Here is a 72,089-nt window from a genome sequence, read left to right as displayed (position 1 = left end):
TACAGAAATGAGAAAAACATTGAAGTGATTATTGTAATGGTTCAAAATGTACAATAAGTATACCTATGGTACAGTACCTTATTTCATCTCATTTATTACATGTATAAGCATTGTAGATGTCAATCATACTTACATTGTACATCATCAACCAAAACAATCAATTACAAATGACATGTATACCTAATTTCTTGACAGTAGCATGATGTACACTTAAAAGTAATACAATCTGTTATATATGCAACAACAAAAAAATATTGCCAGTACCTTTCAGATGATGTGAACTTCCTTCACTCTGGGCTCATATGGGCATCCTTTACCTTGTCACGTTCTTTTTCTCCCTTGAGTTTCATTTCAGCTAAAATAATGACCAGTTCCCTTTCCTTGAAGGAGGTATGTCTTCATCGGTAGTAGAATTGGCCTATGCATGTCTGTGTGGAAAACCTGTTTATGTGTGTGTGTCAGAGGAGTCTGGTGGGAGGAGCACGGGCTCATTGTAATGCCTGCAATGGAATGAAATGGAACGGTATCAAACACAAACATATGGAAACCACGTTTGACTCGATTCCATGTATTCCATTCCAGCCATTACAATGAGCCCGTCCTCCTATAGCTACTTCCATCAGTTTCCTCTGTTTCTTTTACTTGAGAATTGAAAGTCAAACACCTTTCCATTAGGTTAACGACAGGCTACACTATTTACTTAATCCAATGACAAACTCTGCTAAATGCACAATCACAAATTGGTACAACCCTGCATAATACTTGATTTATACTTTCTCTGGCACAGTACTAAACATTTTGAATAAATTATAAGATAAATGATATATATATATTTTAATAAATCACATTCACTTTTACTCTGGTCAAATTGTAACAAGACATAAATAATCAACCATGACTGTACACTGTGGATAGGATAGGCACAATGATGAACTCGACATAAACATAAACGATACCCATTAAAGTCGCACTTCCTTTGGTAAAATGGTAAGTCAAGGTCACAATAAATAAATAGTTCCCGATATTTCTCATTGTAAAAATCACTTGAGGACAGACAAAAAGGTTGAATCACGTTAAACAATCAAAAATGTTCCTGAGTAAAAAGACATGTCTTATTTTAGAGGAGGCTCAATGTAGTTTTCTACTATCTTTTGAGGATATTTCTAGTTTCTCCTGTAGTTCTTGGATCAGGGACTTGATGATGTGTGACCAGTCCTTGTAGTGTAGAGGAGTGGACAATGATGGAAATCTCTATATGTAGAGGGGGGAAACCCATCAAAAAGAGTAACAACTTGTTGTTTGGGCTTGTTTGTGTTGTGAAATTAAATCTATATATATATATATGTTGGCCAAAAATGTTAACATTTGATTTATAAAGACAGGAAATGGGGACACTGACTTGTAGAAGGGTGAGGTGGTCCTCAGTGTGTGAGAGCTGCTCCAGCTCAGTGCTTCTCCTCTGTAGCTCAGTGATTTCCTGTTCCATCTCTTTGACGAACCCTTCAGCCCGCCTCTCTGCTGCTTTCTGTTTCTCTTCAGTCACTTCAACGAGCTCCACTGACTGTTGGAGGTCCTCCATCTTCTTCAGTCTCTCCTGGATCATCTGCTGAAACTTCATCATGGACTTCTTTAGCTTAACCTGTGGATGAATCAGTGCAATTCAATCAGAAAAACATACAATATCAGTCAACCCTCTAAGTTGGAAAAACATTTAAAATATCTATGGACTCAGTTAAATCAAATCTGCATTTTGGCCTAATGTTTAAAAACCCTGAATCGCTTACAGTACATACTGTATGTACGGATGTATGTACAGATTCTTACAGATACAGTATCTCTGAATGTTAGGTGTATGTTTTGTATGTTTATAAAAAATGATGTAATGACTGTGACGGAGAAGTTCGTCACTGGCAGCGGGCAGGATTTGGTCAACTAACACACCCACACTCATCTCCCCATCCCTGCTACGTTTTCAGCTACGTTAGCAATGTGGGTCGACACAAGTTAAGTTAGCGATCTCAGTTCATTCATTACACACATCATTCTTACCTCCCTTCAGTAACAGTTTGGTATGGTATAAAGAATTCGCAGACAAGCTTTCATGTTTAATTTAAGTTATGTTTTTTTGTACTATTGTACTCAATGTTTTGGATCACCGCTCTACTTGTTTCGGTTTCTGTAGCTTCCGGGTATGCTGGAATAAGGACTACTACAAATGCTGACCCAATGAGTCCTGTCCTTTGATCTTTTGAGCAATCTGTGTAAATGGCCCCAAAATCTTGATACACAGTATCCAGACGTCTCTTATACAAATCAGACAGATCAACACCCTCCTCATCTTCCTATAGTTTCTCCAACACTTCTAGATCAACTACCGGAGGTGGGAGTAGCCATGGCAGATTGATAGGAAAAGCTACCTTTAGACTAAACTCCCTTCCATACAGTCCCATCTCCTTTGCCTGGGTATTACCCATCCACCCAAAGCTTGTGTTCTGTCTTCGCTCATGTTCCCTGCATGCCTGTAAAATCCCTTTCGCAGGATGAGACACCCCTTGTCCCGGTAGGTTGACCCAATAATTAAATTGCCAGCTGCGGTCTCCTAATCTGCAATGGCATATCCCCCCATCTCCACCTGTAGTGCAGCCAATGGGGAGGTCTGAAACGTCCCACCACATACTCTGAGTCCTTGCCCCTGTATGACATCTAGCCTTTCCAATGAGGTGCGGGCTGACGAACCATACGCTATACTGCCATAGGCTATTACAGATCGGATCAATGCAACATACATGGTTCTCGATGAGGAACGCCCAGCCCCCCACTTCTTCCCCATCAAACAGCACCTTCTTACACTTTCCCATCACTCTCTCAATGTGTTCTGCCCAGGTCAGTCTCGTGTCAAATTATACCCCAAAGGAACCTAAAAGAAACCGCCCTCTCCAAGTTTTGCCTCATTTCACCTCAAGCATACCTCATCTCTCACCTTCCTCCTGGTACAGAACATTAATGCCCACCACTCTACCTCATCAATTGCTTCCTGTACCTTCCTGACTATGTATTTGAACATTTTTTTCCTCTCTTCCATAAGGCCCCATCATCTGCAAATAACGACCTCCCAATATCTGGCCGTACCTGAGAGTAAACGTCATTGATCATGATTGAGAACAACAGAGGACTAATCACACTCCCCTGTTGGTGTACCGTTGTCCACCAGGTAGCTGCCCCCAACCCCTCTTTTACGCTGCTGCTACTCTCTGTTTATCATATATGCATAGTCACTTTAACTATACATTCATGTACACATGTACACACTACCTCAATTGGCCCGACCAACCAGTGCTCCCGCACATTGGCTAACCGGGCTATCTGCATTGTGTCCCGCACCCGCCAACTCCTCTTTACGCTACTGCTACTCTCTTTTCATCATATATGCATAGTCACTTTAACCACATCTACATGTACATACTACCTCAATCAGCCTGACTAACCGGTCTGTATGTAGCCTCGCTACTTTTATAGCCTCGCTACTGTATATAGCCTCGCTACTGTTTTTCACTGCCTTTTTACTGTTGTTTTTATTTCTTTACTTACCTATTGTTCACTTAACACTTTTTTTGCACTATTGGTTAGTAAGCATTTCACTGTAAGGTCTACACCTGTTGTATTCGGTGCACGTGACAAATAAACTTTGATTTGATTGAGACTTCCCCAACCTCACCTGGATAGACCTTCCAAACAGGAAATCCTTTATCCAGTTGTATGTTCTTCCTCCTACCCCCATAATATCAAGCTTGATTAACAACCCCTCCTTCCACATCATATCATATGCCTGCTCCACATCAAAAAAGACAGCTACAAAAGTCTCCTTGTTCACCTGAGCCTTCCTGACCTCCGCTTCTAAGCAGAGCACTGGGTCCATAGTTTCCCTACCCTTCCTGAACCCACTCTGATTTGGTAATACTAGCCCCCTGCTCTCCAGGAAGTAAGTTAGGCTCTCCGTAATCAGACGTTCCATAGTCTTACATACATGTGATTTTAAAGCTATTGGCCGATAGGTTGTTGGCCTTGTTGGGTCCTTCCCTGGCTTCCGGATTGGTACCACTACTGCCTCCTTCCAGCTGCCTGGTAGTTTCCCCTCCTCCCACCCTCTGTTGTACAACACCAATACCTTATCCAGTGCCTCATCACTAAGATGGGCCAATATAACATAGCACACCTCATCTTTCCCAGGTGGAGTTAACCCAGCCTTACCCATTGTCCTTTTCATCTCAGCCATGGTAAATGGTGCATTCAACGCATCATTTACATCCTCTCTCCTATCCAGCACTCCAGGATGCTCCTCTCTCGTTCTCTTTCTCCCCCTACCCCTCCTCTGCCAAATGTGCCAAGCTATGCTGTCATCTCTGCCTTCTCCTCGTCTGTTACTGCCACATCCTTCCCTCTCGTCAACACTGGATAATCCTACGCCCTTCTGACCCCACTCATCCTCTTAATCATCCCCCCACAATTTCCCCCCCTCATATCTACCCGTCGCCCTTTCAATGGTGTCACAGAACCAACGTGACCTCTTTGCCTGATGGACAGTTCTCCTCACCGGGGCTGGGGCCTGCTTATACTGAATCAGATGTTGGAAGTTATGTGTCCTTTCCAGTACTCTAAATGCCCTGTTCCTACTCCTCACCAATGCCCCACATTCCTCCATCCACCATGGGACTGCTTTCCTCCTCGTCCTCCCTGAACTCTTAGGTATAGCCTCAGTAGCTGTCCCCACTAAAGCTGTTCTCACCCAATTATTCATACTATCCACATTCCCTCTCACATCCACCCGAGCCATCACCTGCTCACTCAACTCCTGAAACTGATCCCACTTTGTCCTTCCAAACACCCACCTGCCTACTCCATCCACTGACACCACCTGCTCCCTCCAGCCTACTGTGCATACTATGGGGTAATGCTCACTCCCTACTGTCAACTCCTCCCCATACCTCCCACTCACAGATTCCTGCCATGGCACTAGATACCAGAGTGAGGTCCAAGACAGACTTTTTCCCTCTGGCTCCATCCTGGTCCCTCAGCCATCATTCAGGCACACCAGATTCTCCATCACTTGGCCAGCCCCCCCCCCCATTAAAATCTCCACACCACATGACCTTATTTATATCCTGGCCCTCTACCCTCTCCAGCACTTCCAGGTCCAATATCTGACAAAGATTGTAGTAGTTCACTACCACTAGCACCCCTCATCTCAACCACACCTCCACCACCACATATTCCTGTTCAATACCTTTGCCTAGCATCTTGTAAGGAAGTCGTTGCTTTATGAAGGTGCCCCCCCCCCCCCCCCCCCCCCCCCCCCCCCCCCTACATCTCTGTCCCTACGAACCACTACATATCCCTGTATGATAAACTCCACAGTACATTTGAGCCATGTTTCCTGCACACAAATCACATCAGGCATGTCTACAATGAACTGCTTGAACTCCTGCCCATTAGCCAACAGGCTTTGAGCATTCCATTGTAGTACTATCACAATAACTAAGATCCAGTAATACATGACTCCATGACCTGAACTACGGCAATCGGGCTGGCTTTGTAGTGCCAGCCCGATTCATGTGAATGGGTGTTGAAATGTCAGTAGCTATAGGGTTATGTAAATGTATTATATTGTGATATATTGTATTATGATAAACGAATTGTAAAGGTTCAATGAAGATATTTCTTGATATGTTTAGCTGAGTGGAAAATGTAGGCTTAATTAATTAACGAGTTCGGTATGTTCTGATGGGAGGGGCTTCCCCTACAAAATGAGCCTCTCTTTCAGTTCAAGGGGTGGACCTTTTTCATGAAGCTGTTCATTGAGCACTGGTTAGCTGTCCCCATAATGTATACTTTTGTGGCAGTACTGTTTTCTTTCGGAATCACTATGTAAACAAACACCCTTTGCACGGAAGTGCTTTTGCGGCTCCGCCAGCGTTTTATTTGGTAGAGTTTAAGTTAAATATAGGCTTAAGTTTGAGTTAAGGTTTTTCAGTTTAGCCTTCTGGCCTACTCTACGTGACAGACTTGGTACATACAACTGTTGAATAATGCAATGTGAAAACTCAACATGCTAACTATAATTTTCCACAAAAAAACGTATTAATGTATTTGCCTTGCCTTCTTTTTTGTTGCTTCCATGGCGATGGTGACCACCCGATGACCCCTGTGATCAGTCTGGACACACATAGCACAGACGCAGGTCTGATCGCTCCGACAAAACCTGGCCAACCTCCTCCCGTGGAGTCTACAGACAGGCTCATCCAGGTTCTTCCACACAGTGACCAGTGGATGGCGCCCTAGAGCCGAGTCCATGTAGTGAGGCTCCAGGTGCATCTCACAGTACGAGGCCAGGCACACCAGACATGACTTCACTGCTCTACACCGCTTTTCTGGACAGATATCGCAGGGCACCTCACCTGCTCTGAGTGCGGCTTGGTTTTCCTCCCACGGGGCAACATTATGTAGGGTTGGCTTCGTTTTTAGCTGTGGCCTGATAGGGGAAATGGTGTAAAAGTGTGTAAAAGTTGCACACACTTTATAGCTATGTACCCATTTTATACACATTCAACTATTGGGAGTTGAGCATTATATTAACTGTGCAACTTTCTTTTTATTATATACTGTACTATTTCTTCAGTCAGCACCTCTCCTACTGTTGTGTGTGTGTCAATGTGTGCTTTTTACCTTATGGGGAAACATGTCATACAGAGAGGACACTGGCAGGCACCATGGAGTCTCCAGTACTCCCCGATACAGCCCAGGCAGAAGCGATGGCCACAGGGGATAGAGACTGGACTGGTGAAGTCATCTAGACAGATGCAGCATCGAGGCAGTGCAGACATCCCTGAGAATAGAACAGAATAAATGGATTTTTCCCGTGGAGGAACTTGTTTTTTTGGAGTGAAATCAGGAAATGGTATGGTACATGGGTATAGAAAACAATTTCCGGAATAAATTACCGTTGTTTGGAAGCATATCAGTTGGAGGATATTGGCTACATTTTTATAGTTATTGTACAGATAAATAAAGGAAGGCGGCATCTGGGAATTGACACACTCATACGAGTGCAAGATCACAATGTCATCATAGTGATGGTTATAAAACGCCATGGCTGAGTCCCAAATGTCACCCTGTTCCCTATGGGCCCTGTTCAAATGTAGTGCACAATAAAGGGAATAGGGTTCCATTTAGGATGCATGCAGCCCCATATAAAGAAAAAGTGTTCCCGGGAACTGTGCGTTGTGTAACACTTTATAAATCCTCAGTGTAATCTGAACATGAGTGATAATGCTGCTTCCTCTGTGACTTGGAACAGAGATAGTTAACCCATTAGTGACTAGAGGCCATTGTACAGTAAACTGTCCATAGCCATTCATACAAACAAAACATACCACAGAACCGCTGAGACTCTTGAGACTACTTTAATAGTAACACTTTTTGGGCAGGTTTCCCGAACACAGATTAAACCGAGTCCTGGACTAAGTAGCACTTTTAATGGAGAATCTCCACAGAACATTTGTTTAGTTCTGAACTAGGCTTCAAAAAAGGCACAGCATCATCAACCACAACAGAACCAAATGACCACATACACATGTTAGATTGACAGCTTACTTTTATCAACTGTTCCTCCACCTCTGGCTCTAACTCCTTCTACAGGCACACACAGCATGACACCACAGTGTAGAAAAACATAAAATGAAAAGTACTTTCATTTATTAATACTAGTGATATTCATCTAATAATATAAATGATCCAAAACTCATTTTACCTACCAGCTCTGTACCAAGGATGACGAATTGTCAAGTCAGGTCCTAGGCTTACAGTGGCACAAGTGTGTATGTGCTATAAACTAGTGCTCTCACAAGGCGAGGGTACGCCTTGTCACTGCTGGTAAAGGGGAGGTACATTTGGACTCTGAACGAGCAGTATTGCAGAATCCTTATCCCACATTCTTATAAACATGTTCTTGTAAACATTCCCTAAAGTGGAGTTGTTCCTTCCTTGTTCACTCTAATCAGTTGTACTTTACCCTCGCAAATCTTACATATACAATTTTTTTTTTAAAGTAAATAAGGCATAATTTCACACACATGTGATCTCAGCAGTGACAATTTGTAATTCCTTTCTAACCTTTATCATTGCTTGTTATGAGGAAACTAACCTCTGCCGAGTCACCAACAACTGGATTTTCCGGTTTTTGTACAGGATCTAGTTTCATGCGTTTCTTTTACGTCTGCTACGTTAGGTTATGAGGAAACAGATTCGACACCTCCGGATTTCAATATACTGTATAAGAGGAAATTAGTAAAGTGTGCCACGTCCTTTAATTTTGTGTAATATTGAGTTAACACCTTTTATGGTGTCTGTATCTTTACTTCGCAGTACTGGATAGAGCTCTCAACCTGTATTTGTACTTCTTTATCCAATCTATGAAAATGACCAACGTCTCAGACTTCTTTATCATGCTGTAGAGTTAAACACAAGGGTAAAGATTCCCGGCGGAGAACAAGCCAAAGAATAAGTAGATGTGTGACTTTTCCAGCACGTCATAAAAAAGACACATGTCCTTTCTCGTAATCCACACACACACACACACACCGAATCTTCTCGGTTTGGGGTTCAGGTAGGTGGTGGTAAGTCTTTTTGACCGCCTTCTTCCGGTTGACAGTCTTCTTGGAAACCCCAACTCTTCTTGGAAACTCCAACTTCCCGCCTCCCAGCAACGGCGTCTAGAGTTGAAGCCCTTCTCTCCCAAGACCGCTGAGTTGTAGTCAAAACTTTTTGGGTTGTCAGACACAGTCTGGGATATTTTGGTTTACTTTATTCGTGTCTTTCTTGGATAATCTAATGCACCTCTGCCTTCGTGGACCTATGCTCAACCTGTGGGAAATGCATGTAAATTATGCACGAAGACAACTGTTAGAGTAGAGGGTTGAATTTCTTTCTTTATGCTTGGTTTCAATTCTCATTCGGAAATGCGACTGAGAACGAGATTTGGGTTTTGGAGGCATTCTTCGATGTGGGAAGCGCTTGTACTTTCACTCTACCAATACATTACACAGTTACAGTCACTCATCCTTCCAGATAACTTGAACAAGTCTAACCAGGTCTTGTATCTGGAAGGAGTTTAGACTAGCTAGCAAGCTAGCCAACTTTTTTCGCCAGTTTCAGCCGGCCGCTGTGCAACCATGGCAAAGTTGGTTTCACTTTGGATAGCCTGTCTCTGGGGCTAGTTAGATATGGACAATAAATTACACAATGTAAATGGGACAATATTTTCACATATTTTTGTTGTCTCAAATGCTTTCAACATTTGTATATGCATTTCTACAACTTATAGATGGTTTGGGGTTTTTAAGCAATTGACATTTGGAGCTATTGGCATTTATTATTTTTTTAAACCATGGGCATTATGATCAGATGGGGTGCAGCTGTGCCCCCAGCTGTGGGCAGGTTTGAAATAAACCCAACCTAAGGAAAACTGTTATGGTCCCCTTCATTCTGTGACATATAAGTTATTCCTAATCATTTTACAAATCTCCGTTTTGGTTGAGATTGACTTTGTTACCAAAATTATCCTATTTACACTTTGTAGTCAATTTTAATACTAGAATGTTTGACTAACATCGATGCTACATATGCCGTTTTCTACCAGATAACTTGTTTATTGCCTTCAGTTTATCTTTAAGGAGAGATCTAGAAAATAATGATTGAATAAATCTAATACATCTCTTACCTTTTGTTTGACTCCCTTCTCAATGGGCACAGTATTGTGACACTTGTGGTCTGTCTCAGTACACAAAACATACACACAGTTCTGGCCACTCCTACAGAACAGCTCCAGGAGTCTTTCATGCTTCTTACACATCCTGTTATCCACAGGGTCAATCAGCTCATGTCTCTTCAGAGTCACCACTCTCTGATGAGGCTCCAGGTGAATCTCACAGTAAGAGGTCAGACACGCCAGGCAGGACTTAGGGGCCTTGAGCTTCCTTGTAGTACAAACATCACCAGCCATTTAACAGTGTTTGTGGAGACCTCAGGTTTCACATAGAACCGTTTCTTACATTTTGGACATTGGCATATCACACTGTCATCCCAATGTTCACCAATACAGGCTTTGCAGAAGGTGTGGCCTTAAGGACTGTTAACTGGATCAGTGAACACATTCAGGCAGATAGAGCATTGGAACTGCTCTTCTGGCAGAAGGCTTCTGTCAACATTCAATGATGAAATCTCTGGGCGGGAGGGAGTATGTTATTATTACATTATTTTGTATCTTGAATCATCCATATACCTTTATCACAGTATTAATGAGGTTGATAAGAAATTACGACAACCCAAATACTGTAAAATACCCATGTCAAATATGTAAAAACATATGTACAACATTTTAAGCAGATCAAGGTGAACTAGACTGCAAGCAAAGGCTTGTACCTGTATCATCAATAATACGACTGGTCTCCCTCCACCCTTTTGATAATGACTTACTGTGTGATTGTAACCCAACACCTCTAACCAATTAACCGAAACCTCAACATAAAAACATCAGTTTCTTCAACTTTATCAAAGCAAAATACAACAGAAAACAAGTAAAAAGTAAGCTGAAAAATGTAGGCATACCTGTTTTTTATGTTTCCATTAGCAAGATTTGTCTGGGCTCACATTTTATTACATTTTTTTTTTTCAGATGGAAATCATCACCAGAACATACAGTTGAAGTCGGAAGTTTACATACACTTAGGTTGGAGTCATTAAAACTCGTTTTTCAACCACTCTACAAATGTCTGTCAACAAACTATAGTTTTGGCAAGTCGGTTAGGACATCTACTTTGTGCATGTGTAACAGTATAACTTTAGTACGTCCCCTCGCCCCGACCTCGGGCGCGAACCAGGGACCTTCTGCACACATCAACAACAGTCACCCACGAAGCGTCGTTACCCATCGCTCCACAAAAGCCGCGGCCCTTGCAGAGCAAGGGGAAACCCTACTTCAAGTCTCAAAGCAAGTGACGTAACCGATTGAAACGCTATTAGCGCGTACCCGCTAACTAGCTAGCCATTTCACATCCGTTACACTCACCCCCCTTTCGACCTCCTCCTTTTCCGCAGCAACCAGTGATCCGGGTCAACAGCATCAATGCAACAGTATAACTTTAGTACGTCCCCTCGCCCCGACCTCGGGCGCGAACCAGGGACCTTCTGCACACATCAACAACAGTCACCCACGAAGCGTCGTTACCCATCGCTCCACAAAAGCCACGGCCCTTGCAGAGCAAGGGGAAACCCTACTTCAAGTCTCAAAGCAAGTGACGTAACCGATTGAAACGCTATTAGCGCGTACCCGCTAACTAGCTAGCCATTTCACATCCGTTACACATGACACAAGTCATTTTTCCAACAATTGCTTACAGACAGATTATTTCACTTATAATTCACTGTGGGTCAGATGTTTACATACGCTAAATTGACTGTGCCTTTAAACATCTTGGAAAATTCCAGAAAATGATGTCATGGCTTTAGAAGCTTCTGATAGGCTAATTGACATAATTTGAGTCAATTGGAGGTGTACCTGTGGATGTATTTTAAGGCCTACCTTCAAACTCAGTGCCTCTTTGCTTGACATCATGGGAAAATCAAAAGAAATCAGCCAAGACCTCAGAAAACAATTGTAGACTTCCACAAGTCTGGTTCATCCTTGGGAGCAATTTCCAAGCGCCTGAAGGTACCACGTTCATCTGTAAAAACAATAGTATGCAAGTATAAACATCATGGGACCACGCAGCCGTCCTACCGCTCAGGAAGGAGATGTCTCCTAGAGATGAACATACTTTGGTGCAAAAAGTGCAAATCAATCCCAGAACAACAACAAAGGACCTTGTGAAGATGCTGGAGGAAACAGGTACAAAAGTATCCATATCCACAGTAAAACGAGTCCTATATCGACATAGCCTGAAAGGCCGCTCAGCAAGGAAGAAGCCACTGCTCCAAAACCGCCATTAAAAAGCGAGACTACGGTTTGCAACTGCACATGGTGATAAAGATTGTAGTTTTTGGAGAAATGTCCTCTGGTCTGATGAAACAAAAATAGAACTATTCGGCCATAATGATCATCTTTATGTTTGGAGGAAAAAGGGGGAGGCTTGCAAGCCGAAGAACACCATCCCAACCGTGAAGTACGGGGGTGGCATCATCATGTTGTGGGGGTGCTTTGCTGCAGGAGGGGCTGGTGCACTTCACAAAATAGATGGCATGAGGAAGGACAATTATGTGGATATATTGAAGCAACATCTCAAGACATCAGTCAGGAAGTTAAAGCTTGGTCGCAAATGGGTCTTCCAAATGGACAATGACCCCAAGCATACTTCCAAAGTTGTGGTAAAGTGGCTTTAAGGACAACAAAGTCAAGGTATTGGAGTGGCCATCACAAAGCCCTGACCTCAATCCCATAGAACAATTGTGGGCAGAACTGAAAAGGCGTGTGCGAGCAAGGAGGCCTACAAATCTGACTCAGTTACACCAGCTCTGTCAGGAGGAATGGGCCAAAATTCACCCAACTTATTGTGGGAAGGTTGTGGAAGGCTACCCAAAATGTTTGACCCAAGTTAAACAATTTAAAGGCATTGCTACCAAATACTAATTGAGCGTATGTAAACGTCGGACCCACTGGGAATGTGATGAAATAAATAAAAGCTGAAATAAATAATTCTCTCTACTATTATTCTGACATTTCACATTCTTAAAATAAAGTGGTGATCCTAACTGACCTAAGAAAGGGAATTTTTACAAGGTTTAAATGTCAGGAATTGTGAAAAACTGAGTTTAAATGTATTTGGCTAAGGTGTATGTAAACTTCCGACTTCAACTGTATACTGAATAATATTCCCTTTAGAAGGCAGGAGAATGAATGTTTGAGAGTGAGGAGCTAACCCACAGGAAAAAAATCTGTTGCTCACTCGGATATCCTCCAGATCTTTTGAGACTACCTAGAGCTTCTCAATTTTGAATCATTCTGTGACCGTTTGTGTCTGGGTTATTGCTCCTAAAGGCCCCTCAGGAGAAATATTGAGATGAAGTTAGAGACTTCTATGAGACATGTATAGGACACTTGAAGTTGAACCTAGATGATCGTTTTAGCGGTATTCGGGAAGTACGATCAGCAGAGGAGGTCTCGTCATTGTATACCGTTGAGCTCATTCTTGCCTCTGTTATTTTATTGGAGCAATAACGATTCCTGAGTTCCTGAGACAAGTTTGAGACATTTATTAGGCTAATGATCTGTCTGTGGTGATCATTTCAGAAATATCTTAGTATGAGCCATAAAGGAGATCTCTACATTGTCTGTGCAACGTCTCCTCCATGTCTCATCTATTTCTCTTAAAATTACTACAGAAGCTATACATGAGCTTGATTAATGAGACACAATTGAGAATTTAATTTGTTAGCATTAATTTGCAGTATTAATTATGATTAGCTGTTAAAAACAAGAATGAAAACTGATACAGTTCAACAAATGTATTCAACAGTGCTTATTATAGTAACAAAACATCTAACTTTTCATTCCCAGCACAGATTGGGTTCCATTAACTGTAAGAACGTAAATAAAGTGAATATACAGCATATGCTCGTGTACCTGATTTGAAACATTAGGTAAACCCCAAAAGAATATTGTAGAGACGAAAATAGGCATTTGTCACCCACCAGATGTAGTCAACAAAAAGTCTAACCTACATGTGACACCAAGCACATAACAGTAGGTTCTTAAATGAACCGTATTGCAAATTTGAACATTACACATTGTACACAAACAAAAATATTTGAGTCACTACTCTGTCCTGCTCTGGTCCTACATTTGTTCATGAATGCCTTTCATCGATTCCGGTCCAACCATCCAAGGTAGCACATCGCAAGACGTAGGCTGAAATAAAGTATATAAAACATTTAATGAATATTTTGACAAATAACACTTAAATAACACATGACAATTCTACTCAAGGACTCACAGTATGCGAAACACAAACGTCTTAAAAGGACATTGGGGATTTTGGTTTGTTTTAGAGGTATTTAAGAAACAGATTTCAGAAACTTGATTTGACTTGATTGCAGTGATGAATTAGCAAATAACATACGTAAATCCTTTTCATCAAGAATCAATCCTAATTTGCTGTCGGCAGTTTTTAAGTAACCTAACTTTGAGAAAATTATTACTTAGAATTCGGCTGACCTTCCGGTCGAGGACTCGCTTCCCCTCGGGGATGTTGCCATGGCGTCCAAAGGCAACTGAATTGACACATTCTTCCACTGAGAAAGAAATTGTCAAAAAGCAAATGAAACAGATGCAAGCGATCTTGCCTAGATGCCTGATGGATGGCAGCAAGGCGGAACGACGAGAGGAACATGCCACTGTCAGGAAACAACTCTTGCTCGCCGGACGGCACCGATGGCCTTCTCTCCTGTAGCTCACAGTGTTTCTCTCCAACGATGTCAATGAGAGCGTGTATCTCTCGGATCTGGACTGGGTCTGAGAGGAGACAATAGCACATACAGGTCATTCATTATTATGTGTTCAAGGCCCAATCACTGTTCCAAATGTCAACAAAAAAAAACACAACAGAAATGGGGTTGGAGAAGTTTCTCAAAATGAATTACAATTCAACTTCACAAAATAAAGTTTGATAGGTGACATGATATGAATTACTTACCTATTCTCAAAATTACTTCCTCCATCGTTCCCTTGTCACAGAGGATTTTTTCAACCTCGTCTCTGCAACCATCACATGGGAAAATGCTATGGAACTTTTGCTCTCAAATTAGTAATCTCTATGGTGAGCATTACCAAACTGAAAATATTCACCTTCTTGTGCACCTGGCAGACACCGTCAGAGCCCTTGGCCCATTATGGACTCATTCATATTACCATTTTGAAGACAAAAATGACTATTTGTTAAGGCTCATACATGGTACTCAAAATATACCCATGCAAATGGTCCGTGCAGTCTATCCCTGCTATATCGCAAATCATAAAGCCAGCTAATGCCATATCTGACTTTTACGCACGGAGGACCATCGTTTTTGTGACGAAAACAGTGATAAGTCGAGAACAAACATAATTGGAGCATCAAGTGAACTTCAACTGGAGGCAAGCAGCTCTCTACAATAAAAAAAACATGCTGGTCGCCATATTAATTCACTGCATTCAGTGAGAGCATTTCACAGGGCAAAAGTTAAGAGAACTCGCCTCACATCAAGGCATTATGGGAAAGGAAAAAGAAGGAACAATTTGACCGTTTTTTTTTCTAAAGTAGCACAATTAAGGTATGGACAGATTGAATTCTTCTTTATCTCTGAGGAATCAGCTGACAAATGGGCACTTATTAGCGAATTTGGAAGTGCAGGTTTTTCTTTGCCGCAAGATACTGTAACACATGGTACATGCTTCCGTGTTGTGCCGCTATTGGAAACCCCTGTCAACACAGTTGTAATTGCCCTTGAGCATGTTGAGTTGTTCTCCTTGACTTGACATCTATGCCCGGTATTGTGTTTGCAGCTCATTTCCCAAACACACTTGAGAAGGACTTGGTATACTCAACAAATGACTTGTGCTGGAACAGTATAAATATATATTGAATCACGAATTAATGGAAATAAATCATATCTGCTCCACTTTTATGATTATTCAGCACCGCTTTGAGATCATGTAGAGATATGTCTGAGATGACATTTGCATGAATTGATCAGACCTGTAATAATAATTATTCTCATATATAGTTCGTAGTGAGATAGGTCCAAGATTACAATGTATAAATACCACTGAGATCTGTATGGGATAAATGTAAGACATGTTTGAGAAAGAGCATCTGATTGTTCGTATCACATTGAAACTCTTTTAAGGTCTTGTACTACTCTCATTTATCTAGTAGCTGAGACGGAGAGAAGAGACACGTGTGAGAGAGTTCAGAGAACTCAAACAGTGATTACTGTGTGGCAGATCCATGTCTGCTTCTCAGGAGTGACAATTGAGAGGTATGAGAAAACGCACAACATCTCACTTTTGTATTGACCAGTGCTCTTTTTTTGTCCAGGATATTGACATAAGTTCTAAAGGAGATCTCATCTTGGATTGTGCTTTCCTATGGGAAGTGTCATCATTTCGCTGAAGGTGAAACTTAAAACTCTCACACAAAGCATTCACAGGTGAAAGCTACATTTTCAGGTTTAGTGTTTTCAAACCTTTCCAAATCTCACAAAGACATGGACCAAAGACAAAACACATTTATTGTTGAAAATCCTTGTCCTATTTTTACAGTGTACATTGAATATGTAAATAGGCATGCAATGCTAAAGTGCAAGTCAGTGAACAATACTGTCTTCATCATAGATACAATTAAGGCATGTTACATTATAGACCTGGGTTCAAATACTTTGAGCATTTGCTTGAGTCTGCCAGGAGTGTCAGATGGGAAGGATTTGCAGTTTTGAGACTTATCTATTGGTTTATTAAGTCAGGCAAGCTGAAATAGGCACAGATAAAGAATTTGAAATTATTTTCAAGTATTTTAAACCCATGTCTGTTAGATTCATATTCATTTTGATGTTTAATCTAGACTTTAATCAACAGGATATATGCCATAAAAAAACACAAACAAAAAACAACACTATCATCCTACCTACACCTATTAGGATTATATGTTAAAGGTTATATGCTAAAATTCGAATAGTTCACCTAATTTCAGTTTATGTAACAAAACAATCAATGTATGGTGTAGTGAATCATTGTACCATCTAATAACTGAAAATATTGTATTTTCAGCTGTTTGAAGCTGGTCTGCAAAACCGAAAGTAAAAGATGCAAAAACTAAACGTAAGAATGGGAAGCATAGAAAAGGCACACACAGAACAGATCTACTGCTTTTTAGACTTGCTTTCAATGAGTGACAGATCTATAACTCACATTTCTATGTGAATTTGGTCTGGTCACCCACAAAGTTACATATTGGAGCTTTGAGGTAGGGGAGAGTGGGGTAAGTTGAGTAAAAAGGTTTGTTGAGCCACCCCTTGTTTCTAGGAAAGCAAACATCAAATTAATCAAGTGACCAAATATTTAGGAAGAGGTCATCATTTCATGGAGTCTGTGAAGGAAGAACCCACATGGAAAAAGTGGCAAGCAAGTTAGGTCCAAAAAACGGATTTTCACAAAGCAAATGCATTTTTTGTTTATAAGTTTCATGATGCTTGTATCTAAAGCAAAGTAGATCGTTTTATGATTGTTTTATACATCAGTTGGGATCTGATGAATATGAGGTCCTAAACCTTTCACAAATGTGCATTCTTGTTTGCCTTGGGGTTAGTGGAGCCAATGGCCATGGGTTAAGCTGAGCCAATGGCCACCATACCCCATACAAATGATTACATTTTGTCAGTTTTATGCATAACACGCATAGTATTATTGCAATGTGTCTGAACATATGAACTCAAGAGAGTGCACTTCTATTGTTCCAGAGCAGACATCATGTCCCGTGTATACAAACGTAAAACAAGCAGGGTTCTAGCGCCAAAGAGGTTCTTGAGCGAGCAGCCAAGGAAATGAGAGAAGGGAAGAAGTCCATCTCAAGCAGCAGCAAGGGATGAAAAAAATAGACAATGACAGAAAAATACAATGAACATGTAGCTGTGCGAAAGAGAGGCTATGATCGGAGTAGCAGATGCACATACTGTATGGTCTTATCTGATGACATAGAGTTTGAGCTTGCTAAACACATCAATAATCTTTTGGACCAGTTTCATGGGCTTAGTAGCCTCAAATGCAGAGAACTAGCCTACAAATTGGCACATCAAAACAACATCCCTGTCCCAGACAAAGGGTATGGGATATTGAACAGAGAGTTCTATATCTGAATGTACACCTATATTTAAGATATACAGTATACCCATTCCATGAATTAAACTTTGACCTAACAGCACCATCAACCACTGTCACAGGACACCATCACCCACTTACCCCAAGGCGGCTCGACTTACCCTGTCCCTATGCTCAACTTACCCCATACCCAGGGTAAGTTGAGCCAACCACTTTTTATTTTGTGGAAAGGCTATGTTTTCAAAACCGTTATGTTTACATGAATTCTAATCATTTTCAGGGATAAACCACATTGTGAAATATATGTAGATATCTTTGTTAGAAAGAATACTATATTTCCCTTGACGTAGTGATGCTGAATGTAAACAATGGTTAAACATACCCCACTCTCCCCTATTTTCTGCACACAGAATTGTAGTCTTTCAGAGTTGTTGCCAGAGTTGCAATCTTTCTCAACAGGGTTCAACTGACCAGGGGCCTAGGGGTGCTGGACAACAAAATAAATCAGCTTGTTATCACCATAACAAATATCAATAAGGTCAAGGATATTGACGTCGGGCACTCACCCCCAAGGTACTTTAAGCCACCGCTAAGTGTCAATGTATGATTGTTTTACGGTTTCCCTACCAAGATCATGTCACAGTATTTTCTGCAGACAGAATTGTAGTCTTCCAGAGTTGTTGTCAGAATATTTCTCAGCATTGCTTGATCAGACTCTTTTCATTGATCGGACAGATCACCATGGCATCCGACTGTTTATCACAACAGTACAGATAAAAGAACGGAAACAACTTATCCTTAAAGTTGTCCTCCATGAATGTATAGATATGACTCCTCTCCTTCACGTCGTAAAACGAAACCTGGCCCTCTTCGCAATCCACATACACCCCAACCCTCTTCGGCTTGGCGTCAAGGGTTAGAGGTAACGGCGGGGTCGTGGAGGCCCTATATCCCTGGCCTTTCTTCATGGCCAGCGCCCAGTAGCCCTGGGAGGAGCTGACGGCGATACGCCCCTTCCTGTTGACTGATGCCTTGGCCACGCCTAGGTACCAGTCATCCTTGTCCCCCACCTGGACCTAGATAGATAGATGGATGGATGGATGAATGGATGGATGGATAGGTGGATAGATGGACAGACGGAGCGATAGACCTGGCTTTGTATGTTGTTTTGTTTTTGAAATCTAGGCAAAGAAACCACAAAAAAACATAATCATAATCAACAAACCTCCCAGTAGTGGCGTCCCGCGGAGAAGCCCTCGCGACCCAGGACAATGACCACAGTGTCGAACCGCTCTGGGATGTCCGGGAGGTCCTGCCAAGTTCCCAGGTGCCTAACTTGACGGCGGTCTTCCGAGAGCTGGAGCCAAGGGTTGGCTGAGTCTGGGTCGAGGGTCAGGTCCACTGGAAACAGGGAGGGAAGAGAAATGCAATTTTACCAGCTATCTCGAGTGTGAAATTATGGAGGATGTGAACATGTAATATATCTACTGCTGTACATATCATTGTTAGCATATCTTTTTGGTGTAAATAAACATAGATTGATTTTGGATTACTGATATAGTGTTTATTGGGTTGTTAACTGAATTCATCCTGACATTCGGGATTTCTTGTTTCTAGTTTTGATTATTATTTGTGTACTTGTTTGACATTTTTCCTGCACTGTTAGGAGCTAGTAACACAAGCATTTCACTGCACCCGCTATAACATCGGCTAAGCTGTGTACGGGACCAATAAACTGTGATTGGATTTGATTTGATTTGAATGCCGACCTGTGTACTTAAGAATCTTCTTCAGCTCTGTGAAAATGGACAGAAACCACAATTCAATGATTTAAAAACAAAACACATCACTTCTTGCTCAACAATTTGCAGAGAACAAGAGGTTTGGAAATAGGGTAATAGTGAGAGAAATCACACATATCGGTCCTTTATTGAAAAACCTACCAGAGTCCACCAGTTTGTCAATTTCCTCACTCAGCGTCTCTTCCAATTTGGACACAGCTCTCCTGATGATCCCAACACACACTTCAGTATGTACACGGGTCCCAGACCAGTCCTTAGTGGCTGGAGGGGTACACAGGGCTGGGAAACTCTACAGCGGGAGATAGGAAAAACAATCGGTCAATTTAGTCAATCTATACAATGTACACTGAGTGTACAAAACATTAAGAGCACCTTCCTAATATTGAGTTGCACCCCCTTTTACCCTCAAAACAGCCTCAATTCGTCAGGGCATGGACGTCGAAAGCGTTCCATAGGGATTCTGGCCCATGTTGACGCCAATGCTTCCCACAGTTGTGTCAAGTCGGCTGGATGTCCTTTTGGTGGTGGACCATTCTTGATACACACGGAAAACTGTTGAGTGTAAAAAACCCAGCAGCGTTGCAGTTCTTTACAAAAACCGGTGCACCTGGCACCTACTACCATACCCCGTTCAAAGGCACTTAAGTATTTTGTCTTTCCCATTCACCCTCTGAATGGCACACATACACAATTCAGGTCTCAATTTCCTCAAGGCTTAAAAATCCTTCTTTAACCTGTCTTCTACCCTTCATCTACACTGATCGAAGTGGATTTAACAAGTGACATAAATAAGGGATCATAGCTTTCACTTGGATTCACCTGGTCAGTCTATGTCATGGAAAGAGCAGGTGTTCCTAATGTGTTGTACTATCAGCGTATTTGTGTGCTATATTTCTTATTTTGTGATAAAAAATTTGGGACAAAGAAAATAATGACAAGACCGAACCAAATTTGTGAGCTATATTTCTAGACTACAATGTGTGCATATTCTGCTATGTATTATTAATGAAATCGGCAATCCCTCTCACCTGTAGGAAGTGGATGTGGTCCTCTGTGCGTGAGAGGTGCTCCAGGTCTGTATTCCTCCTCTGTAGTTCAGTGATCTCCTGTTCCAGCTCCCCTATCAGGCCCTGGGACCACCTTGTACGAATTAATACGGAGGTCAGACACCATAATGTTAGCTCCAGGAACCTTTTAGTAAGATAAAACCGGATACAAGGCACAGAGCATGATGGGTACTGTAGTACTTCCTCTACACACCTCTCTGTCTCTCTCTGCTTTTCCTCTATAGCCAGCACCAGCTCAGCCTGGGTCCTCTGGATGGACCGAATCAGCTCCTGGAACACCTGCATGCTGTCCTCGATCTCCCTCTGGGCACTGGACTACAGGGGAAAGAGATCGTCATTACTTAAAGCTGGTGTCCTTAATGGTGAAACGGACACGTCCGTTTGCGATATTACAACAACAAAGAAGTCACTGCAAACGACAAACACGTTTTTTCCCTTCTCTCGGACATCGTTGCACGCACGATAGAACAACAGCATAATGCTCCTCCCCTCTGCTTGTCAACAAAACAAAAACAATAGTGTTACCTTTTTGGGTGTCATTTTCCCTGGACATTTTCCAGAATTCATAATACAGGAGATGGTCACATTGAATAATATGGTAATAACCATTTTAGTACAGTGTTATTACACATTTTTGCATATTGCTTACTGATTGGTAACTGGGTATCATCAATGTTATTATTATACTGTATTGGGACACACCCCTAGAGGGCAGAAGATTATATCATTTATTGAGCAGCAGCTGTATACGACAGTATTCTGTCTCATGCACTGTGGTAGACAACATCGGTAACAACACTGCCAAGAGGTCCAATCCGCATCCCAAATGGCACCCTATTCCCTATACAGAGCACTACTTTTGATCAGAGGCCCCAGGGCTGTGGCGGTCATGAAATGTTGTCAGACGGGTTATTGGCACGCAACAAACTGCTGGTCTCACGATAATTGACCGTTAATTAAAGCACGCATCTCCAGGCCTCCACGCATACAGGCCGTCGATGCACGCCGTTTGAATATCTACCGTTAAATATGGCTAATAAATGAATTGAATGCACACCATCACAATAGATACATGATTTCATTTGAACAAACATTATGATATGGAGAAAATGTATTTCAGAAGAGCACAGTGTGAATTGGCCGACGTTATCCGTCTATGCTCCATGCCATAGGCTTGTTTACATTTACATTTGAGTCATTTAGCAGATGCTCTTATCCAGAGCGACTTACAGGTAGTGAGTGAATACATTTGAATACTTTTTTCGTACTGGTCCCTCGTGGGAATCGAACCCAAAACCCTGGCGCTTACATGCTCTGCCAACTGAACTACATTCTTTTATTTTATAGGATTTTATAGTAAGAAGACTATAATTGAATTTAGCTTAATAAAATAGAAAGGATAGTTTTGTTTTAGGTTTTTCTGCCATGTGTAATACGCGATAGGCTATGTATTGTATAAGGGCACAATCATAATTTCAATTCAGGTTTTTTGGGGGGGGTGGAGGGGGCTTGGACTCATAGGCCTATGCCTAGGCGTGTTTTGAATTAATTGTCACCTTAGAAAGCCCTGTCAATTTCGTCTTGTCAGGCTTTGAAACAACAAATCAAATCAAATGTTATTTGTCACATGCGCCGAATACAATCAGGTGTGGACCTTACAGTGAAATGCCTACTTACAAGCCCTTAACCAACTATGCAGTTTTTAGAAAAATAAGTGCTAAGTAAAAAATAGATAAGTAAAAAGTACAAAATTAAAGTAACAAGTAATTAAAGACATTCACGACAAACATGTTTTACACTGTTTCAACCTGCTGTTGAACTTCTTACTTCAAATTGATCATCACAGTAAGGTGAGTTTTAAAAGTAGGATTGACTTACTATTTTGATAATAAGTGTTTGATGTCATTTTCGATCGCATTTGCATTGATATCAGTGGTTAGAGGGACTGTAGAGCCCTGAGTACCAAGCCATTAGCAACCTGATGGTCGTTAACAAGTTGGATACTATCAAAGCATGGCCAGAGTGCATACGAGTAGATTATCATGTGACAACGGTCAAGTGTATATTTACTGAGGTCATGACTCATGACTGCCGGTAATATGGTCACCGCAACAGCCCAAATCAGAGCCCTATGCGACCTGGTCAAAACTAGTGCACTACATCTGCCATTTGGATGCAATCTCTTTGGCCTTTTATGGCTGATAAATTCACTTTGGATGTGACAGGATGTTACGGGAGACCCATAAGCCCTCCCACAAGGCAACCATTAGGTTGCCTGACTAGAAACAATTTAGATTTTGTTTGTCCTACAATATAGTTTGCCAATGCTTCGAAGCAAAGATCAAATATATCCAGCAAAGACCAAATCTATCCAGAAGCCATGTATTCTGGTCCCCACATCGGGCTAATGTTCAAAGCGAAATTATCTTCGAGAATCCAGCAGCTTATTTTGTCAATTACATCAGATGTTGACTATATGATCAAAAATGTTGTGCAGTGTAAATCCCGACTGTCAACATGACAAATTAGCATATATTTTACCACCGGGACAAATAAAGACTGCGTCCGAAATGGCACCCTATACCCTACGCAGTGAACTATGTAGGGAATAGGGCACCATTTCGGAAGCAGGCAACAACTCACCTTATTCAGCTCCACTGAGTGCTTGATCTCCTCCATCTTCTTCAGTCTTTCCTGGATCATCTGCTGCACATCTATCTCTGTCTTCTTCAGCTGAGCCTGTGGAGAACATTCAGTGCCTTCAGGAGCTATTCACACCCCTTTACTTTTCCCACATCTTAAATTCAAATGGATTAAATTGAGATGTTGTGTCAATGGCTTACACACAATACCCCATAATGTCAAAGCGGAATTTTATTATTTTTTTGACGAATTAATACAAAATTAAAAGCTGAAATGTTTTGAGTCAATAAGTATTCAACCCCTTTGTTATGGCAAGCCGAAATAAATTCAGGAGTAAAAATGTGCTTACCAAGTCACAGAATAAGCATGGACTCACTCTGTACAATAATAGTGTTTAACATGATTTTTGAATGACTGCCTCATCTCTGTACCCCACACATACAATTATCTGTAAGGTCCCTCAGTTGAGCAGTGAATTTCAAACACAGATTCAACCACAAAGACCATGGAGGTTTTCCAATGACTTGCAAAGAAGGGGACCTATTGGTAGATGGGTACAAATAAAAAAAGGAGATATTAAATATCCATTCGAGCATGGTGAATTTATTAATTATACGTTGGATGGTGTATCAATACACCCAGTCACTACAAAGATACAGGCTCAGTTGCCAGAAAGGAAGGAAACCGCTCAGGGATTTCACCGTGAGGCCAATGGTGACTTTAAAACAGTTACAGAGTTTAATGACTGTGATAGAAGAAAACTGAGAAATTGCACAAAAAAAGGGGAAAATCCAACAAATCACATCATATTTTCAAGCACGGTGATGGCTGCATCATGCTATGGGTATGCTTGTCATCGGCAAGGACTAGGGAGTTTTTTAGGATAAAAAGACATGGAATAGAGCTAAGCACAGGCAAAATCCTAGAGGTTCACCTCTCAGCAGGACAATAACCTAAAACATTGAATGTTCTTGAGTGGCCTAGTTACAGTTTTGACTTAAATCATCTTGAAAGTGTATGGCAAGACTTGAAAATGAAAAATATTTAAGACTTACCCAGAAAGACTCAGCTGCAATTGCTGCTAGAGGTGATTCTAACATTTATTGACTCAGGGGCGTGAATACTTATGTAAATGAGCTGTTTCCGTATTTATTTTTTAATACATTTGCAAAAATGTCAAAATACATGTTTTCACTTCATCATTATGGGGTATTGTGTGTCAATGGGTGAGAAAAAAAATCTATTGAATCCATTTTGAATTCAGGCTGTAACACAACAAAATGTGGAAGAAGACAAAGGGTGTGAATACTACTGTATCTGAAGGCACTGTGGGTGAGAGATAATTCATCTTACATGGATTCCAGATCTGTTTATACAACATGTTGACAATGACTGACAAGGAAACAGACCGAAATTCAGGCTAGGCAGCCTATTTTCAACTAAATGTAGAGCTAGGCCTCCACAAACTGTAGTGTGTTATTGGTGGATTTATGTACCAATTACAGTTGACCTCTTCTAAAATGTACTTTTACAGCTTCACTGGCAATAATTGTGTCAGTTTTATTGGTAGCTGACCATAAATGTCTGCAAATCGTGTGGACAAAATGTGACTAGGTTTTTTTTATAGCTGCATTTAGCTTCTGATCGCTGCATCAAGCCTGAACGGCACAATAGTTACTGTATGTCTTTGAAAATGCTAAACCAATTGACAACTGATTCTCGATATATACACTACCGGTCAGAAGTTTTAGAACACCTACTCATCCAAGGGGTTTTCTTTATTTTTACTATTTTCTACATTGTAGAATAATAGTGAAGACATCACAACTATGAAATAACACATATGGAATCATGTAGTAACCAAAAAAGTGTTAAACAAATCAAAATATATTTTATATTTGAGATTCTTCAAATAGCCACCCTTTGCCTTGAAGACAGCTTTGCACATTCTTGGCATTCTCTCCACCAGCTTCACCTGGAATGCTTTTCCAACAGTCTTGAAGGAGTTCCCACACATACTGAGCACTTGTTGGCTGCTTTTCCTTCACTCTGCAGTCCGACTCATCCCAAACCATCTCATTTGGGTTGAGGTTGGGGGATTGTGGAGGCCAGGTCATCTGATGCAGCACTCCATCACTCTCCTTCTTGGTAAAATAGCCCTTACACAGCCTGGAGGTGTGTTGGGTCATTGTCCTGTTGAAAAACAAACTAAGCGCAAACCAGATGGGATGGCGTATCGCTGCAGAATGCTGTGGTAGCCATGCTGGTGAAGTGTGCCTTGAATTCTAAACAAATCACAGACAGTGTCACCAGCAAAGCACCCCCACACCATAACACCTCCTCCTCCATGCTTTACGGTGGGAAATACACATACGGAGATCATCCGTTCACCCACACCGCGTCTCACAAAGACACGGCAGTTGGAAACAAAAATCTCAAATTTGGACTCATTAGACCTAAGGAGAAATTTCGCCAGGTCTAATGTCCATTGCTCATGTTTCTTGGCCCAAGAAAGTCTCTTCTTCATATTGGTGTCCTTTAGTAGTGGTTTCTTTGCAGCAATTTTACAATGAAGGCCTGATTCACACAGTCTCCTCTGAACAGTATATGTTGAGATGTGTCTGTTACTTGGGCTGCAATTTCTGAGGCTGGTAACTCTAATGAACTTATCCTTGGCAGCAGAGGTAACTCTGGGTCTTCCATTCCCGTGGCGGTCCTCATGAGAACCAGTTTCATCATAGCGCTTGATGGTTTTTGCGACTGCACTTGAAGAAACTTTCAAAGTTCTTGAAATTTTCCGTATTGACTGACCTTCATGTCTTAAAGTAATGATGGACTGTCATTTCTCTTTGCTTATTTGAGCTGTTCTTGCCATAATATGGACTTAGTCTTTTACCAAATATGGATATCTTCTGTATACCCCCCCTACCTTGTCACAACACAACTGGTTGGCTGAAACACATTAAGAAGGAAATCAATTCCATAAATTAACTTTTAAGAAGGCACACCTGTTAATTGAAATGCATTCCAGGTGACTACCTCATGAAGCTGGTTGAGAGAATGCCAAGAGTGTGAAAAGCTGTCATCAAGGCAAAGGGTGACTATTTTAAGAATCTCAAATATAAAATATATGTTGATTTGTTTAACACTTCTTTGGTAACGACCTGATTCCATATGTGTTATTTCATAGTTTTGATGTCTTCACTATTATTCTGCAATGTAGAACATTGTAAATATAAAGAAAAACCCTTGAATGAGTAGGTGTTCTAAAATGTTTGAACGGTAGTGTACTGTACACTTGTTTAATCGCAACAAAACTAACCTGGATGAATAACGTTTCACCATATATAAAAAAATAAATAACATACACTGTAGCCTTTATACTGTAATAGCCTCTACAAATTCTTCTCACCTTCTTATCAGTCCACTCCCTCTCTACAGGTACAGTAAAGTGAGCTCTGTGGTCCGTCTCCGTACACAGCACACACACACAGATATGGTCTTTCTTACAGAACAGCTCCAGAAGCCTCTCGTGCTTGGGACACATCCTCTCTTCCAGGTTAGTCACGGGTTCGATCAGCTTGTGTTTGGTGAAGCGTGTGTTGTGGTTCTTGATGTGTTCCTCGCAGTATGAGGTCAGACACACCAGGCAGGATTTGACTGCCTTCATCCGGTCGCCCATGCAGACATCACACGACACCTCGCCCCATGGGCTGTGGGGTGGGGATGGAGGAGCATCGGCTGGAGGTTCCTCTGGCTCTCCCTCTGGCTTCTCTCCTGGTTTTCCTTCTATTGGTTTCTCCGGTTCCTGGCTCGTCGTTCGTTGCAGCTGTGGCAGCTGCAGCTTCTGCATCTCCTGCTTCAGTCTCAGCTCCTGGAGAAGTTTCTGCTGCTTTTGAACCAGCTCCTGTTGTTCTTTCATCTTCATTTCCCGCTCCATCGTTTTCTGCTCCTCCTCCTTCTTCTTCTGCTCTTCCATCTTCTTCTGCAAATCTCGTTCCTCTTTCAGTTCCTGCTGCTGGAGACGCTCGGCGTTGCTAACCCGGATGTCCTTAAATTGCTCAGCGATCTCCCTCAGGACGGTATTGATGCTAATGTCGGGCCGCTTGAAGAAGGTCTTCTTGCACATGGGGCATTGGAACAGGGTGGTGGTCTTCCAGTAGTCTAGGATGCAGCAGCGGCAGAAGTTGTGTCCACAGGGTATGGAGACAGGGTTGGTGAACACGTCCAGACAGATGGAGCAGTGGACCTGCTCCTCCGTCAGATTTCCATGATTTCCTGCAAGGTAAGCCATTACTGGCAGAGAAGACCGTGCACGGTCATACTTAACATTACAGTGTTCTGTAACACTTTATATTGCAGTGTTCGGTAACACTTTATATTGCAGTGTTCGGTAACACTTTATATTGCAGTGTTCGGTAACACTTTATATTGCAGTGTTCGGTAACACTTTATATTACAGTGTTCGGTAACACTTTACATTGGGATTGTTGTCTGACCAGTCATATCGGACCTGTGAGATCCAGGCCATAAAGCAGGCATTATATCAGATCAGGTTTATTTTAGTGTGGATGTGTTGTAATGTGAATGTGGATGCGTCATAATGTTCCTACTTCTCTTTGGATGTTAATTGGATGTTAACTTGTATGGCCTCCAAACCATATTTCTGGAACCCTTAACAGCAGATTCAAACGTAGATATTAGCTTCTATTGCTTCTCGGAGGTCATATTACAACCCTAACCACATCTAGTTGAAGTCCTGGCCACTTCGATCACGAGCCAAGTGAGAGCTATTGAAAAGCATGTGGGCATTCTTTACTTAAATTATCCCCCATGCTAAATATACCAAGCAAGAATTGTTTGGTTTTCGAAAGCGGGCTGTCAGCAAGTTAAAGCTATGTGCACCCCGTGGACCGTGGGTGCCCATAGCTTTTTGAGCAGTGAGCATTTATGAACACATGGGCTGCTTTCCAAATTGAACCCTATACCCTATCGAGTGCACAACTTTTGAGCAGGTCCCCTAGGGCCCATAGGGCTCTGGTCAGAAGTAGTGCACTATATAGGGAATAGGCTACCATTTGGGACACCCACCCTGGCTAGAAGGTTGGCTATTCATAGATGTAAAAGATTAGCCTCTTTCCAAAAATATCAGTCCAGTCTCTCTCTTGCTCTGCTTTCTTTCTCATAAACAACGAGTGTGTCCCAATAATCTCTCCTTTCTCCTGAAGTGTGCACTTGTTCACTTCCCTTCATGGATTTGAACGAAAAAGATACAATGCTTTTACATTTTATTTAACTAGGCAAGTCAGTTAAGAACAAATTCTTATTTACAATGACGGCCCACACCGGCCAAACCCGGACGACACCAATTGTCCGCTGCCCTATGGGACTCCCAATTACAGCCGGTTGTGATACAGCCTGGATTCGAACCAGGGTGTCTGTAGTGACGCCTCTAGCACTGAGATGCAGTGCCTTAGACCGCTGCGCCACTCGGGAGCCCCTCCAAAATTGTGAACAAGTGCACACTTCAGGAGGAAGGAGAGATTTTTGGGACATAACCAAGCACGGACGTTCTGTATCTTCTCAATCCATTTAATCCTCACATAATTCCATTTCCAAATAATATGTTTTTATATTCTTCCTCCATCCCGCCTGCAGTACGAAATCAAGATATTTCAACAACTTTGTACAAGAAAAGAGAAAGTTCAGATCAAGCTTTTGTGGAAGCCTCACAATATAAATGTTATTAATCTCTTTCCTCTCTGTCCTGATTGAACTTCAACAGTCGAAAAACAATTATTGCATAAAGCAAACCTTGCGTGTATTTTTACTGACGCAGTTAAAAGGTAGAGAGAAAACATGCAAAGAGAGAGAGAAGAAATGCGGACACTCACCAGAGAGAAGCAGCTGTTGCAGAAAGCCACTGTACAGAGTGACCGCTCTGGCCAAACACTGACACATGACACTGCTGCCACCAACACCCCCACTAGCCCCCAGCCACTCGGCCCTAAAATATGCCCCTCTCCCTCCCCTCCCCTCCTTATCCCAGTTACCAATTTACACTTTCACGGCATGGACCGCTCTGCTCGAAGGAGAACAGCATTAGCCCTAAATTCGACACTGGGGTTGTGTTGCTGTTTTTGCTTATAGCCCTAGATCTTATTAACATTTGTATAGATTTTTCACCCATTCAACACAATAATGAACAAACACAGACAATACCACACAATGTCGTTGAACTAGGTCTCTCACTTTAGGTGTAAGTTACATACCTCCAAGTCTACTCTGAATTTGCTGTAGTTATTTCAGTTCCTAGAACTTTAGATGGATATCATGTCAGGGGTCATTTATTTATTGATAGAAAATCTTTATTTAGAAGTTGCTGATTGAAGTACAAAAGTAAGAATAATGTATTGTCTGTGAATTAATAGAAGTACTGTAGTTATGTTTACAGCTTCCAATTGACTTCTAGACTTATAAAATGTCTAGGTAAAAGTAAACACAGTGTTTCACAGTGAGGATTTTTAGAAGATGTGTTTTCTATTCAAAGAACCATCCCTTTAAGAGATCCTTAACATGTTTAGTTGTTCACTGTTTAGCCTAAAGTATGACCAGGGAAAACTCTGGGCTGTAGTTATACAGTATATAGGCCATCATTTGGGTCTCAGAATTTTTCCTGTTAAGATCACACCGTGAGGAACAACTCAGGCCCTATTCAAGTGACTAAACTGTGACTGGTCAACCTCTGAGCAGAAGGGGGCACGTCATGTCATGGTTGTGTCGTAAATGCACTCCGACATAGTGCGCTACTTTTGACCGAAGCTCTATGGTCCCTGGTCAAAAGGTAGTGCATGGGCCTCTGTTCAAAGTTAGTGCACTCCCTACATAGTGTCAAAAGTAGTGCACTATAGATCGTGTCAAAATTAGTGTGCTCTAGGAATTGGGTGGCATTTGGCATGTAGCCCATGTCATGTCTCATCTCAGCTATGCTCCACTGCACTGATGATGAGGGGGGACGCGTTCTTTCCCTCTTGATTGAGACAGGGGCTGAAGATGGGGTACAAACTCTCATTAAAGGTATCCTCAAATGTGAAGAGGTGCGTGTGCTTCTTGACGTCGTAGAACGACACCTGGCCGCCTTCGTAGTCGAGGAAGATCCCGATCTTCTGGGGGTGAGAGGCCAGCTGCAGGGCCAGTCGGGTGGAAGCCAGAGCCTTGACCTCCCCACTTTTCAGCCACAGGCACCAGTACCTATGTGATGAAATGAGATGAGATTATTATTCTTGCTAAATATTACATCCATACAATTATGGGAGTTGATCACTATATATTTCGATTAAAATTAGTTAAGTACTTTGCCACACTGATAAGTCATGATCTCTCCTAAACTGTTTGAATTCCTTTGAATGTGAAACCCTGTATGTGTTTTGTGTATACATTTGTTGAGCGATGTGTAGATTTTGATTTTACTTTTGAATCCTTCAAAATGTATGGAATTTCAATTCAAAAAGTAAAAACATAATAAAAGGGCCCCAGTACCCTCCATCGGGGCTCAGCTTGATCTCTCCCTTCCGGCAGGCCGATGCTCGCACCACGCCCACAGTCCAGGCGGTCTTACGGCCCACATCGACCTCCCAGTAATGGCGTCCCGAGGAGAGGCACTCGCATGCGAGCACGAAGAGGGCGGGGTTGAAGCGGCGAGTGCCTTCTGACTGGTTGTGCTTTCGTTCCTCGTACATCACCTGGCGACCGTCCTCTGACAGGACCAGGTTCCTCTGGGCTGTGCCCGGGTCCAAGAACACCTCACCTGGAGGGGAGGACCAGAGAGAGAGAAGCGGGTTGAGAACACTGCCGGTTCTATTGAGAACAGCATTGATTCTAATGAGAACAGTGTGAGTCCTATTTAGAAGAGGGCCGGTTCTATTGTAACCAGTCTGAGTTCCATTTAAAGCAATGTAAAACACTCTAGAGTAAACAACATATCACTTTCTTTCCACTAATACTGTATAGGTTTGTATCCTTCCAAACTGTTGTGATGACCCAGTGCTGCCACCATGTGGTGCAGAGTAGACAGAGCAGAAAAACTGAGGATCAACAAAGCCTCTGCTAAGGTTAAACTAAAACACAAAGTTGTTTCAAAGAGGAGAATTTATATCCCAATAATCAAACTTGCAAGTCAAATTCCCACCACTCTTTAAAAAGAGAAAAAGGGAACTCTAACTGTACTCACTTGCATAGTTCTGCAGCTTCCTTAGCTCTGTAAAGGAGAGCGAGAGAGACACACACAGTCAGAGACAGAGAGAGGGAGAGAGAGAGAAAGAGGGAGAGAGCGACAGTCAGTCAGAGAGGGAGTCAGAGAGTCAAAGTCACAGCAGACACATGTTGGAATTGGAGGCAAACAGACAGTGCTAATCCCACCACCTGTGGGGGTATCAGTCTGACAGCCTGTTGTTGCCATCTCATTACTGACAGATGGCTGAACTTTGGCATCTACTATACTTCACTATGTATCCCATCTGATGACTCACTCTCTATATAGAGATGCCAGTCTAATGACCTAGATACCTAGATATCTCTGATTGAGTCGCACCTAGACATTGATCTAAGGTCAGTTTTGTGTTTTTCCTGCACTATAGTTGAGGTAAGGATTTGAGGAAGGGAAGCTGATCCTAGATCAGTGCTTATGGATACAGCTAACTTGTAGAGATGGGATTTGGACACATGAAGTGAGGTCATACAACAGGAAGCAAGTGACTATGCTTGTCTCTGGAATTACACCTTTTTAAAATTGCTCTGCTTTTTAATAGCGCCTTATACTGCAGGAAATGCACTACTGTACATGGCAAACAAGGTCAGATTTGCTCTATGTAATAATAGCAGATTTTGCCCACCTTTTCCATACAGGCTCTTGATTTCTTCCTGGAACTTGTCGACGAGAGCACTGACGGATGATTGGATGGTACCCAGGTACAGGTCAGTGTTCACACTCACTCCTGACCAATCAATGGGCTCTGGGAGGAGCGCTAGGGCGGACAGTCTCTGCAGGAGAGGACAAGGCGGGGTTTAAGCAGTGGTGGAAAAAGTACTAAATTGTCATACTTGAGTAAAAGTAAAGATACCTTAATAGAAAATTACTCAAGTAAAAGTGAAAGTCACCCAGTAAAATACTACTTGAGTAAAAGTCTAAAAGTATTTGGTTTTAAGTATACTTAAGTATCAAAAGTAAATTGAATTGCTAAAATGTACTTAAGTATCAAAAGTAAAAGTAAAATAATATATAATTTCAAGTTCCTTATATTAAGCAAACCAGATGGCACGATTTTTTAAATTTGTTATTGACGGATAGCCAGTGGCACACTCCAACACAGACATAATTTACAAACAAAGCATTTGTGTTCAGTGAGTCCGCCAGATCAGAGGCAGTAGGGGTGACCAGGGACGTTCTCTTGATAAGTGTGTGAATTGGACCATTTTCCTGTCAAACTGTAACGAGTACTTTTGGGTGTCAGGGAAAATGTATGGAGTAAGATGTACATTATTTTCTTGAGGAATGTAGTGAAGTAAAAGTTGCCAAAAATATAAATAGTAAAGTAAAGTACAGATACCCTAAAAAAACAACTTAAGTAGTACTAAACACAGTGTTTAAAGTATTTTTACTTAAGTACTTTACACCACTGGGTTTAAGAGAGAGTGTGGGTCTCTCTCTCTGTGTTTCTGTGTGTATGTATCTCCTCGTTGTGTCGTAGCCTACCTGGAGGAAGATGACTTTGTCCTGGTTCTGTGCCAGGGCTTCCAACTCTTCGTTCCTCTTCCTGAGATGACTCAGGTCGCTCTCCAGTCCTCGGGCCAGCTCCTGGGCATGCCTCTCAGCCTCGCGCTGCCTCGTAGCGATCAGCTCCACCAGCTCAGCCTGGCTCTGCTCCACTAGACACTGAAGCTCCGCGTACACCTGCCAGCTCTCCTCCAACTCCTTCTGAGCACTGCTCTGAAGACATAGTAGAGGTTATAGCTAGACATACTGAGAGGTTATAGTGGCATATTGTTGCATATTGTCGTGCAATTAAACTGAACGTCTTTACGTCAGATCAACATGTTAACAACTCGTCCAAAACACACTCATCCGATCCTCACACCTCAGTTTATGCACAACGTGCCTGATACATTCTTAACCCGAGATTAAGTGGCATACAGAGACACATCTCTAGCTCCTTCTGAGAACCGCTCTGAAGATACATAGAGACGGTAGGAGAAGTTATAGGGACAGAGACATACTGCAGAGACATACCACACCAGAGACATACAGCAACACCTGCCAGCTCTCCTCCAGTTCCTTCTGAGCACTGCTTAATAGTCAGAGATGGACTAGGTTATAAAGACACGCTGCACATAAAGTAGCATACTGCAGCATCAATAGTGGTGTACAGCTGGCAGCTCTCTCCCAACTCCCTCTGGGCACTGCTCTTTAAGATGGGGAGATATGGGAGAGAGGCGTTAGAGTTAAAACACGCAGCAGCCCGAGGTAGGTGTTTGAGTGATGTAAAATAACTCTAAAGCTGTCAAAGCTCTGTTTGGTACACATGCAGCACAACTGGCCTAACCGGTTCGACTGTCCTATAGCTAAATATCTACCTGCTTGAGTTGGAGGAGACAGTACGTGTTTTGTTACGTTTCCTTTCCAAGTCACACGGCACACGTTCATGTGATAAAATATGGAAAGAGTATAATATTACCTAGTTGGAGACATTTGAGGACAAGAGATTGAAAGATTATGAGAGCACAGGAAATCAAAACCTATGAAAAAACAAAACAAAGCAGATCATTACTCCCTTTCTCTAAGTCAGAAAGTCACCCACCAAGATATCCACTCCCTCTGTAACCTCATCCTCATTGTATTTTTAAATACGGGTCAAGCGGACCACAGTCGCACTGCACTCTATTTACAGTCAATATCTGACCAGGAGACTTGTCACCCAGTGTAGCTGTGAACCTAGGCTGGCTTGGTAAATAACCAGCACTGCTTATGAACTTGAGAGCAGTTACATTCCTACAGCCCTATCTCTCAAGCCGTTTACCTAAACAAGTGGCGGGGTGGCCGTTTTGTTGTGTTTGAATCCCGGATTTCTTCACACAGTAATTCTATCTGCTAACCTCTTTAATCTGCAAAGGGAGTTTCCAGGATGTTGTAGGTAAGGACTATAGGGTAAAAACGGAGTGAGGGGACACAGGGAAATGTTTGCACTTGCCACACCGGTTAGTCTGCCTAGGCTTAGGGGGTGGACCAGAGACATTACAAAACAACCAAATAATGATTTCTATGGAAGCCTAGAGTAGGGACAATGTGTTATATGGGGACACTGTGTTATATGGGGACACTGTGTTATAAGGGGGCACTGTATTGTATGGGACATTATGGGGGGATGCGACTATGTGGATTTATTTTATTTATACATTGTAAGTTTATTCATCCATATGTCCGATCAAGACCAATATTTATTTTACAGAAATAATAGAACCTAAAAAACAAAAAGCCAGGGTCAAGAGGTAGTATGACAATCAGCCATAGATTACTGTAAAACGGGTAGGCAACAGAGTGATGATTTTTTTTTATTTGAATGATTTTAGTTTTGGGTGAAAAGAAGACAAAAATCTGCAGGAATTCTGCATTTAAAAAAAAGTTGTGATCGTTTCTCAATGTAATCAAGGTATGAAATTATTGTATTTTCTAATTCAACTCTTTTTGTGCTTAGTTGTGGTAAAATTGCAGCGTGCAAATTATTATAATTGTGTTCCGGCCACCGACCCTCCGCTCTGACAAAAATCGGCCTGCGGCTGAATCTAGAGGCCTGTCCCTGTTTTACTATTGACTATTGTTGTTTTGCTATGTTTTGCCCTAATGAACACAACCCAGCTCACTCTCACTCAACCAAACAGCACAAAAGACAAAGTTGACGCTTTGATGACAAAGCTGATTTTGATGACATCAACATTTATACAATGGACTCACTTTGATGACCCGTATGGACTGTTTGATCTCCTCCAGCTTCTTGGTCCGCTCCTTGATCATGTATTTCAGCTCCGACCTCCTCTTGCCCAAATAATTCTGTGTGAGGGCAGGGTTCATATTCATTAAGCATCTCATGGTAGCTAATTTGCGGTCAGTTTTGTCTATTATATCATAAGATTGCATCGACCCTAGATCAGTACCCAGATCCAAGAGATACTGTTTAATACTCTACATTATACACATAAGGCAGGTTTACTGGACTTAATTTACCAATTTTTACCAAACAATTTTTCACATGTAAAGACACAAGCTGATATGGAGTAGTCTATGGGCTATAAACAGCTGTATAGTTAAGCAATAAGGCATGGGGGGAGGGTTGGTATATGGCCAATATACCATGGCCAAGGGCTGTTCGTATGCACGACGCAACACGGATTGCCTGGATACAGCCCTCAGCCGTGGTATATTGGCCATATAGCACAAACCCTGAGGTGCCTTATTGCTATTATAAACTGGTTACCAATGTAATTAGAGCAGTAAAAATGTATGTTTGTTACAAGGAGTGGAACAATGGAATCCAAGAGCAGACTCAGACGAGGAGACTGGGATGAAGTAACCAAGGTAGTTATTGAAACACAGGGGGAAGACGGAGTGCAGGCCAGGGGAAGCTCGGGTGGGTTGCAGGAAACCAGGCTGAGGCTGGAGCGAGAGGGGTTGGGACAGGGTAAGCAGGTCCGGAGGGGAATCCAAGGGAGTAGTAGAGTGGGTATTCCAGGACAGAGTAGCAGGATGATGAGACGTGGAACTGGAGACAGGGACCAGAGTCAGAGCGGGCTGACTCCAGCACACCTGTCTCCGCCCACACACACGCACACGCACCCACACACACACACACACACACACACACACACACACACACACACACACACACACACACACACACACACACACACACACCCACACACCCACACACCCACACACACACACACACACACACACACCCACACACACACACACACAGAGATGGGGAGAGGGAGAGAGTACTGGGGGAGTGGTGGCAGTTCAAGGAGATACAGGATAAGCAGAAGAGGGCGTTGCAGGAGCAGATGTGACAATGTTTTGTCATACCCGGGGTATAAAGTCTGATATACAATGGCTGTCAGCCAATCAGCATTCAGGGATAGAACCACCCAGTTCATATTGTAACTTTTACTTTGGGCATTACTCTATCAATGCACATTTGACCCACGATGGTCTCCAGAGCGCCACAAGACTGCGAGAGAAACAATCTCATCAGCTAAAATGTAAACCTGCTGAGCTAAGGCCTGCCTTTCTATCTGCCTACTGTCCCCCATCCACCCTACCACCCTGTTCTCCCCTGGACTCACCATCTTTTTCTTCCACTCGCGGTCAACAGAGACGATCTCGTGAGTCTTGTGGGTGGCCTCGGCGCAGGAGATACAGACACAGCCGTGGTCGTTGCGGCAGTAGACCTCCAGCAGGCGCTCATGCTTCTTACAGATCTTCTCCTCCAGATGATGCACAGGCTCCACGAGGCGGTGAAACGTCAGAGACTTCACCTTCCTGTGTTAACGTTCATTCCAGGTTAGGTGTGCCGGCGGAAACAAAGGAATGGTGTGCTTTTCTGGGCATAGTCATGTAGTCCTTGGTAATCGAAACAAGGAAAGGTGACTCCCGTAAATTACTGCTGCAACAAGATTTTTTTGAATCACCTTTCACCTTTTTTGGAATTCCAAGGACACAACAGGGGATGTTTATCTAAATCTCACAGTTAGATTGACAATGACATAAAACGTGAAAGAAATAAAGAGAAGAAGATAAAAGCAAATAAATTATTTGTGTTATTTCTCACTTATGATGTCGGAGATGTGCCTCACAGAATGACCCTGGACAGTTGAGACACGACTTCAGTGCCCTCATCTTCCTCCCGATGCACGCATCACACGGCACCTCGCCTGCCCGGGCAAACTCTCCACCCTCCGCCGCAGCTGCTGGTGACTCTCCATGAACCCTGTGACCCGCCACCGGACTCCCAGCCACCGCACCCCCCTTCGTGTTTGGTGAAACAGCCCCTACTTCGAGGCCCTGGAAGTGGGCAGCGATCTCGGCGAGGACCCGGTTGATGCTGAGCTCCGGCCTCCGGCTGTAGCTCTTCTTACACATGGGGCACAGGAACTTCTTGCTGTGGTCCCAGTAGCCCTTAGGAGGAGGAGCAGCAGAAGAAGAAGGTTATTGATTAATTTTCCTTATAGTCCATGAAAACACACACACACACCCACGAGGGGTTGGAATAACAGCGTCAGTTTCAGCCGCCCCTCATAGCCGGGTTCCTCTCTATTGCGCTAGTTTTTCCTAGCCACTGAACTTTTGCTTCTGCTTTGCCTACTCTTTGGGCTCTAGGCCCAGGTAACTGCAAAGTACTTTGTGATAACTGCTTATGTAACAAGGGCTTTATAAAGTACATGTGGTACCTGCAGACATGCCTTGCAGAAGCTGTGTCCGCAGGGGGTAGAGACGGGCTCCACGAAGACCTCCAGGCAGATAGAACACTGGAACGACTCCTCCGACAGGGTGCCCCCCCTGCCTGGGGAACTCACACCTGACGGGGGGGGAGAGAGAGAGAGAGAGAGAGAGAGAGAGAGAGAGAGAGAGATAGAGAGAGAGAGAGAGAGAGAGAGAGAGAGAGAGAGAGAGAGAGAGAGAGAGAGACAGCGTGTGTGGGTGAGTGAGTGTGTAAGCGAGGCAGAGAGAGAAAAAGAGAGGAAAGAGAGAGGAGAGAGGCGAGAGAGAGAGAGTGTTCATGGCTGGTTAACAAAAATGCCAGGAAATTCAAAAGAGCTCAACAGCTCTAACTTCATCCATGCACTACTTCCAATTTTAAACACAAATACAAACACCAACACAAGGCTCGCTCACTCCTATCAGGAAACGGGTTGTGAAAAAGATTGATCCGTATACTTCAGCTGTAAACCGTCCCTGGAATGTAGAAATGCAGGCTGTACCTCTACCATGCACCTGCTCTAGGTTTAAAGAACAACTAATCGTCCTGGATGGTACCACACAGTTTGACTGTGTCTCAAATTGCACCATATTGCCTATTTAGAGCACTCTGGTCAAAGGTAGTGAGTGCACTGTGCCCATATAAACTGATATGACACCAGCCATGTTTCAATAAATGCCTTTTCAACGTCAGATAACGATACTCTTTTAGCAAAACTTCAGCTCCTCAAATACAGGAAGTTTGAAATTTTTAAGTGAGAGCATATGGCAGAATCACAAATGTCAATTTCTACACAAGTATCATCAAATTCATGCAAAACAATTACCAAAAAAAAGACACTAATAATTCACATTGTGGGACCTTGATCATTGTGGGACCTTGATCACAAACACAATGTGGGACCTTGATCATTTCTCCTCCCACACCATTGAGTCAGACTTTTGTACGTTATGTTCCATACTACATCAATATTTCTTTAAACACACTGATGAAAACTATTCAACCATATACTGTGAAAAAACTCCTATGTCCAAAAAAGTTTACAATCATTACTGGTAACCAATTCGAGGATAACCTATGAGATTGCCATTATATAACAGGCCTATGAAAGGGATCAAAGGTCATTATATATAAAGGTATATAACTTACTCTGCATGCTGATGAAGTTTTCCTGATTTTCTTGTGTGAGTCCACACAGTGCCGTGTCTCTGTACAGTCCTCTGGGTGTTGGAGCCCCACACCACTGTATTGTATTATACAGGCCGTCTGTCTATGTAAATCCACAACAGGTTTTGGCCCTGTGAAAACGAACTCACTACAGTGCCCCACCCGCTCTCTCTCTCAACATCACATGCCCTGCAGTATCTCTCTTTCCCCCTCTTCTTTTGCTCTGAGTAATATGCACTCTGTGGGTGTGTCCAAACTTCACCTGGGCCTGTATTTACAAAGCAGAAGTGCTGATCTAGGATCAGGCCCCTTTGTCCACATAATCATATTCATTATGGTTAAAATGCAAAGCTGATCCTAGATCAGCAATCCTAATCAGATGCTTTATGACTACAGTACCTAGTAGAAAAGTTGTGCCTCCCTCATCTCCACCTTTTCTCACACCCTCCTCCCCCCAATAGCCAGAAATCACAATGGGCGTGTAGACATCTACTAATCACTTTCCCTCATAAATATCTACTCAATATTATTTGTAGATCAGTCTGTCACAATTTACCCAAGATACATCACGGTTTTGATGCTTTCGAACACAGCCAAGCACTACAGAAGCAAGTCTGATTAATCAGGCTGTAATACACAATGAATCGGTATATACAGCCTGAAACTAATGTCTGCAAAATCGTGTAAATATTCCTTACAAGCCAGAATATTTAATACAATTACATTTGAACTTACTCTACCAGTTCTCTGTGAGGTTTCTCCTTCAGCTGCTTGAAATTTGATACAAAATATCCACAGGAAAGTATTGCTTACCCAACTTTTTAGAGCCTGTAGATATATGGTTCAATAGGTATGTGGTTCAGTTCGGCACTGAGGTAAAATTAGTTTTATATTGGATATTTGGTTTTCTCTTGTAAATAGCTATTGAACCAAGCATGCCATGGCAAAGAAAATTGTGTATTCTGAATCAGGGGAGGATGAAGAACAATCCACCCTTTATTCAAACAAGGGACCTCTGGCTTTCTCATTCAATGTTTTTTTTAGAAGGAGGCGAAGAGAGATGAAAGAGGGCACGAGGAGTATGCAAATAAGATTCTCCCTTTTAATCTGTTCAGGATGCTCATTTAGAGAGAGCTTAGGCTGGTGTGACATTTTGACACTGTGTTTTGAAAAGTAGGGGCCAAAATTTCTGCTCAAATATTTTTTATTGAACACACACAAGAATGGTGTATAGGTACTTTGTAGAAAAGACTGCATGGTCAGAACTAGAAGCACAAGCATTTCGCTATACTCGCATTAAGATCTGCTAACCATGTGTATGTGACAAATAAAATTGTATTTTATTTGAAGTATGCAATTCGTATATACAGTAAACATACAAGAGCAGACAGATACAAAAAGACCCAGAGTTTGAGGTAAAAAATAAATAACACAAAATAAGATACAGTGCCTTCAGAAAGTATTCAGACGCCATGACTTTTTCCACATTTTGTTACGTTACAGCCCTATTCTAAAATGGATTAAATAACAAAAAAATGCTCATCAATCTACACACAATACCCCATAATGACGAAGCGAAACAGGTTTTTAAGATGTTGGTAAATGTATTAAAAATAAAAAACAGAAATACCTTATTTACATAAGTATTCAGACCCTTTGCTATATGATTCGAAATTGAGCTCAGGTGCATCCTGTTTTCATTGAACATCCTTGAGATGTTTCGAAAACTTGAATGAAGTCCACCTGTGGTAAATTCAATTGATTGGACATGATTTAGAAAGGCACACACCTGTCTATACAAGGCCCACAGTTGACAGCGCATGTCAGAGCAAAAACCAAGCCATGAGATCAACAAATTGTCCGTAGAGCTCCAAGACAGGATTGTGTCGAGGCAAAGATCTGGGGAAGGGTACCAAAACATATCTGCAGCATTGAAGGTCCCCAAGAACACAGTGGCCTCTATCGTTCTTAAATGGAAGGAGTTTGAAACCACCAAATCTCTTCCTAGAGCTGGCCGCCCAGCCAAACTGAGCAATCAGGGAAGAAGGGCTTTGGTCAGGGAGGTGACAAAAACCCGAACACTCTGACAGAGCTCTAGAGTTCCTTGGTGAAGATGGGAGAACCTTCCAGAAGGACAACCATCTTTGCAACACCACCAATCAGGCCTTTATGGTACAGTGGCCAGACAGAAGCCACTCCTCAGTTAAAGGCACATGATAGCCCACTTGGAGTTTGCCAAAAGGCACCTAAAGACTCTCATACCATGAGAAAGATGGCCTGAATGCCAAGCGTCACATCTGGAGGAAACTTGGCACCATCCTTACGGTGAAGCATGGTGGTGGCAGCATCATGCTTTTGGGATGTTTTTCAGTGGCAGGGACTGCGAGACTAGTCAGGAATGAGGCAAAGATGAACGGAGCAAAGTACAGAAAGATCCTTGATGAAACCCTCAGACTGAGACGAAAGTTCACCTTCCAACAGGACAACGACCCTAAGCACACAGCCAAGACAATGCAGGAGTGGCTTCGGGACAAGTCTCTGAATGCCTTGAGTGGCCCAGCCAGAGCCTGGACTTGAACCCGATCGAACATCTCTGGAGAGAAAATAGCTGTGCAGCAACGCTCCCCATCCAACCCGACAGAGCTTGAGAGGATCTTTAGTGAAGAATGGGAGAAACTCCCCAAATACAGGTGTGCCAAGCTTGTAGCGTCATACCCAAGAAGACCCGAGGCTGTAATCGCTGCAAAAAATGCTTCAACAAAGTACTGAGTAAAGGGTCTGAACACTTATATAAATGTGATATTTCAGTTTTTGTTTTTAATACATTTGCAAAAAAATTATAAAACCAAATTTTCTTTGTCATTATGGGGTATTGTGTGTAGATTGATGAGGAAAAATAACAATTGAAAACATTGTTGAATAAGGCTGTATCCTAACAGTATGTGGAAAAAGTCAAGGGGTCTGAGGCATTGTACATACATATATAAATACATCACATTCCTTTACAAATTATATATACATATATTCACATAAACACATACATACCCAGACCAACCAAGATCTTAAGGTCTGGCACGACCCCCCCCCCCCCCCCCCCCCCCCAAAAAAAATATATAATAATAATAATAAGTAAGAATTGAGAAATAAATAAATAGCAACGATGGGGGAATATAAGGACATCCATCCGAAAGTGTCAATGATCAAACCTGGCAAGCCAATCAAACAGGCATTGCTCTAAACATGGAAATCCAGCGACAGGTCAGTCGTCCAGCCAGAATGAAAGTGAAATGAAAGCTCCGATCGCCCTCCAGTGGCCGGACCAGCGTCCTACATGTCCGGGAACAACAATAACATGTCAATCGGCAGCCCTTACTAAAACAATTGAACAAGATTTCCCCCGCTATGACACATTATGGATTAGAGTCCATGAGGAGATCCTAGCACGCAATGAAAAGGCGCTCTAACCTGTACAGGGGACTGGTGTGTATTCCCGGATAAACTTCTCTGCGTCCAAAACCGAGGAGAGACAAATCTTCTCAGGAGTCTAATTCTGAGTCTGGCAGGGAAGAGAAAGGTTGGGGCGAAGATGGAGTTTGGTCATGACATCCCTGTAGCCGGCGTGCTGCTTTGCCACATCAGGCGCATAATCATCATAGACACGGAAGGGATGTCCTTTATGTAACAGGTTACCCCTCTGAGCTTCACACAGGATAAGATCCTTGGTCTTGAAACTGTGACAACAGATGATTACTGGGCAAGGACGTTGGCCCGGTCCAGGCACGGGGACAAGTGCGCGATGTGCACGGTCCAGCTGCGGATCCGAAGCAAAAACTTCCGATCCCATTGTATCCCTCAGTAGCTCGGCGAAGAAGTCGTGGGGCGAGAGCCGGCCTCCACCCCCTCTGCCAGACCAACAATGCGAAGGTTATGACGTCTGGACCGGCCTTCTAACTCAACCACTTCACGGAAAGCCTCTGCATACTTTCCTGCAAGGCCATGCATAGCTTCTCTAACTCATCGATCCTACCAGCGTTGAATTCAGAAGCCTTCTCTAGGTCCACAATACTCTGGCCCTGCGAAGCGACCGTTCGATTGGTGCTCTCGATTTTGGTGTCCAGTTCAGCAATAGCAGCCTTGAAATCCTCAGCTATAGCAATTCTAGCAATTCCTTCTAGAAATTGTTGCATGTTGCGTTGATATTTGTGTTCAGTGTACATTATACCAACACAATAATCTCCCGAGTAACACCAGTCCACATTGAGAATAGAATCACAAGGTTAATATTGAGGAATACTGAGAAATTCAGCTCATCACTGTACATGGCTTTCTTACACAGTAATAACATTATGCGATTTTATCACCTAACTCTGTTTTAGGGTTGAAAAGTTCTGGTATCTTTACAAAAATTACCTGGTTTTCCAGAAATCCTAGAACTAACAAAACATTTTTTAATCATTCTGTTACATGAACTGGAGCTATAACCAGAGGGAGGAGCTCTTTCTTATCATCATGACTTCGACAAGGGGCAAAGAAAGGAAGCACATTCTCCCTGAATGTACAACCGACGAACAAGTACATATGAGACTTGGTCTCGACGTTGTAAAATGAGACCTGACCGCAGTCGTAATTCACAAACACCCCCACTTTTGTAGGCAAGCCGCCACTAAGGGTGAGAGAAAAGGCATTGTTGGTACAGGCATGGATCTCTTTGCCTTTGATGAGACACAGAGACCACAGGACTTCGTTGGGGTTTGCCACAATGAACTCTTTCCTATTCACCGATTGCCGTGCGACTCCTAAGAACCAGTTGGATTTACCTTGCACCCCCACCTGAAACATATAATGTGCCTGTTATTGAACTGGTTTCCAATAACTTTCCCAAAACTCCCCGGGTTTCCAGAAATCCTGATGCCAGGAATCTTTCAACTGGGCTTTCTGAAAAGCCAGTGATGTTTTTGAAGTTAGTGGTTTTTGCAGCACTAGATGACATGCTATGTCTTCTGTGATGATGTGTTACAGAATATGTGACATTATGCTGTCTGCCTTTTTTAACTTTTCTATTGTGTGTGACGTGGAGCTTGTGATGCAAAACCAAATAATAAAGTAACATGTCATCTCTTCTCATCTCACCTCCAAATAGTGTTTTCCAGAGCTGAACTAGTCTTAATCAAAGACACAAACATCTTTGATGAATCTTTCTTGGTTTTGTTAACCATCTATTTCCTTGGTGATTTCAAGACTTCTTTCCCATCTAGAGAGACGATGAGCCAAGAACATGCATATGGAGTGATATTAGTGCCAACAGAAAATGAATTTGTATTCAGAAATTGAATTACTCTGAATGCATACATTGGATTAGTATTTAATACACAATACAGTGCATACACTCCGTTCAAAGGTTTGGGGTCACTTAGAAATGTCCTTGTTTTTGAGAGAAAAGCACTTTTTTTGTCCATTTAAAATAACATCAAATTGATCAGAAATACAGTGTACACATTGTTAATGTTGTAAATGACTATTGTAGCTGGAAACGGCAGATTTTTTTAATGGAATATCTATATAGGCGTACAGAGGCCCATTATCAGCAACCATCACTCCTGTGTTCCAATGGCACATTGTGTGAGCTAATCCAAGTTTATAATTTTAAAAGGCTAATTGATCATTAGAAAACCATTTTGCAATTATGTTAGCAAAGCTGAAAACTGTTGTCCTGATTAAAGAATCCATAAAACTGGCCTTCTTTAGACTGGTTGAGTATCTGGAGCATCAGCATTTCTGGGTTCGATTACAGGCTCAAAATGGCCAGAAACAAAGGACTCTCTTCTGAAACTCGTCAGTCTATTCTTGTTCTGAGAAATGAAGGCTATTCCATGCGAGAAATTGCCAAGAAACTGAAGATCTCATCCAACGCTGTGTACTACTCCCTTCACAGAACAGCGCAAACTGCTTCTAACCAGAATAGAAAGAGGAGGGGGAGGCCCTGGTGCATAACTGAGCAAGAGGACAAGTACATTAGATTGTCTAGTTTGAGAAACAGACGCCTCACAAGTCCTCAACTGGCAGCTTCATTAAATAGTACCCGCATTTGATTAATTGTTCAGCAGTCTATGGCTTGGGGGCAGAAGCTGTTAAGGAGCCTTTTGGTCCTAGACTTGGCGCTCCGGTACTGCTTGCCGTGCGGTAGAAGAGAAAACAATCTGTGACTTGGGTGACTGGAGGCTTTTCTCTGACACCGCCTTGTATATAGGTCCTGGATGGCAGGAATCCTGGCCCCAGTGATGTACTGGACCATACGTACTACCCTCTGTAGAGCCTTACGGTCAGATGCTGATCAGTTACCATACCAGGTGGTGATGCAACCGGTCAGGATGGTGCAGCTGTGTAACTTTTTAAGGATCTGGGGACCCATACCAAATCTTTTCAGTCTCCTGAGGGGGTAAAGGTGTTGTCGTGCCCTCTTCACGACTATCTTGGTGTGTTTGGACCATGATAGTTTTTGGTGATGTGGACACATAGGAACTTGAAAAACTCTCGACCCGCTCCACTACAGCCCCGTCGATGTTAATGGGGCCTGTTTCCTGTAGTCCACGATCAGCTCCTTTGTCTTGCTCACATTGAGGGAGAAGTTGTTGTCCTGGCACCACACTGCCAGGTTGATAATGGAATTTATATGTTTAAATTAATGATTAGAATATTCCACCCTGAAACCATACTGTATAATTGTATGAAATTGATTAGAATCATAAAATTATATTCTGATGATGTGTGTAGTTTTAGTCAGAATTAGGTTAAAACAATGTATCTGTATAGTGGAAAAACCCAGACTGTCTGAGCAAGGCGTAGCTCAGGATTTGAACTTGTATGGGGGGGAGGAGGCCGAAGAAAGACACCGAGAATAGTTAGACTGTGTTTGAACCCACCTGGCAGGAACTGAGAAAACTTAGGAGGACAGGGAGGATTTCTCTAGGTTTCTCTAATCTCGGGGGGAATGGAACTGTCGGCAGGGTAGGCATACACAGTGGTGAGAACCATGAAGAAGGATAAAACTCACATACTGTTTGTGTGTATGTATGTGCGTAGGATATCTACTGTTTGTGTGGAAGTATGTGCGCAGCTATAAAATGGATGTCTTTGTATAATGGACTTCAGAACGTTCTCTGAATAAACGGTACTATCTTTTTGCATAAGCTGAGTCTTTGACTAATGATTATTAAACCCGTGGTCTTACAGATCTTGGGGATTGGTCAGAGTTATTGATTGATTGTTATTATCATTGGAATTGAAAATTCTCGTGACACAGGTCTCTGACCTCCTCCCTATAGGTTGTCTCATCGTTGTCGATGATCAGGCCTACCATTGTTGTGTCATCAGCAAACTTAATGATGGTGTTGGAGTCGTGTTTTGCCACGCAGTCGTGGGTGAACAGGGAGTACAGGAGGGGACTAAGCACACACCCCTGAGAGGCCCCAGTGTTGAGGATCAGCGTAGCAGCGTAAGTTAAGGACCCTGTTTTTTATTTAACATTTATTTAACTAGCCAAGTCAGTTAAGAACAAATTCTTATTTACAACGACGGCCTAGGAACAGTGGGTTAACTGCCTTGTTCAGGGGCAGAACAACAGATGTTTAACTTGTCGGCTCAGGGATTTGTTCTAGCAACCTTTCGGTTACTGGTCCAACAATCTAACCATGAGCTTTGTGGGCACTATGGTGTTCAACGCTGAGGTGTAGTCAATGAACAGCATTCTCACATAGTAGGTGTTCCTTTTGTCCAGGTGGGAAAGGGCAGTGTGGAGTGCGATTGAGGTTGGGTCATCTGTGGATCTGTTGGGGTGGTATGAAAATTAGAGTGGGTTCTAGGGTATCTGGGAGGATGCTGTTGATGTGAGCCATGACCAGCCTTTCAAAGCACTTTATGGCTACTGACGTGAGTGTTCCGGAGCAGTAATTTTTTAGGCAGGTTACCTTCCTTGGGCACAGGGACTATGGTGGTCTGCTTGAAACATGTAGGTATTACAGACTCAGGGAGAGGTTGAAAATGTCAGTGAAGACACTTGCCAGTTGGTCCGTGCATGCTTTGAGTACACATCCTGGTAATCCATCAGGCCCCGCGGCTTTGCGAATGTTGACCTGTTTAAAGGTCTTGCTCACATCGGCTACCGGAAGCGTTATCACAAAGTCGCCCAGAACAGCTGGTGCTCTCATGCACGCTTCAGTGTTGCTTGCCTCGAAGCAAGCATAAAAGGCATTTAGCTTGTCTGGTAGACTCGCGGCTGGGTTTCCCTTTGTAGTCCGTAATAGATTTCAAGCCCTGATACATCCGACGAGTGTCAGAGCCGGTGTAGTAGAATTCAATCTTAATCCTGTATTGACACTTTGCTTGTTTGATGGTTCATCTGAGGGCATAGCAGGATTTCTTGTAAGCATCCGGAGTAGTGTCCCGCTCCTTGAAAGTGGCAGCTCTAGCCTTTAGCTCGATGCGGATGTTGCCTGTAATCCATGGCTTCTGGTTGGGATATGTACGTACGGTCACTGTGGGGATGACGTTGTCGATATACTTATATATGAAGCCGATGACTGAGATGGTGTAATCCTCAATGTCATTTGATGAATCCCGGAACATATTCCAGTCTGTGCTAGCAAAACAGTCCTGTAGTGTAGCATCCACATCATCTGATCATGTCCGCATTGAGCGAGTCACTGGTACTTCCTGCTTTAGTTTTTGCTTGTAAGCAGGAATCAGGAGGATAGAATTGTGGTCAGATTTGCCAAATGGGGGGGGGGGGGGGGGGGGGCTTTGTGTGCATCTCTGTGTGTGGAGTAAAGGTGGTCTAGAGTTTTCTTTCCTCTGGTTGCACATGCGACATGCTGTTAAAAATTAGATAAACTGATATAAGTTTGCCTGCATTAAAGTCCCCGGCCACTAGGAGTGCCACTTCTGGATGAGAATTTTCTTGTGTTTCTATGGCCTTATACAGCTGGTTGAATGCAGTCTTAGTGCCAGCATCGGTTTGTGGTGGTAAATAGACGGCTACGAATAATATAGATGAGAACTCTCTTGGTAGATAGTATAGTCTACAGCTTATCATGAGGTACTCTACCTCAGGCGAGCAATACCTCGAGACTTCTTTAATATTAGACATTGCGCACCAGCTGTTATTGACAAATAGACACACACCCCCGGCCCTCGTCTTACCAGACGTAGCTTCTCTGTCCTGCCGGTGCATGGAAAATCCCGCCTGCTCTATAATATCTGTGTCGTCATTCAGCCACGGCTCGGTGAAACATAAGATATTACAGTTTTTAATGTCCCGTTGGTAGTATAATCTTGATCATAGGTCATCCATTTTATTTTCCAATGATTGCACGTTGGCCAACAGAACGGATGGCAATGAGAGTTTACTCACTCACCTATGAATTCTCAGAAGGCAGCCCAGCCCAACCTTCTCTCTGTCCTGGATCATCTGCTGAACCTCTGTCTCAGTGTGCTTGACATGGACCTGAGGAAACAATCGTAAGAAATCGTAATCAATGGTTGCCGAAATCCGGTAACTTTCCCAAAACTCTTGGAAGATTCCTAGACTCAGGAGGGAATACGCAGGAAACCCAGGAACCCCCAAAATGGGATTTCTGGACAACCCCAAAGTAAAAAATTATTTAAAAAAGGAAATCAAACCAAATTATATCCTCAAATTCGCTTTCCTCAACTGCTTACAGTTTAAAAAAAAATTGAATTGTAGATTTTATAATAGTGCTGAAGGATCTTGTGGAAAACAACGTACCCTCTTTACTTCCGACACTTTTTCTACGGTTAAAATGAAATGTTTATTGTGGTCTGTCTCAGCACAGAGGTGACACAGAAACATCTGGTCGTTCTGACAGAACATGTCCAGTAGCCTCTCATGCTTCTTACAAATCCTGTTCTCCAGGTTCTTCACGGGGTCCACCAGCTTGTGTCTCTTCAGAGTCACCACTCTCTGATGAGGCTCCAGGTGAGTCTCACAGTAGGAGGTCAGACACACCAGGCAGGACTTCAGGGCCTTCTGCTTCGTCCCAGTGCAGACGTCACAGGCCACATTTCTAGGACCAGCGAACGTGGGGCGCTTCAGATCTTTAACACTCATAGACTTAAAATGATCAACTACTTCTTTGAATGATATGTTGAGCCGGAGGTCAGTTCTTTTGTAAAACTCCTCTTTACACGCGGGACACTGGGTTACATCACTGGAATCCCAGTAACTCCCAATACAATTCTTACAGAAGTTGTGTCCACATGGAGTAGTGACTGGGTTAGTGAACAACTCCAGACAGATGGAGCAATTGAACTGGCTGTCATTCATTCTACTTCAAGCCTTATCTGGAAATAAAATAGTGTGTTGGTTAGGGTTAGACCATGTGAATCTCTTGCAAGGAATCAAAACCTAGTGGGTCAGAGGTTTACAAACACTAAGTTGACTGTGCCTTTAAACAGCTTGGAAAATTCCAGAAAATAATGTCATGGCTTTAGAAGCTTCTGATAGGCTAATTGACATCATTTGAGTCAATTGGAGGTGTACCTGTGGATGTATTTCAAGGCCTACCTTCAAACTCAATGCCTCTTTCCTTGACATCATGGGAAAATCAAAAGATATCAGCCAAACCTCAGAAAATAAATTGTAGACCTCCACAAGTCTGGTTCATCCTTGGGAGCAATTTCCAAACGCCTGAAGGTACCACGTCCATCTGTACAAACAATAATACGCAAGTATAAACACCATGGGACCACGCAGCCGTCATACCGCTCAGGAATGAGACGCGTTCTGTCTCCTAGAGATGAACGTACTTTGGTGCGAAAAGTGCAAATCAATCCCAGAACAACAGCAAAGGACCTTGTGAAGATGCTGGAGGAAACAGGTACAAAAGTATCTATATTCACAGTAAAACGAGGCCTATATCGACATAACCTGAAAGGCCGCTCAGCAAGGAAGAAGCCACTGCTCCAACACCGCCATAAAAAAGCCAAACTACGGTTTGCAACTGCACATGGGGACAAAGGTTATACTTTTTGGAGAAATGTCCTCAGGTCTGATGAAACAAAATAGAACTGTTTGGCCATAATGACCATCGTTATGTTTGGAGGAAAAAGGTTGGAGGCTTGCAAGCCGAAGAACACCATCCCAACCGTGAAGCACGGGGGTGGCAGCATCATGTTGTGGGGGTGCTTTGCTGCAGGAGGGGCTGGTGCACTTCACAAAATAGATGGCATTGAAGGAACGAAAATTATTTGGATATATTGAAGCAACATCTCAAGACATCATTCAGGAAATCAATTCTTGGTCGCAAATGGGTCTTCCAAATGGACAATGACCTCAAGCATACTTCCAAAGTTGTGGCAAAATGGCTTAAGGACAACAAAGTCAATGTATTGGAGTGGCAATCACAAAGGTTGTATGTCTCTTCAGTATAGTTTTACCTCTGAACAGGGACAAAGCATTTAAAAGTTTTCAATCTGTGTCCTGTATGGCTAAACCAATGGTTGTTGAGCAGAGATGTGGATATGGGAATTACAATGAAAACTTCCACTGATTTATTGCTTCATGAAAGAGGGAGGAGCTTACCAGTCTTCAAAAATCCCCCCTAAACCAATCAAGGAAATGTATCAGATTGTGGTGTTTTCCCCCAGAAGAGGAAGAGAAGCGTTTCCTTGTGAGTGTTGTGCTGCATAGAGTTGAGTTTTAATTAATGGAATACTTTTGACATAGCTAAAGGAAAACGTTTGTCAAATGTGAACTCTGCCGCCCCGTCCTATGACGAAGTCACAAGGCTATTTTTACTCTCGTTCTCTCCCCACCACACACCAATGGAACTCTGACAATCTGTAAACTTAGTAGCGCACAAACATGCATCGTTTGTGCTACAAGTTTCATTGAAAAATAATAAGGACTACACGAACAGCTTCTTGGTAATACATTATATTTCATCCTTAATGGTGAAACTGACACGTCCATTTGCGATATTACAACAACAAAGTAGTTACTGCAAACAACAAGCAGTTTGTTTCCCTCAGACATCATTGCACATGCAACAGAACAGCAGCATTCGTACTGCAATTTGGACTCTCCCCAGCTCTGCTTGGTCAATAAAACAATAACAACAGCCGTGGGGCGGACAGTGGCGCTCATTCCTCTACTGCGGATTCCGTCTTTAAAGCCGGTTATTGTTAATGGTGAAATGATACGTCCATTTGCGATATTAAAACAACAAAGAAATTACTGTAGACAACATCATTGTACACGCAATAGAAGAGCACAATATGTACTGTACATTTTTTTTACCATGCTGCACAACTTCTCAGCTCGGCAACATTAACAGTAACAAGGGTGGTGGGGAGACCGTAGCGCTGTTTCTGCCCTCTGTGGATTCCATCTTTAAGTCAGTGAATGCAGTAATCATTATTGTGGTATTGAATGTGTAACTGTATTTGAATGTGTAACTGTATTTGAATGTGTAACTGTATTTGAATGTGTAACTGTATTTGAATGTGTAACTGTATTTGAATGTGTAACTGTATTTGAATGTGTAACTGTATTTGAATGTGTAACTGTGTCTATTTGCTTTTTGTCATGTATGTTTTGACCAGTATTTGTATAGCCTAAAATCAATCAATGGTTTAGCCGGTTTTGGGAGTGTCTGTTCAAGATATGCCGACCTCCATTCATTGTTGAGGGGAACGACTGCCCCCTCTCATTGAAGCCATGAAGTTCAAGGCCAACCGGGGTACTGCAGGCTGTTGTTTCCAGAAAGCAGGACCCCCCTCCCCATAGTCAATGAGAAAATGGCAATCTTCGTGGTCAGTATTCGTGTAAATATTTTTTCCCCCGGCGACTATCTTGGTAATATTTGCTCCTGTTACACCAGATGTACAGTCGGGTCCAAAACGATTGGCAACCTTGATAAAGATCAGCATAAAAATATTGTATGAAATAAATATTACAACTACAGTATAGTATAGTAGTTTGAGCATATAGTATATGCTCAAAAACATTGGGAAATTACATTATTTTATATGAAGAAAATTGAAGAAAAAATCTCAAGGAAAGGGGTCCAAATGATTGTTTTCAATACCTTTCAATACCTTAGGGACAGATAGAAGTGTACCGGGGGAGGGTGGTACAAAATAGGGGAGGGTTGTCAAACGTTTTACTTTGCTTTGGAAGGTTGTAGTTTTTTGGGGGCACAGGGGAGGGTAGTGTGTTTTTCCTGGTTTACATTAGCTCTTTTGCAGGTTTTACTATATAATTTCTTGCATCCTAGCCAAATTTCCTCATCTGCTTGCATGTGCCTCCCCTATACTAAGATATTTTGGTACTTCCTTTTTGCACATTTCAGTGTGCTAACTTTTCCCACAGACCTAATGGCAAACCTTCTGAAGACCATGAAAGAGATTGCCAAACTAATCAAGATGGGCAACTTGTCTGCAAACAACAATGCTGTCCTGGTTCTGTATACACAGTCTGATATAGTCAGTTCAGCCTTTTAGATCTTAATGGCTGCATTTACATAGGCTGCCCGATTTTGATATTTTGCCCAATTATTGATTGGTGATCTGGGTTCCACATCTTTATTTGTGAAACGTACAAAAACAATAAACAGCAAACGAAATGTGAAGTAAATGGAGTGCTCACAGGCAACAACACAAAAACAAGATCCCACAAAACACAGTGGGGAAATGGCTGCCTAAATAAGAGACAACAATAAACAGCTGCCTCTAATTGGGAACCATACCAGGCCAACATAGAAAGAAACAACCTAGATAGGAGCACCCCCCCTAGTCACACCCCGACCTAACCAAAATAGAGAATAAAAAGGCTCTCTATGGTCAGGACATGACAATTAGTGTCAAAATATCAGAACTGGGCCTGGTTTCCCAAAAGCATCTTAAGGCTAAGTTCATTGTTAGAACCTTCATAAGAGCGTTTAAACATTTCTGAGCCTTGTCCCAAAACCATCTTTATTAACGTTGCACTTGGAATTGCTCGTAAACTAACGCCTGCCTCAGACCACTCGTAGAACAGCTAAGTGTGTTGTTAGATCGCCGTTTGCCCTCCCGCCTCACTTTATACACAGAAAATCTCTGCTAAACATAGAATGAAGATGTTTCTCTGTCTCTCTGACTGCAGAAAACTTCATAGTTGAATATAGATGAATAATGTTCTAAACAAGCGAAGCAAGGATACAAAAAAAGATAACCGAAATATATACTGTATATATAATAGCTAGATTATTAGGCTAAATATTGACATCACTTTCATGTATGTGCAATCGATAGACCTACCAAGTATTTAGCCATTAGGCCACATCTGAGCTGCTTCAATATTCGTCTCTATTAGGCCTAAAGGCTACTATTATCTAAAAGCTCAAGCATGTCACAGTAGCCTAACCAATAATCTAAATGTCAACATATTAGGTCTACGGCATAGTCTTTTAACTTGCTACTTCATGATTAATTGATTAATTTCAGAATATCTGTAGGCCTACTTAAAGCTCAATTACTGATTGCCATTAGTCTACAATGATTTGTTGAGCAATTGCGAAAACCATTGTCATCATATCCTATTTTTAGGTCACGTTGATATTTTGTATGGCGAATAAGAGAATGAGCGACTTTGACTTTGGCTTTATTTTTTCTTGCTCACAGTTTACACAAACTGAAGAAATGCAGAATTGACATAATCAAAATGCATACAAAATAGCACGAGAAAAAAAACACTTAACACATGCCAGACGTATAAGAATACATAATGAGAATACATAACACATGGCAGACGTAGAATGCACTTAAATACATAATAGGCTACAGAAGTGTCACGCCTGCTCCCGCTTCCCCTCTCTGGCGCTCGTGGGCGCCAGGGTGCCCTTCATTACGCACACCTGTCACCATCATTACGCGCATCAGCGCTCATTGGACTCACCTGGACTCCTTCACGTTGTTGATTGCCCCCTCTATACCTGTCTGTTCCTCAGTACTGTTCCCCGTGTCAGCATTATTGTCGTAATGTCGTTTTGTTCCCCCCCATCCAGACGCTGTTCATGTTTTGTTTGATGTCTGTTTTCCCTTAAATGTTCACTTCCTGTATTTGCTTCTCGTCTCCAGACCCGGTTCTTACAAGAACATTTCTTCTCTTGATGGGAATTTTTTAACCCTAATCAGTTGTCTTTGGATAGCCATAAATCATTTAAGAGGTACATAGAGCTCTTTAGCCTATATTCTGAAAACAGGATCAGCATGGGACAGCTCCTGTAATGACACAGTTAAGTTTCACTTTGTAACGAGTGCACTGCGGGCTGTAGAAGTACTGGTCCAAGATCAATACTTCTACTCCGACATGTGAATACGCGCCCAAATGCTCACCCAGAAGCGGCGCTCCTAGTGGCCAGGGACTTTAATGCATGCAAACTTAAATCAGTTTTACCAAAATATTACCAGCATGTCACATCTGCAACCAGGGGGAAAAAAATCCTAGACCACCTTTACTCCACACACAGAGATGCATACAAAGCTCTCCTCCACCCTACATTTGGCAAATCTGACCCCAATTCTATCCTCCTGTTTCCTGCTTACAAGCAAAAACTAAAGCAGGAAGTACCAGTGATTCGCTCAATACATAAGTGGCCAGAAGACGCGAATGCTACACTACAGGACCTTTTTGCGAGCACAGACTGGAATATGTTCCGGGATTCATCCAATGGCATTGAGGAATACACCACCTCAGTCATCGGCTTCATCATTAAATCTAGAATCGGCTTCCTATATCGCAACAAAGCATCCTTCACTCATGCTGCCAAACATACCCTCGTAAAACTGACCACCCTACCGATCCTCGACTTCGGTGATGTCATCTATAAAATAGCCTCCAACACTCTACTCAACAAACTGGATGCAGTCTATCATAGTGCCATCCGTTTTGTCACAAAAGCCCCATACACTACCCACCATTGCGACCTGCACGCTCTCGTTGGTTGGCCCTCGCTTCATACTCGTCGCCAAACCCACTGGCTACAGGTTATCTACAAGTCTCTGTTAGGTAAAGCCCCGACTTATCTCAGCTCACTGGTCACCATAGCAGCACCCACTCGTAGCACGCGCTCCAGCAGGTATATCTCACAGGTCACCCCCAAAGCAAATTCCTCCTTTGGACCGTCTTTCCTTCTAGTTCTCTGCTGCCAATGACTGGAACGAACTGCAAAAATCTCGGAAGCTGGAAACACTTATCTCCCTCACTAGCTTTAAGCACCAGCTGTCAGAGCAGCTCACAGATTACTGCACCTGTACATAGCCCATCTATAATTTAGCCCAAACAACTCCCTCTTCCCCTACTGTATTTATTTATTTTGCTCCTTTGCACCCCATTATTTCTGTTTCTACTTTGCACATTCTTCCACTGCAAATCTACCATTCCAGTGTTTTACTTGCTATATTGTATTTACCTCGCCACCATGGCCTTTTTTTGCCTTTACCTCCATTATCTCACCTCACCCTATCTCACCCATTATCTCACCTCATTTGCTCACATTGTATATAGACTTATTTTTCTACTGTATTATTGACAGTATATTTTGTTTATTCCATGTGTAACTGTGTTGTTGTATGTGTCGAATTGCTATGCTATCCCAACCAGAAGCCATGGATTACAGGCAACATCTGCCTCGAGCTAAAGGGTAGAGCTTCCGCTTTCAAGGAGCGGGAGTCTAACCCGGACAGCTATAAGAAATCCCGCTATGCCCTCAGACGAACCATCAAACAAGCAAAGCGTCAACACAGGCTTAAGATTGAATCCTTCTACACCGGCTCAACGACCCAGACCCAAGCTGCCCAGTGACGCGAGCCTACCAGACAAGCTAAATGCCTTTTATGCTCGCTTCGATCCAAGCAACACTGAAGCATGCACGAGAGTACCAGCTGTTCTGGATGACTGTGTGATAATGCTCTCGGTAGCCGATGTGAACAAAACCTTTAAACAGGTCAACATTCAAAAAGCCGCTGGGCCAGACAGATTACAGATTACCAGGACGTGTACTCAAAGCATTCGCGGACCAACTGTCAAGTGTCTTCACTGACATTTTCAACCGCTCCCTGACCGAGTCTGTAATACCTACATGTTTCAAGCAGACCATCATAGTCCCTGTGCCCAAGGAAGTGAAGGTAACCTGCCTAAATGATTTCCGCCCCGTGGCACGCAATCTCAATCGTACTCCACACCGCCCTTTCTCACCTGGACAAAAGGAACACCCATGTGAGAATGTTGTTCATCGACTACAGCTCAGCGTTCAACACCATAGTGCCCACGAAGCTCATAACTAAGCTAAGGACTCTGGGACTTAACACCTCCCTCTGCAACTGGATCCTGGACTTCCTGACGGGCCACCCCCAGGTGGTAAGAGTAGGCAACAACACATCCGCCACGCTGATCCTTAACACTGAGGCCCCTCACGGGTGTAGTCCCCTCCTGTACTCCCTGTTCACCCACGACTGCATGGCCAAACACGACTCCAAAACCATCATTAAGGTTGCTGACGACACAACACCGACCACAATGAGACGGCCTATAGGGAGGAGGTCAGAGAACTGGCAGTGTGGTGCTAGGACAACAACTTCTCCCTCAATGTGAGCAAGACAAAGGAGCTGATCGTGGACTACAGGAAAAGGCAGGCCGAACAAGCTCCCATTAACATCGACGGGGCTGTAGTGGGTTGGGTCGAGAGTTTCAAGTTCCTTTGTGTCCACATCACCAACGAACTATCATGGTCCAAACATACCAAGGCAGTCATGAAGAGGGCACGACAAAACCTTTCCCCCTCAGGAGACTGAAAAGATTTGGCATGGGCCCCCAGATCCTTAAGTTATACAGCTGCACCATCGAGAGCATCCTGACCGGTTGCATCACCGCCTGGTATGGCAACTGCTCGGCATCCGACCGTAAGACGCTTCAGAGGGTAGTGCGAACGGCCCAGTACATCACTTGGGCCAAGCTTCCTGCCATCCAGGACCTACAGTTGAAGTCAGAGGTTTACATACACCTTAGCCAAATACATTTAAACTCAGTTTTTCACATTTTCTGACATTTTATCCTAGTAAAAAGTACCTGTCTTAGGTCAGTTAGGATCACCACTTTATTTTAAGAATGTGAAATGTCAGAGTAATAGTAGAGAATTATTTATTTCATCACATTCCCAGTAGGTTAGAAGTTTACATACACTCGATTAGTATTTGGTAGCAATGCCTTTAAATTGTTTAACTTGGGTCAAACGTTTCGGGTAGTCTTCCACAAGCTTCCCACAATAAGTTGGGTGAATTTTGGCCCATTCCTCCTGACAGAGCTGGTGTAACTGAGTCAGGTTTGTAGGCCTCCTTGCTCGCACATGCTTTTTCAGTTCTGCCCACAATGTTCTATAGAATTGAGGTCAGGGCTTTGTGATGGCCACTCCAATACCTTGACTTTGTTGTCCTTAAGCCATTTTGCCACAACTTTGGAAGTATGCTTGGGGTCATTGTCCATTTGGAAGACCCATTTGCGACCAAACTTTAACCTTCTGACTGATGTCTTGAGATGTTGCTTCAATATATCTTCCAACCAGTTCTATTTTTGTTTCATCAGACCAGAGGATATTTCTCAAAAAAGTAGATATTTGTCCCCATGTGCAGTTGCAAACCGTAGTCTGGCTTTTTTTATGGCCATTTTGGAGCAGTGGCTTCTTCCTTGCTGAGCGACCTTTCAGGTTATGTCGATATAGGACATTTTACTGTGGATATAGATACTTTTGTACCTGTTTCCTCCAGCATCTTTAGAAGGTCCGTTGCTGTTGTTCTGGGATTGATTTGCACTTTTACGTTCATCTCTAGGAGACAGAACACGTCTCCTTCCTGAGCGGAGACACCCTCCCTCTTGTAGACTGCTGCTACTCGCTGTTTGTTTTTTACCTATGCATAGTCACTTCTCCCCCACCTACATGTACAGATTACATCAACTAGCCTGTACCCCTGCACACGGACTCGGTACCCCCTGTATATAGCCTCGTTATTGTTATTATTTTTGTGTAACTTTTTATTAATACTTTTTTTGTTGTTGCCTACTTGGTAAATATTTTCTTATTTTTGAACTGCACTGTTGGTTAAGGGCTTGTAAGTAATCATTTCATGGTAATGTCTACACTTGTTTTATTAGGTGCATGTGACAAATAAAGTTTGATTTGATTTGAGATGTACTAACTTCATACAATCATACGGAAGTCTCTACATTTTCTACATTTTGTTTAACTTTTTCTGTTTATTCCTCAGAGCTTCGTATGGTAAAGAGTTCACAGGTGAGCTTAGGTGTAGTCCTGAGAGTCTGCCTCCCATGTTGTGTTTTATATTGCGTGTGTGTGAACAGCCAGCATATTTTGAATGGTTCCAGATGGTGGCTTGATAACCCTCTGTATGCTTCACTTTGACATGAACCCTTACTGAACTTGTGGATATACCATCTATAATTGGGGAAATGAATCCAACAATTAATCGTAAAGTTTTCCTACCTATCCCCCCTCCCAACCTTAACCATTATCTAACCTTCGGCTCTGCCGGATAAATATCTATTCCTACTCATCCCCTCTCGTCTCCTCCTCTCAGTTGTTAAAAGTTGTTAAGGTCAAACAATTGCACCCCTTGGTGAACTCATTTATCATCAGGGTTTTAAACTGCCCCAGTGGCACCAGGGAATCCAAATGTAATGAAGTGATTCCAAAGATTTGGTGCATTAAAACTAAAAGTGGATTTTCCTAGTTCGGTGGAGACCCGATGAAACTCAATAGTTAACCAACCCTGTCTCATTATGGTTATTAGGGAAATAAGTATAGCCAGTTATAATTGTAATGGCTTAGCAGATAATAAGAAAAGACGATCAGTATTTACCTGGCGAAAAGAGAAGGAATATAATATCTATTGTTTACAGGAAACTCATTCAACAATTTTCGATGAAGTTTTGTGGAAAATGGACTGAATATATTTCTCCCATAGGCAAAGAAACTCAAAAGGGGTGATGATATTAATTATCAGTAATTTTGATCCAAATGTGCAAATTGTCCAAACCGATAGATGGATGATGGATGGATGATTTTAAATATGTTATTGGACCATAAACATATATGGCTTATTAACCTATACAGTCCAAAAAATGATGATCCAAGCTTCTTTGAAAATATATTTAAGAATTGATCAACTCTACAAGCAATTACTAGCCTCTATTATTATGGTGGGAGTTTTTAATACGGTTTTAAATACCTCTATGGACCGTAAAGAAAATCACACTACAAACTATCACCCTCGGGCACTTAAGGAAATCATGAATGTCATGGATATACTGGAATTAGTGGATATATGGAGGCTTTAATACTCTGACCTAGTGAGATATACATGGCAGAGGCTTAATCTAACTAGTCATCTTGATTACTTTCTTATGTCATTCTCTCTGGCACCAAAAGTTTTAAAAATGTTGATAGGGGACAGAATGCGGTCGGATCATAACATAATTGGCATATATATTACTCTTACAGAATTTCCACGTGGGCGAGGATATTGGAAATGTAATCAAAGCCTACTGGATGATAACTTGTTTTTAACTAGGACAGAATCATTTATAACTTACTTTTTCTGACATAACATAGGTACACCAGATCCCCTTATTGTATGGGACACTTTTAAATTTGCCTTTAGAGGCCATGCAATTCAGTACTCATCTATAAAACAAAAGCAATTTAGGTCGATAGAGTCCCTATTAATAAAGGATATTGAAGGACTAACAGTACAGATAGATGGCAATAAAAACTTACCATAGAGGCACAGATTAAGTTAGAGGGGAAAAAAAAGAAATGGAAGAACCTATTACACTGAATCTTTATTGAATATATTATAACAATAATGCAAAATAGATGGAATATGGGGGAAAATGCATCAAATTCGTTTTCAATCTTCAACACTGAAATGCTACCAAAAATGTTTTTATTGAAACTTGTTACAAATGATGGAGTCACTCATGATTCACCAAACCATATTTTGAAAGAGGAAGTAAAGTACTTTAAGAATATGTTTTTGTTTCAGTCTCCTCCATCTCCACTAACCGAAGCTAGTTGTATGTTTTTTTTCCCTATAAATAATGTAAAATTCAAATCTGTACAGAAAGACTCGTGTGAAGGCCAAATTACAGAGGAAGAACTTCTTGATGCAATTAAAGCCTTTAAGTCGGGGAAAACTCCAGGGTTGGATGGCATACCAGTGGAAGTATACAAAACTTTTTTGATATACTCAGAGGACCATTATTACCATGTTTTAACCACTCCTATATAAACGGTAGTTTATCGGACACACAACAACAAGGTCTGATTTCATTATTACTGAAACAGGATCCAAGTGGTGTATATATAAATATCCATCCATTAAAAAAATTGGAGGCCTCTTACACTTCAGTGTTGTTGTAACACTTGTCATCTGGAGGAGAAGAAGAGGACCAAGGTGCAGCGTGGTAAGTGTTCATATCATTTAATAAAATATGCAACACTAAACAAAACAACAAACACGACAAATGAACAGTCCTGAAAGGTGACACAAACACTAAACCGGAAACAACCACCCACAAACACAGGTGGGAACAGGCTACCTAAATATGATTCTCAATCAGAGACAATGAATGACAGCTGCCTCTGATTGAGAACCATACCAGGCCAAATACACAGAAATACAACACAAGGACAACATAGAACACCAGACATAGAATACCCACCCACATCACACCCTGACCAAACTAAAAATAGAAACATACAAAGCAATCTACGGTCAGGGCGTGACAGTTGTGACGGAAAAATTCTAGCTAAATGTTTGGCGCATAGAATTAAAAAGGTTTTGTCAGATATTATTCATCCTAATCAGACAGGTTTTTTACATGGACGATACATTGGAGATAATATAAGACAAGTACTGGAAACAATATAATTTAAATGTATGTATAGTAACCCTAGGTGTAAACTAGTAAATAATGGCTACATCTCAAAGTTTTAAACTCTCAAGAGGAGTAAAACAAAGTTATCCACTATCGGCATATCTATTTATTATTGCCATCGAAATGTTAGGTGTTAAAATTAGATCCAACAATAATATTAAGGGATTAGAAATCCGTGGCTTAAAAACAAAGGTGTCATATATAAGGAAGTGGATGGCGGATAATGTTTTACTTTTAAACTCGTACAAAACAGAGACGCTAGTTCTAGGTCCCAAGAAACAAAGCAATCTTCTGTTGGATCTGGCAATTAATCTTAATGGTTGTAGAGTCACCTCAAATAAAACTGTGAAGGACCTCGGAGTTACTCTGGACCCCGATCTCTCTTTTGACGAACGTATCAAGAATATTTCACGGACAGCTTTTTTCCATCTTCATAACATTGAAAAAATCAGAAACTTTCTGTCCAAAAATGATGCAGAAAAATGTATCCATGCTTTTGTCACTTCTAGATTAGACTACTGTAATGCTCTGCTATCCGGCTACCTGGATAAAGCACTAAATAAACTTCAGTTAGTGCTAAACACGGCTGCTAGAATCTAGACTAGAACCCAAAAATTGAATCATATTACTCCAGTGCTAGCCTCTCTACTGTCACGCCCTAACCATAGAGAGCCCTCTGGGTTCTCTATGGTGTATAGGTCAGAGCATGACTAGGGGGGTTTCTAGCGTTTGTATTTCTATGTCGGTGGTTTGTATGGTTCCCAATTAGAGGCAGCTGGTAATCGTTGCCTCTAATTGGGGATCATATTTAGGTAGCCCTTTTTCCCACCTGTGTTTGTTGGATATTGTTTGTGTATGTTCTTGTTGCACTACGTTACTTCACGTTTCGTTGCTTGTTTATTGTTTTTGTTGAGAAGTTTCACTTTTAATAAAGATGTGGAACTTAACACACGCTGCGCCTTGGTCCGTCCATTATCATGACCGTGACAGAATATCCCACCACAAAAGGACCAAGCAGCGTGCCATGGAGGATAAGGTGAGTTGGACCTGGGAGGAGATCATGAGTGGATGCGAGACCCTTCCTTGGCGGGAGTCGCAGAGGACTCAGGAAGGACAGCGACGACGCCGGGGACAGCGGCCACAGAAACCCCAATATTTTTTTTTGGGGGGGGGGGCACGAGGGGTGGTCGGCCGAGCCAAGGAGAGAGCCCGCCTGGGAGTCGATGGAGCAGTGTGAGGCGGGATATTGGAGAATGATGTTGGCTAGGAGTATGCTGCAGCGCAGGCGTTTTGAGGAGCGTGTCATCAGTCCGGTGCCACCTGTGCCGGCTCCACGCACCAGGCCTCCAGTGCGCCTCCCCAGCCCGGTATGTCCTGTGCCGGCTCCCCGCACTCGCCCTGAAGAGCTTGTCATCAGTCCGGTGCCACTTGTGCCGGCTCCACTCACTAGGCCTCCAGTGCACCTCCCCAGTCCGGTACGTCCTGTGCCAGCTCCCCGCACGCGCCCTGAAGAGCGTGTCACCAGTCCGGTGCAACCTGTGCCGGCTCCACGCACCAGGCCTGGCTCCCAGTCGGCCAATTCATCCCAAATTCATCCCAAAGGTGTTCGATTGGTTTGAGGTCAGGATTCTGTGCAGGCCAATCAAGTTCGTCCACATCGATCTCGTCCATACAAAAATGGTTTGTCTTCGCTTTGTGCACGGGGGCATTGTTATGCTGAAACAGGAAAGGGCCTTCCCCAAACTGTTGCCACAAAGTTGGAAGCACAGAATTGTCTAGAATGTCATTGTATGACGTAGCGTTAAGATTTCCCTTCCCTGGAACTAAGATGCCTAGCCGAAACCATGAATAACAGCCCCAGACCATCATTCCTCCTCCACCAAACTTTACAGTTGGCAGTATGCATTCGAGCAGGTTGCGTTCTTCTGGCATCCGCCAAACCCAGATTCGTCCGTCGGACTGCCAGATGGTGAAGCGTGATTCATCACCCCAGAGAAACGCGTTTCCACTGAGTCCAATTGTGGCAAGCTTTACACCACTCCAGCCAACGCTTGGTATTGTGCATGGTGATCTCGAGCAGCCGTACACAAGCCGGTCCATTCTGTGAGCTTGTGTGGCTTACCACTTCTCGGCTGAGCCATTGTTGCTTCTAGACGTTTCCACTTCACAATAACAGCACTTACAGTTGACCGGGACCGCTCTAGCAGGGCAGAAAATCTGACGAACTGACTTGTTGGAATGGTGGCATCCTATGATGGTGACTTGTTGAAAGTCTCTAAGCTTTTCAGTAAGACCATTCTATTGACAATTTTTGTCCATGGAGATTGCATGGCTGTGTGCTCGATTTTATACACCTGTCAGCAACAGGTGTGGCTGAAATAGTCGAATCCACTAATTTGCAGGGGTGTCCACATACTTTTATATATATGTGGACACCCCTGCAAATTAGTGGATTCGGCTATTTCAATATCTGTGTTCACAGTCATGTGAAATCCATAGATTAGTGCCTAATGAATTTATTTAAATTGACTGATTTCCTTATCCTTAACTTTTGAAATTGTTGCATATTGCGTTTATATTTTTGTTCAGTGGGTATTCATCTTGTTCAGATGGCAATTGCATCATCCGTGGATCTGTTAGGGCGGTATGCAAATTGTAGTGGGTCTAGGGTGTCGGTTAAGATGGAGGTGATATGATCCGTAACTAGCCTCTCAAAGTACTTCATGATGACAGTATATCCACTGCAGTAACCCCCCCCCCTCACACACACATCTCTTTCCCCTTTCTTTCTCTCTCACACACTCCCAGCATAACCACTGCAGTGAGCTGGGAGGAGAATTCCACAGCTGCATTGGTGCTGCTAGTAGATTCATGGCATCATGAGATGTTGCTTCTCTTCCTCACGTGTTGTCTTACTGTCGCAGTGTCAGTCTAGGTAACAGTACTTCTCTCTCTCTTTCACTCTCTCTGTGGAGCTCAACCATTTCCCTTTCTCATCATCCATCTATGCCCCCACCCCTCTCTCTATCTGGACTTACCCCCTTCTCACACCCCTCCTCTCATTCTTTCTCTCTCTCTGGACCTACCCCTTATCCCCCCCCCCCCCCCCTCACTCTCTCTTTCTCTCTCTGGACCTATCCCCTCTCCCTGTCTCTGTCTTACTCTCTATCTCTCTCTCACGCACCTCTCCCGTCTCTTTGTTCTGATGTCACATCATTTTTAGTCCCACTATTCTCTTTGCATCATTTGATCTTGATATCCTCCATCTCTTCTACTGTGTGTCCCATGTTCTCTCTGTCTCTCTCTCTGTCTCTCTGTCTTCTATTCCATAACCCTACCTTAGTGTTCCCTGTCAGGTTTATAAATAGCTGCTATACCCCCCCTTCCTCCCTAGCTCTCTGCCTCCCCTTTTCCCTCTCTCTTTCTCTCTCTCCCTCTCTCTTTCTTTCTCTCTTTCCCTTCCAGTTCTTTTCTCCACCCCCGCACTCTAGCACTTAGCACAGCTGCGGGAAGCACTGCTGCACTGTGTTTTTCCTGTCTAGATCCCCCTCTCTCTCTGTCCACCCACTTTCTGTCTCTTGATCCCTCTCTCTAGTCTTCCCCCTTCTCTCTATCTCTCCTCGCTCTCTTTCTCTCTCTCTATCTTGATCCCACTCTTTACCCCTTGTCTCTCTCTAGCTCTCTCCTTCTCTCCCCCTCTCTCTCACACGCACATGCTCTGCTTTCCCATGACAATGGCGGATTTCCCAAACAAACACACACACACACCGGCAGAGAAGAACATACCTGAACACAGCAGGTAGGCGCCCTCTTCATAGTTCCCTGTCTGTTCCTCACAGCTGTGTGTCGCCTATGTCTGCGTTCAGTCAGGTGTGTGGGCCTGTGCCCATACTCGCACAAACACGCACCCACTACGTCTGCATGCTGAGCGTCCCCTTCCATCCGCTCAGTAGAGAGAGCCGTGCTTTGTTGTGCCCTTGAGCTAGTCAGCCTTGCCATAGATATTGATGATGGTAGATTGTGTGTGTGTGTGTACCCACCCTTTATGTTACTGACAACCTAGAAGCTAGGCCTACAGTTACAGCATCACGGGACTTCAGACGAATGGTGCGCATCTGTGGTGCACCAAACATATCTCCAGCACTGGTCATTTGAAAGAATGTGTATTCAGACTCTTTTAAACAAGTGTACATTGGACAAGTTCGTTCTCCGTTTAAGTTCACATTTCAGAATGGCGTCGAAAGGGATGGCTACCGTTTGATTGGCTCTTACCCAACCGTGCTATTTATTTTTTAATTTTTTTGCATTATTTGTAACTTATTTTGTACATAATGTTGCTGCTACCGTCTCTTATGACCGAAAAGAGCTTCTGGACATCAGAACAGCGATTACTCACCTTGAATTGGACTAATCATTTTTCTTTTAATGAGTCGGTTGGAGGTTTCGCGGAAGGAGATCGGGGTGCCTTGTGAGGATCCAGCGACGAGTGGCTAATCTGCCTTTGCCATCGGTACTATTGGCCAACGCACAATCGCTGGATAATAAAGTGGACGAACTAAAAGCACGTATATTATACCAACGGGACATTAAAAACTGTAATATCTTATGTTTCATCGAGTCGTGGCTGAGCGACGACATAAATAACATACAGCTGGCAGGTTATATACTCTATCGGCAGCTATAGAACAGCAGCCTCTGGTAAGACAAGGGGTGGCGGTATATAGATGTATATTTGTAAACAACAGCTGGTGCACGATAGTATGGCGCCGGAGAGGATGGCTGACGTTTTACATGCTCCTAACCAACTGTGTTATTTTGTTAGTTTTTTTGCTTTGTTTGTAACTTATTTTTTAACTTATTTTGTACATAATATTGCTGCTACCATCTCTTATGACCAAAAAAAACTTCTGGACATCAGAACAGCGATTACTCACCACGAACTGGTAGAAGCTTTTTCCTTTAACGAGTCCGACGAGTCCAACATGAAGGATATACTGCTTTCCCGGGAACAGGCCCAAATCCCCGTCATTTGCGTGAGGAGAAGACAGAGAAAAAGGGGGTGGAGGTCGAGCTGCCTTCTGAGAATTCGTAGGCAAGTGAGTAAACCCCCACTGTCATCCGTTCTATTGGCAAACATGCAATCGTTGGAAATTAAAATTGATGACCTACGAGCAAGATTAAACTACCAACTGGGCATTAAACTGTAATATCTTATGTTTCACCGAGTCGTGGCTGAACGACGACATGAACAACATACATCTGGCGGGTTTTACACTGTATCGAAGGATAGAACAGCAGCCTCTGGTAAGACAAGGGGTGGCGGTCTATGTATATCTGTAAACAACAACTGGTGCATGATATCTAAGAAAGTCTTGAGCGTTTGCTCGCCTGAGGTAGAGTATCTCATGATAAGCTGTAGACCACACTATCTACCGAGAGAGTTTTCATCTATATTCTTCGTAGATGTCTATTTACCACCACAAACCGATGCTGGCACTAAGACCGCAATCAATGAGCTGTATACGGCCACATGCAAACAGGAAAACGCTCATCCAGAGGCAGCGCTCCTAGTGGCCGGGGACTTTAATGCAGGGAAACTTAAACCCGTTTTATCTTATTTCAACCAGCATGTTAAATGTGCAACCAGAGGGAAAAAACTCTAGACCACCTTTACTCCACACACGGAGATCTGTACAAAGCTCTCCCTCGCCCTCCATTTGGCAAATCTAACCATAATTCTATCCTCCTGATTCCTGCTTACAAGCTAAAATTCAAGCAGCAAGAACCAGTGACTCGGTGAATAAAAAAGTGGTCAGATGAAGCAGATGCTAAGCTACAGGACTGTTTTGCTAGAACAGACTGGAATATGTTACGGGGTTCTTCCGACGGCATTGAAGAGTACACCACATCAGTCACTGGCTTTATTAATAAGTGCATCGAGGATGTCGTCTCCACAGTGACTGTACTTACATACCCCTACCAGAAGCCATGGATTACAGGCAATATCCGAACTGAGCTAAAGGGTAGAGCTGCCGCTTTCAAGAAGCGGGACTCTAACGCGGAAGCTTATAAGAAATCCCGCTATGCACTCTGACGAACCATCAAACAGGTTAAGCGTCAATACAGGACTAAGATCGAATCGTACTACACCGGGTCCGACACTTGTAGGAAGTGCCAGGGCTCGCAAACTATTACAGACTACAAAGGGAAGCACAGCCGAGAGCTGCCCAGTGACACGAGCCTACCGAGCCTAGGTAAATTACTTCTATGCTCGCTTCGAGGCAAGTAACACTGAAACATGCATGAGAGAATCAGCTGTTCCGGACGACCGTGTGATCACACGCTCCATAGCCGATGTGAGTAAGACATTTAAACAGGTCTTCATTCACAAGGCTGCAGGGCCAGACGGATTACCAGGACGTGTACTCCGAGCATGTGCTGACCAACTGGCAAGTGTCTTCACTGACATTTTCAACCTCTCCCTCTCTGAGTCTGTAATACCAACATGTTTCATGCAGACCACCATAGTCCCTGTGCCCAAGAACACTAAGGTAACCTGCCTAAATGACTACCGACCCGTAGCACTCACGTCTGTAGCCATGAAGTGCTTCGAAAGGGTGGTCATGGCTCACATCAACACCATTATCACAGAAACCCTAGACCCACTCCAATTTGCATACCTCCCCAACAGATCCACAGATGATGCAATCTCTATTGAACTCCACACTGCCCTTTCACACCTGGACAAAATGAACACCTAGGTGAGAATGCTATTCATTGACTACAGCTCAGCGTTCAACAACATAGTGCCCTCAAAGCTCATCATTAAGCTAACCCTTACCACCTGGGACTAAACACATCCTTCTGCAACTGGATCCTGGACTTCCTGACGGGCAGCCCCCAGGTGGTAAGGGTAGGTAACAACACATTTCCACTCTGATCCTCAACACAGGGGCCACTCAGGGGTGCCTGCTCAGTACCCTCTTGTACTCCCTGTTAACTCATAACTGCACAGCCAGGCACAACTTCAACACCATCATTAAGTTTGCCCATGGCACAACAGTGGTAGGCCTGATCAACGACAATGAGGAGACAGCCTATAGGGAGGAGGTCAGAGACCTGACCGTGTGGTGCAAGGAGAACAACCTCTCCCTCAACGTGATCAAGACAAAGGAGATGATTGTGGACTGCAGGAAAAGGAGGCCGAGCATGCCCCCATTCTCATCGACGGGGCTGTAGTGGAGTGGGTTGAGAGCTTCAAGTTCCATGGCGTCCACATCACCAACAAACGAACATGTTCCAAGCACACCAAGACAGTTGTGAAGAGGGCACGACAAAACCTATTCCCCCTCAAGAGACTGAAAAGATTTGGCATGGGTCCTCAGATTCTCAAAAGGTTCTATAGCTGCACCATCGAGTGCATCCTGACGGGTTGCATCACTGCCTGGTATGGCAACTGCTCGGCCTCCGACTGCAAGGCACTACAAAGGGTAGTGCGTACGGCCCAGTACATCACCGGGGCCAAGCATCCTGCCATCCAGGACCTCTATACCAGGCGGTGTCAGAGGAACGCCCTAAAAATTGTCAAGACTCCAGCCACCCTAGTCATAGACTGTTCTCTCTGCTACCGCACGGCAAGCGGTACCGGAGCGCCAAGTCTAGGTCCAAGAGGTTTCTAAACAGCTTCTACCCCCAACCCATAAGACTCCTGAACATCTAATCAAATGGCCACCGAGACTATTTGCATTGTTTAAATACCCTTGTGTTGTCTTAAGGGTAAAAAATGACCCGCCACTATGTTTAACAGCAGAGAAAACCCCCTAAATGATCTTTTTTCAACTTGAAATTTGATTACTTTTCCTAGAGTGACCCCAACATAAAAAAATAAATAACAATAATTAAAAAAGTGAAACATCGCCTTTGTTCATATTTCCATGAAAGCTGTACACCACCAGGGTACAAAGACTGTCTTAGGGTCATTTTTGACCCGGCAGTTCTAAAATAATTTACACACCACAAAAACCACAAAGAAACACACACACACACACATATACACACACAATGATAATGTGTGGACTGATTGAACTCAGCCAGCAGCTCCTGAAGAGGAACATCACCATGGTTGGTTTGAGAGAACAAGCCTGAGCTCCCCCCTGCACTCCTCGCAACAAGGGGGAGAGAGGCCTTCTCATCAAAGTTTGCCTTCACCCCCACCACCACTCTAGTGTCTTACCTCCCAAAGAGGAACAAGAATGTGGTCCTCCTGAGCACACTGCACAAAACGGCTGAGATCAGTGATCGTGAGGACAGGAAGTCAGCCATCATCCTGGACTACAACCACAACAAAGGAGGCGTGGACAACCTGGACAAGGTGATTGGAACTTACAGCTGCAGGAGGATGACTGCCCGCTGGTCCCTGGTCATCTTCCATCACATCATTGACGTGTCCTCACACAATGCCTTTGTGATATGGAACAAGATCAACCCTACCTGGATGCCTGATAAGCAGAACAACAGGAGGGTGTTCCTGGAGCAGCTGGGAAAGGCACATGTAACCCCACACATTCAAAGAAGGGAGCACCTCCCCCGCACAGCAGCCTCTGCAGCACTTGTGGAAGCTGTTCAGTGGGCTGAATCTTGTCCTGATCCACCTGAGGCTGCAGCTGGGGCAGGCAAGAGGAGGAGATACCAATTCTGCCCCACAAAGAAGGACTGTAAAACAAATACTATGTGCTGCACATGTGAGAAATACATCTGCAAAGTCCATGCACACACACTTGCCCTACATGTGCTAATTAGAGTTGATTGATTTATGCTCTTCAAGTTTTTGTTTTGTATCTATTATGTTATTTTATTCTTATTTATTGTTGTTGTTTATACACCTTGTGGGTGGGGGCAATGGTTAAAAAAATGGGAGAAGACTTGTATTTTGTAGTTGAATTCCTCATTGTACAGTATATAAGAATATATCACTATGTTATGAAAAAAGTTCAAGACTGTTATTGTTTCCCTTCAATAAAATGCATTCAAAACTACTTTCTGCAAATTTCTGCTGCTTTCTTAGGCTATACAAGTGTTATCTCTTGCTTTAAAATTCAATTAAGCTGCTTTATTTTAGGGGTTTAGTGAAGGTGGGTCATTTTTACCCTTAGGACAAGGGGAGTATACAAAATGTTAAGACGACACAAGGGTTAAGAGGATAGCTACCATTCCTTTCATAGGCTACAGAACTGCATAACCATGTGATTGTGTGTGGACTGCATATCCCCCTGTCACACAAAATCACGTTTATCACGTCCAATCTCTCCAGTCATTGCCCAGTGAATTCCGATGCTTCTGTTTCCAGTGCATGTGTCTCTCTCTGTGTGTGTGTCTCTCTCTCTGTGTGTGTCTTTGTGTGTGTGTGTGTGTGTGTGTGTGTGTGTGTGTGTGTGTCTTGCCTTTAGATTATGTTTCATGTCATATGCCTTTTCCTGGGAGTTTTTTTCCTTCTAATTATGCCAAGTTCTCTGTGGAGCTCCCCTCTCTCGTTGTGTGTGTGTGTGTGTGTGTGTGTGTGTGGCTGCAGCTGCTGAATAGCGGTGGCCCCCAGGGGACAGTAGGGACTGACTGGGACACTAATGAAGCGTCTCTCTCTATGTTCTCTCTATGTTCTCTCTATGCTCTCTCTCTCTCTCTATGCTCTCTCTCTCTCTCTCTCTCTCTCTCTCTCTCTCTCTCTCTCTCTCTCTCTCTCTCTCTCTCTCTCTCTCTCTCTCTCTCTCTCTCTCTCTTATCATTAGGAGGCCTATTTAATAGAGCAGCATCCAAAGGGTTCAAGATTTTAAAAAAAACCAAGGAGACCGCAATGAACCATGAGACTACAGAGGGACCGCAATGGAACCACCAGCCCTAGAGAGGGACCGCAATGGAACCACAAGCCCTAGAGAGGGACCGCAATGGAACCATGACCCTAGAGACGAACCGCAATGGAAACCTGAGACTACAGAGGGACCGCAATGGAACCACAAGCTCTAGAAAGGGACCGCAACGGAACCATGACCCTAGAGACGAACCGCAATGGAAACATGAGACTAGACAGGGACCGCAATGGAACCATGAGACTAGAGGGCCTGCAATGGAACCATTAGACTAGACAGGGACCGCAATGGAAACACGAGACTAGAGGGATCGCAATGGAACCATGAGACTAGAGGGATCGCAATGGAACCATGAGACTAGACAGGGACCGCAATGGAAACATGAGACTAGACAGGGACCGCAATGGAAACATGAGACTACAGCGGGCCCGCAATGCAACCACAAGCCCTAGAGAGGGATCGCAATGGAGCCATGAGACTAGAGGGGGACCGCAATGGAACCATGAGACTAGAGCGGGACCATAATGGAACCATGAGACTAGAGCGGGACCGCAATTGAGGCAAGAGCCAGAAGGGGACTGAACTTAGTTTACACAAGGACCAAGAAGCTGCGACGGTATGGAGACCCAGAGTGGGACTCTGTGTGGGCCTCAATGACTGTATACATGTATGGACAAAGCCATCGATCACGTGAAACCATTCATTCCTATGTGAAGACTCAATAGCGCATTGAAACCAAATAACGTTGGTTAAGACGGCATCTCATGGAGACATAACATGCACAGTTGGAGCTACTCCAGGAAGTGATGTTGCAGATTAGCTCAGTGCTGCCCCCTCTCATTGAGTAACTCAAGTTGAAGGCCTACCGGGGTACTGCAGGCTGCCATTAGCAACTAAATAATCCTTAATAACTTCTTCTGTGTGGGATTTTAAAATAATAGGTTCAAGGACATACGTCTGGTGTATTAAAGCAACTATTGGTACCATGATTGTCTTCAAAAAAATGTTTTACTTACACGAAGATTGACCACGAAGATTGGCATTTTCCATTCACTATAATGGGGGATCCTGTTTTCTGCAAACAATGCCTGCAGTACAGCAGTCGGCCTTGAACTTCCGTGGCTTC

At 43.0% G+C, this 72,089-nt stretch overlaps 4 protein-coding genes across 7 annotated transcripts in view; all 4 read right to left on the bottom strand.

The window, feature by feature from the left end:
• The window catches only part of LOC120049774 (E3 ubiquitin-protein ligase TRIM39-like), a 7,960-nt gene extending 7,585 nt beyond the window's left edge, over positions 1-375 (bottom strand). The window contains exon 1 of the mRNA XM_038996183.1: positions 265-375. The gene's annotated coding sequence lies outside the window, so the exon portion shown is untranslated. The remainder of the gene's footprint in view (positions 1-264) is intronic.
• A 14-nt stretch (positions 376-389) lies between these two features.
• LOC120049776 (E3 ubiquitin-protein ligase TRIM47-like) lies at positions 390-8,611 on the bottom strand. Of its 4 annotated transcripts, none has more exons than XM_038996187.1 (5): positions 7,809-8,150; positions 6,721-6,880; positions 6,154-6,526; positions 1,400-1,639; positions 390-500 (listed from the first exon to the last, which is right to left on the bottom strand). In XM_038996187.1, exons 2-5 carry the CDS (start codon positions 6,876-6,878, stop codon positions 489-491), a joined length of 783 nt encoding a protein of 260 aa, XP_038852115.1. In that variant the 5' UTR covers positions 6,879-6,880; positions 7,809-8,150; the 3' UTR covers positions 390-488. The 4 variants fall into 4 exon arrangements, with proteins under 4 accessions (XP_038852115.1, XP_038852114.1, XP_038852113.1 ...); XM_038996186.1 differs by lacking the exon at positions 390-500 and adding an exon at positions 820-1,251 and having other exon boundaries at positions 7,809-8,152; XM_038996185.1 differs by lacking the exons at positions 390-500; positions 7,809-8,150 and adding an exon at positions 8,198-8,611 and having other exon boundaries at positions 820-1,639.
• A 9,977-nt stretch (positions 8,612-18,588) lies between these two features.
• Positions 18,589-27,699, bottom strand: LOC120049029 (E3 ubiquitin-protein ligase TRIM39-like). Its single transcript, XM_038995288.1, has 8 exons — positions 26,818-27,699; positions 23,406-23,501; positions 20,956-21,077; positions 20,724-20,835; positions 19,837-19,984; positions 19,663-19,689; positions 19,119-19,294; positions 18,589-18,969 (listed from the first exon to the last, which is right to left on the bottom strand). The coding sequence occupies exons 1-8, from the start codon at positions 27,697-27,699 to the stop codon at positions 18,589-18,591; spliced, it is 1,944 nt and encodes a 647-aa protein (XP_038851216.1).
• A 2,531-nt stretch (positions 27,700-30,230) lies between these two features.
• Positions 30,231-49,220, bottom strand: LOC120049028 (E3 ubiquitin-protein ligase TRIM39-like). Its single transcript, XM_038995286.1, has 10 exons — positions 48,977-49,220; positions 37,902-38,029; positions 37,283-37,629; positions 36,798-36,993; positions 35,410-35,505; positions 33,157-33,390; positions 32,297-32,444; positions 31,636-31,662; positions 30,945-31,212; positions 30,231-30,656 (listed from the first exon to the last, which is right to left on the bottom strand). Exons 1-10 carry the CDS (start codon positions 49,218-49,220, stop codon positions 30,386-30,388), a joined length of 1,959 nt encoding a protein of 652 aa, XP_038851214.1. The 3' UTR covers positions 30,231-30,385.
• Positions 49,221-72,089: the final 22,869 nt, after the last annotated feature.

This window comes from Salvelinus namaycush, chromosome 6, assembly GCF_016432855.1.
Source record: "Salvelinus namaycush isolate Seneca chromosome 6, SaNama_1.0, whole genome shotgun sequence".
NCBI classification, from domain to species: Eukaryota; Metazoa; Chordata; class Actinopteri; order Salmoniformes; family Salmonidae; genus Salvelinus; species Salvelinus namaycush.
This window is presented reverse-complemented; position numbering and strand designations above follow the sequence as displayed.

Coding starts and splice junctions, on each gene's coding strand:
- LOC120049776 (XM_038996185.1), bottom strand. CDS start 6,878: ATGTCTGCACTGCCTCGATGCTGCATCTGTCTAGATGACTTCACCAGT. Junction 6,527..6,720: donor ATGACATGTTTCCCCATAAG/GTAAAAAGCACA, acceptor TTCCCCTATCAG/GCCACAGCTAAAAACGAAGC. Junction 1,640..6,153: donor TGGAAGCAACAAAAAAGAAG/GCAAGGCAAATA, acceptor ATTCATCCACAG/GTTAAGCTAAAGAAGTCCAT.
- LOC120049029 (XM_038995288.1), bottom strand. CDS start 27,699: ATGGCTTACCTTGCAGGAAATCATGGAAATCTGACGGAGGAGCAGGTC. Junction 20,836..20,955: donor AAGCAGAGAGAGACAGAGAG/GTGTGTAGAGGA, acceptor AATTCGTACAAG/GTGGTCCCAGGGCCTGATAG. Junction 19,295..19,662: donor GAAGATTCTTAAGTACACAG/GTCGGCATTCAA, acceptor CCCTGTTTCCAG/TGGACCTGACCCTCGACCCA.
- LOC120049028 (XM_038995286.1), bottom strand. CDS start 49,220: ATGAGTGTTAAAGATCTGAAGCGCCCCACGTTCGCTGGTCCTAGAAAT. Junction 33,391..35,409: donor AGTCCATACGGGTCATCAAA/GTGAGTCCATTG, acceptor CTATGTCTTCAG/AGCAGTGCTCAGAAGGAGTT. Junction 32,445..33,156: donor ACAAAGTCATCTTCCTCCAG/GTAGGCTACGAC, acceptor CCTCTCCTGCAG/AGACTGTCCGCCCTAGCGCT.